Source organism: Pelmatolapia mariae, linkage group LG6, assembly GCF_036321145.2.
Source record: "Pelmatolapia mariae isolate MD_Pm_ZW linkage group LG6, Pm_UMD_F_2, whole genome shotgun sequence".
NCBI classification, from domain to species: Eukaryota; Metazoa; Chordata; class Actinopteri; order Cichliformes; family Cichlidae; genus Pelmatolapia; species Pelmatolapia mariae.
Genome location: NC_086232.1, coordinates 12525082 through 12597170, shown reverse-complemented (window position 1 = coordinate 12597170; position 72089 = coordinate 12525082). Strand labels below are relative to the sequence as shown.

At 39.1% G+C, this 72089-nt stretch overlaps 2 protein-coding genes and 1 long non-coding RNA gene across 3 annotated transcripts; all 3 read left to right on the top strand.

Moving 5' to 3' along the window:
• Positions 1–30367: 30367 nt before the first annotated feature.
• Positions 30368–33969, top strand: LOC134629675 (uncharacterized). Its single transcript, XM_063477201.1, has 6 exons — positions 30368–30441; positions 31791–32072; positions 32157–32390; positions 32496–32600; positions 33317–33520; positions 33623–33969. The coding sequence occupies exons 1-6, from the start codon at positions 30387–30389 to the stop codon at positions 33967–33969; spliced, it is 1227 nt and encodes a 408-aa protein (XP_063333271.1). The 5' UTR covers positions 30368–30386.
• Positions 33970–34297: 328 nt separating this feature from the next.
• On the top strand, positions 34298–35191 carry LOC135933100 (uncharacterized). Its single transcript, XR_010573680.1, has 3 exons — positions 34298–34608; positions 34703–34760; positions 34924–35191. It is a non-coding gene; the product is annotated as an uncharacterized LOC135933100 (long non-coding RNA).
• Positions 35192–40930: 5739 nt separating this feature from the next.
• LOC134629674 (uncharacterized) lies at positions 40931–44083 on the top strand. The gene is made up of 6 exons (XM_063477200.1): positions 40931–40985; positions 41536–41766; positions 41893–41997; positions 42133–42345; positions 42435–42776; positions 43944–44083. The coding sequence occupies exons 1-6, from the start codon at positions 40931–40933 to the stop codon at positions 44081–44083; spliced, it is 1086 nt and encodes a 361-aa protein (XP_063333270.1).
• The last annotated feature ends 28006 nt before the right edge of the window (positions 44084–72089 follow it).

The window sequence follows — 72089 nt, the reverse complement described above, 5'->3', positions numbered from 1 at the left end:
ATTTTTGTGGGTCAGTGACAGAAGTTTTTGAGGGAATGTAAAAAAAATACATTTTTCCCCCTAGAGCTAAAGCTTCATGAAGCAGTGCTGGAATCTGGAAATCCAGCCTTAAGCATTCCAACATGCACGTACACATTTATGATCCTTACACATAACATTTAAAGTTAGTTACTTTCTTTCAGCCTTCCATGTTCCTGTGAGGCAAAGAACAGAGAGCAAAACAGAGGAAAGACAGGACAGGACAAAGGAAGAAACAAGGAGAAGAGATTAAAAGTCTTCAAAAGAAAAGGGAAGAAAGCACAGATATGGTGGTGATATCAAGATGAAGCTTATTTGGATGAAAGAAGTCAAAGCAGGGTCAGTTGGCACCTGTGTGTGTGTGTGTGTGTGTGTGTGTGTGTGTGTGTGTGTGTGTGTCTAGAAAATCCAGTCTGTGTTGGACCAAACTTCCCCCCAATTAAAGCCTATTTAGGCTGACAGAGGCTAATACCCTAACACAAAAAAATCCACCTCTTTCCTTGCATCTTCTGTGAAAGGGTTTAGTGTAACCAACAGGCAGACAAAGGGAGACAAAGAACCGGAATGATGGCGGGGAAATGGGTCAGAACCGATTCTGATCTTGAATGGCCTCACTGGTACCATGACACTGTCACTTCCTCCTGGCATACAGCTTCTTCTCTGAACTCCCTGATGCATCCCACTTGCTCTTTTTTTCTTCCCTCCATCTCTTCCAGTGTTGTCTGTCTTTGTGCCAGCAGCACTCGGTGCCATCAAAGACTCTTTGAAAACGTACTGGTCACATTTTCTTGGAACATGAGAGTTTTCTTGAAGGCCCTGAACATTAAAAAGAAAAACAAAATGTCCAGTGATATTAATCTGCATGTCTGATTTTACACATTCGATGACAAAGAGACAGCATCAAATAGGTTAGTCTGTATCATTCACAATAACTCTCAGAGGGTTAGTCTTTCTCTGTACTCCCCCTGGCATTTTGCTCTTATTGCACATCATTTAATCCAATAAAAAGAACTACTGAAGGGGGAACTGGTTTGCTAAGCAAGCTTGATTGCTTAGTCGGGACAATATAAAGCAGACTTCTGCCATTTTACTGCCTACAAAACATTCCTTTTGTGTGGAGCAGTCAATACTCCAACAGATTAGGGTTAAATGAACTGGTGCACAAAGCTGACAAATTTCTGCACTTCAAAAGCACTGATCCAGAGAGCAAGATTAGAACACTTAAGACAGCTTGCTATTACTTAACATATAATTGTGGGGATTTAGCTCATCCCTTCAATTGGATCCACTGACTCATATTAAATCACTTTATAGTCAGCAGTAAGTGGAATTTTTCAGGCACTGCAGACAAGCTCAAAGTTAAACTATGCAAAGTAGTGCAAAGCAGATGACTTCTATTTCAAGGCAGTCAACATCAGCAGCGCATTAAGTTCATAGAGGCTTGTTTGCAAAAACCAAAAAACTGAGCTGCCCTTCTTTTGGCTAATGTTAGACAATGTTAACACATTCAAATTCAAGTCTATCTTGTTTTGTTCCAGGGTTGATCTGGTTAGCTGGCAATGCAGATTTTACGAGCTAACTGTCATCAAACTATGTGCAGCTGGATGAACATATCTTGCTTTTTAATATTATCCCTGGTAAAATCATATCATTATTCTTAAAATATAACATCTCTGGCTAATATGATGAGACGGATCTATGTATATTATCAAACAGCATTTATTTCATTGACCAGTAGATCAGTAAATCGATTTTTGTCATGTACAAGTCCACTGTCATCGTATTCTGTGTACATTATATACACTGGTCTCCAAGTTGTTGTACAGACACATAACATACAGTAATGTTCAGGGCTGTCAGACAACAGTAAAAGAAGGTGAAAAGCTGGGTGGACACCAAAAATATGACTGGTTGGCAAGGGGCTGCTTGCTGTTGCTAGGTGAATTTAGTAAAATTTACTTGCTCATTAATTGTAAGGAAGACGATGACTCATTTGAAAACACTCACCAATTACTCGCAAAGCAGTAGTGATACTGCGAAGAGTAAAATGCAAAGGGGAAACAGTAGCTGCTTGCCTTTGAATTAAAAGTTGTTTCTTAGTTTGTTGATTTCAACAGTAAGGCACAGATTTTATTTCAAATGAGAACCTTCCCTGTTTCTGTTCTAATATTGCACTTTAGTAGTAAGGGTCAGTACTACTCTGTAGAGAGTTAGTGTTTGTGTTTGCACACAAAGAGGTTTTTGGTGAAGCACCATTTTTGAAACCACTTTCACCCAGCAACTGCCAACAACCTCTAAGACCTATATTCACCAGCCAGTAGGGTAATACAGATTTTTCCCTAGCAATCAGTGGTTGCCAAGGGATTGCTGACTGATTGTAACCCAATTTCATGGCAAAGCATGTAATAGACATACCAGTCCACCGTGTCCAGTTCACACTTTGCCTTTTCAAAGCATAAAATGGACACGTATGCAGAAGTTGCAGTACCAGCAGGGGAAGCTGTGATACTGGATTGGCTAACTGGTCTCTAGGTCTGTGTGTGATGATCCTTAATTTCTGCATCTCTAAAGTCTTTCCTCCATAAAGATGACATTTGACAACCTCCCCTGGACCCTTAATGATCAATCATGACATCTCAGTATATCAATAAAGACTATCAGAGTAGTTTTGGGGGTTTTCCAATGGTAGCTAAATAGGCAGCTGATGCACACCCAGTCATTTTGTTTAATGAGCAGGCCTAAAATATGACAACATCTCAGTCCAGAAAAGAGCTTCTAGGGTTACTCAGGTTAGGCTTTGAATGGGTAAAGAGTTAAACACAGGACAAATAGCATGCCACTTATCATGTTTGTTCAATTTTGGGAATTTCTGAGGGCAGCAACAATTTCCACAACTATATATGGCATATGAGAATCAGCATAGTGACCTGATGAGAAAAAAAAAGTGAATCTTGGTGAAATCACACATTAAATGTTATTGGCTGGTGTGAAACTGTCTCCTTTATGAACTCCAGTGTGTTTCTTTATAATCTTGAATCTTTTTTGATTATATCTATTTTTGTAAATAGTTTTATATTGTATTCTATCTGGGAGATTTTTTTCTTTACAGTCTCTTCTCCTTCTTCTTTCCTCCTCTCCTTCTTTTTCTCCCACATAAATCTGTTCTGTCTTTCTCCCACATAACTTTCCAAGATATAAAGTTTATTTATACAAACCCAGGGGAAAAGTTAGTTGTATCATGTTTTTTTTTTCTTCTTTTCATTTTCCTTTTCATTTTTTTACAGTTCCCAGACATGTCACCATGTTTAGTGTCTGTGTTCAATGGCACTTCAGCAGGGTTTGCTTTACTCAGCTCCACCACCCAAACTGTTGTTTTGTAGAATATGGGAATGCCACCAGTGGGACCAGAGTAAAATGAAAACAGAAGAATTAAATGTTGGAGATAATGAGCAGCAAGCCAAAAAAAGTGTTTAAGAGACACAGAGACCGTTACAGTTAATCCAGCAGGGGATAAAAAGTTTTATGAGCAGGGCGGGGTTTAAGGGTTATCCCCAACTTTATTCACAAAACCAAACACATGGTGGAAAAAAAAAAACCCTTTACGCACATTTTCCCTTCCAATCTCTCTTCAGTCCAGGCGACATTAGTTATTATAAGCTCTTTCAAAAAAATAAAATAAATAAAAAAGGTCAGAATGGATTGCGCCGTTAAACCCAGAGCAAGTCCACTTTTGGATACGTGCCAAAACCTATTGTGTTACTCAGGAATATTTGGTCCCAAGCCAGCTAGAGAGACTTATCCAGGATTACAATCTCATATGTGCGGGCATTCACCTATATGTAACGTCACCTCATTACCACCACCACCCTTTCCACTCGTCTGTTGATCTCAGGCCACAAGGCTCTGACAGAATGCTTTATTTAGGCCTATTTGGGAAACTGAAAACACAGGGCCCTTGTGCTGTGTGAAGTCAGAGTCATGAAGACAGAAAGCCAGCTTAACTGGAAGGGGTATACAGTAAGTGCTGGACCTCCCACCAATCAGAAACAGACGTACTGCCTGAAGCTGAAAGCACTCCGAGTGCACACCACGAAAAATGCTGCAAACATTGTTGTTCCTTAAAATATATGGGACGTTTTGTAACTGGACAATGTAACTGGATATGTCTTCCTTTGATATAACTGAGGAACATTTCTACTACGGGACAGACATGTTGCTACTTTCTTATCAGAGCCCCGGGACAAAACATCGCTGATTCTGAGCGAGTACCTCTTGTACTGTTGTTACAATCTGTATTCTCTGTCTGCATGTTCAGATGGTAAGACAAAAAAGCTGCTTGTTCAGATAAGGAAATCAAAGCAACGAGGCAAAAACACACAGCTGGAATACGCTGTCTTTTTTTACAGCTAGGAGATGTTATAGCGATGATCCCCAGCATGTACAGGATTAACTGCCTGTGATTACTTTGTTCAAAAAGTGCCTTTCTCTTAACTTCAGGCACTCACACATAGAAGTAATGGAAATGTTTTCCACGACTCAGACAAAGGTAAGGAAAAGTAAGAAACAAAAGATCTGGCACTGCTCGCAAAGGTGGGGCACATCTTGAGGTTTGGAGCTTAATGACCGTAATTGCATTTGGCTTCTCTGCCAAATGGTAATTCACTCTACAACCAGCTCACAAAAGCTAATTAATGGTCTAAACACGAGTGGCACTTTTTATGAAAATGGTGCATGCAGGGAGTTTGGTTGGAGAAACAACCAGCCAAAGAAGAACTGCAACCACAGAAGCTTTTAGCACAATCAACAGCAAACACATGGAAAGACATGTAATAGTGATAAACCCCATTTATGTCTCTCAGTGTGTACTCAGTGCTGTGGGTTACTTAAATGGTATGTAAAGTATGTATGTATGTACTGGTATGTAAGGTTTTTGTCAAAGCTATGATGCTGCTCATTCACATTAGTGAGAGGGCGTCTGGTAATCCCAATTTATTATTTTCCAACATGCAGCTGTTGTGAAGGAACTCATTCTCCTCCAAACCAAATTTGGCTTCCAAAACAAGAAAAATCAGTGAGGGGAAAAAAGGGGAAAAAACAAAAAATGCAGTCCCAACAGGATGCATGTTTGCTGAAAATATTGTAGGAGCTCGTACAGCGAGGCATTGATACCAAAGGATACCTCATATGTGCAGGTGGGATTTCACACACAAGTATTATATTGCACTCTAGGATTAGCATGCATTGAATTCTGAGTTACATGTGTATGTACAATCAAAATAGTCTATTTATTAACTTATTGCTACATTTCTTGTGTTTTGCTTAAAGAAAACTGAAAAAAAAAAAACAGAACAAAAACAATTCAGCTGTTTCTTCAGTGATTATTGTGTGAGCATGTGACCTAAAATTCTGCATGACTCAGAGGATCAGCGAAGATTTTATGATGCTCTGTCCGAGCCTTCTGACCCTCACCCTCCTGTGGTAGATATTAGACTCAAGGGAAATTTTAATTTCACATAATTTCACAATTATCTTTGCATCACTTTATCAATTTCTCTTTGATTATTACATTCCCGTTCCTGCAAAATGTTCCAAAAAAGATCCAGTGCAAAATATACAGTTTTTTTTATTTTATTAGTCCTTTATTTATCCAGGTAAAAAAAAAAAACTCATTTCCAAGAGAGACCTGGCATCATCATGGTTCACTGATGTATTGACCAATTGTTGCTATTAGTGTGTCGGCCTTGTTGACTGAACTGGTTAATGCCAAATGTGATGGATGGTGGCCAATATTTAATTGTATTTAATATTAAATCAGTTTTATGCTGGCTAAATGTTTAGAGATAGTGAGATGAAACGCTGCAAAACTATCAGAAAGCATCATGATGACAATTTAAAGGGTACAAAGGGAAAAATACATAACAGGATAAACTTCTTGAGATGAGCTTAGGATTTCATAAGTACTGTAGCCATGGGAGATTTTGAATATAAACATAATGCAGTGATTTGAAAATCATGTAAATTTTAAAAAATTGTTCAAACTGAACATATCAAATTCATAAACTCTTTTCATATATTTTTTTTTAAATTAGAAACTTTTTTTAAAATTAAAATTTAGAGGGAATTACACTGTGCGTCATGCCACGTGTGCAGTGCACTTCTGTAGCATCACAGATGCTGGCTTTTGAGATGTGCGATGATAACAATGTAACTGTTATCTGATGACTCTGATCTTTAGGCTGTAGGAGGAGGGGGACTGTAGAAGTTATGATTTCCAAAATGAATTTCAAAGGCGAGTACAGGTAAGGAATCATCGCCCTCATTGTAGGAAGAGCTGGGCTCCTGTCTATGATCCTGCCGTTTTCAACACTTTTCAATTTGTCCAAGGCCATATCAGCTCAGATTGTCAGTACCACTTTGTGGTGGTATGACGTCCTCTTGAACCGTTTTGCTGCCACAGTTCATCTACTCAGCCACTGTGAGTTCTTCTGCTACCTAAAAATGAATACCAAGTTGGGATTTTGACAAGGTGAAGGCAGGGGTACCACAAATGGGGGGCCTAGGGGGCACTGGCCACCCCACAAAATTTAAATTCTGGAGGCACCCCTGGCTGGAGGAGATCTATTGTATACTGCAGAGACACAAGCGCAAAGTAGTGAGTGGGACTTTCACTGAGAGACCAAAAAATAACAGAGATGCTAAAGATTGCATGGGCGTAGACAAGAAGATTGCCTTAGACATGAACTGGTCCAGTTAAAGTTCAGGTAAAGTTCAATTTAAATTCTTTGATTGAGCCTCAGATTTTAATCACACCTCATATATTAGTGATAACGTGATAAAATAGAGCATGTGTCATCTTTTCAGAACACACTGTACACAGTATTTATTCTGTTAGCATTACATATAAATTCTTGCCTCTGTATATCACTACTGTTGATTTTAAATCAAACAATAAAGATGGCGAATCACTCAGAATAATAACAATTACAGCAATCCTGATATGTGTACCCTTTAAGGATAAAGAGGACAAGCAATCTGAAAGAGAAATAAGGGACAAAACTAATGATTATTATTAACACATGTTATAATTCAACCCATTTAGAACTTTTTTCCCTAATGTGTACTGATACAGACTATCTGCCACATCCAGCCAGCTGCAGAGGTGGTTCACACCTCTTCCCTTTTCCTCTTCCTCCAATTCTATCACCTCTCATAATAATGTCGGCCAATTGATTTATGCAATAAGGTGATGATCAACATAACTGTAATTGGCACAGCTGGTTTAGAGTGACCAAAAAAAGAAAAAAAGAAAGAAAAAGAAAACGAGAAGCGCTTCATTTGGATTGACAGGCTTATCCCAGCTGACAGCTGGTAGGGAAGCTATGAGTCCACAATGTGAAAACAGACTCCGCTGGACGGTCTGACCAGTGGAACATTTGATTCAGACGATTGTGCGTCCTCGATTGTTCATCGCCTCAGTTGGGAGGCTTTAATCTCCTCTACGGAAATAATTGGGAGGCAGTGAGGGAGTTAATTGTGTTTTCCACTGATGAATCATCAGGAAGTATTGCCCCCCCACCCCCACGCACACACAGACACACACGCAAACATACACATACACAGTCAGGCCGGCATTCATACACACACACAGACCACACACATACTGTACACTTGCACTTTGTGTGTTCACATACACCGTTCCAGAGTAAAACAAACTGTAAACAACACACATTAAAAAAAGACACAAGCACATGAGCCTCTCTCTTTTTTATCATTCTCATTTTCAGCCTCTCTCTCATCCTCTCTGATACTTTATTTCACCCATTTCAAAAGATTAAGAGACCAATTAGTAAAGCTCTCACGGCGGCTATTACCACGCTGGGAACTGGGGAGAGAAGAAATCCCCGTCTCTCCTCTTCCAAAAGAAGGATTTCTCTCTCATTGTCGCCAGGTTGGGAGCGAAGGATGTGGGGTGTATTTGGAGTGCTGCTGATGTGGTAATTTTGGCTCGGAAACAATGCTACGCTGTGTAAAGAAGGGGTTTTAGAGGGAAGTAGCAGAGCTGGTGTTTTTTGCCATGTGTGTGCGTGTGTGTGTGCGTGTGCTTGTGTGCTCACATGTGATACACACATTCACGTTAAGGTGACATCATGGCATCGCTCCGAAGGCCACACTAGGTTCCAGATGAAGGAGGAAGCATCGAATTAACTCCGAATCAGGACGTGGACACAGACGCTTTGTGTGGGAACAGACAGTGGGAACAGACTGGGAACAGAATGGGAACAGAGGGGTTTTCCTGTGTGAGTGTTGTTGGAAAACAAATAAAGGGGAAAATGATTTAAGGATTAAAAATTTGGTCAAAACTATGAAAAGATAAACTTCTCCAACCAGCTGTAACATTTCCTTCCCTGTGGTGTCAAAGAACATTTTTTATCAAAGCTGCTGATGTGTCAGAGTGACACATCAGGTTTCTTAGGTTCTTAAAAAAAGACACATACAGGATACCCTTCTGACTCTGTGCATGGTGTGGAGAGGATTTTCAGCATGGGCAGTAGCTTTCTTGTTTTGACTGCTCTGACTTTTATAATGTTGTCATGTTAGTGCAGAAAGCAGTTTGGCTGCATTGCATCATCATGATTTGATTTCTGGCCCATCCAAAAATTTCCTGCATGCTGAAATTATGTAAAGAATTTTATTGCCATAACTCTGCATTTCAGGACTGCGTAGTTCACAGTCTGTTCAGATTTTCAGCATTTTCTCATCTAACATGACAATAAAAGCTAAATAAAAGTAGGCTGACTATCTTTAATTATTATGATTGTAATTGCATTATTTGTAGATCTGCATGCATGTCCCTACACGAACACTGCAATGGTTACAATGCATTGCTTAACAAGCACTTCATAGCTGACTGGAGAGCAGCATTTCAGACTGTATGATAATTTTGTTATTGATATTGTTGGACATTTCTGTACTTATAAAGTACCTCCTGATCGACTACAGAACAGTGGATCAATAGACTGACTTTTTGATTTTATCTGCAAAAAACAAATCAAGTTTGCATTCTCCTCCTGCTGTTATCATTGTACCAGTTAGTTACACTTAAGCCCTGAGGCCTGCGTCGAGGAAAAGGGGGCGTGTCCAAATGAAGCCCATGTTGAGGTCCATATAGTTCTTCAGAATATCACATGACCAAAGACAAATGAGGCTTCTCTGAAATGACGTGACTGCCTCGTTATGTGATTCAAGCTTTCAAAAACACACAGGAATTATTTTTTTGTGTGATCTGGATCTGAGCTGATTCTGAGAATCATCATGAGCTTGCAAGGAGATTGTAAGCACATGATGGTGCCATAAAAAATATCAGCAGTTAGGGAGCATTTTGACATGACATCTCCCAATAATAACATACATCTTCTCAAACAAATCTTAGAGAGGATGGTTAATTACAGTAGCTATATATATATATATATATATATTCTACAGAACATCATATGGTACATAGACCATACATATCCACTGGCTTGTAGCCCACATGTATTATCACAGCAGTCCTGGTGTACATCGATTGACCAGCAGATGTCAGTAATTCCAAATGAACTTTAGAACGGGGCTTCGTGTGATCTTTTGATTGCCGAAACCACTGACTGGAAAGATTCAACACATTCACGAGGCTTCATCACATCATAGATGAAGAAAGAGACAAATGTTAAAACAATAGTAAAATAATACTATTTAATGCTGTTTTAACTTCAGATGTTCTTCTGATGTTCACTTATGTTTACTAATTGTATAATAAATCATTTGATAGGTTTAAGCAGGTTTAACCATGTGAAAAGGAAAGTTCTGAATCAGTCCAGTATAAAACTAAGTACCCTCGCTGTCTCCATAGGCAGAATGTAAGTAGTAGCAAGGTGCTGCTGATAAAATGTACTTGATTAATTAATCAGCAGCAAGTGTGAGCACCTCTGTAGAAGCGGCAGGTTTGGGCAGTTTGCTTCACTGGAGCGTTAAGGTGTGTGCTGACATAATGCAACAGTCTTCTTAGGAGTGGATGTCCCAGGAAATTCACCCTAGGTTCAGACCATGTAATACTCAGAGGAACTGCAAAAAACCCAAGAGTCACAGCCGGGAGTCTACAGGCCTCAGCTAGCATGTTAAATGTTAAAGTTCATGACAGTAAATTAGAGAAAGACGGAGCAAGTATGACTTGTTTGCAAATATTGCAGGAGTAAACCTCTTCTGTATAAAAAGAACATGGCAGCATAGGTTAGTTTTGCAAACTTATATGTGAAAAAAACCACAAGAGTTCAAGTCCTTTGTACAGGTGAGACCAAAGCCGAGATGCTTGCCTATATTACACAGCACCATGGCCAAAACCAAACACAGGATCTCAGCACATACCCTCATACATATACATCAACACATAAACCTCATACCAAGTGTCATGCACAGTGAAGGAAAGGTCATGATTTGGGTTTGCCCTGTAACCGCAGAACTGCGGCACCTTGTAGTTATTGAGTCAACCATGAACTTTGTATACCAAAATATTTATGTGAGACCATCTCTTTAAACGTTTGACCTACGACCATGAAATAGGACAATGATCCCAAGGACACCAACAAATCTCATGCATATTAAAATAAAAAAATCTGCATGGACAGCAAGGGTGAGCAATTTATTTTATTAATCCTGACTTTTTTGTACCACATTATGCACATATGGACACTTAATAACGAAAGCAAATTTACAGTTATTATTAAATATTTAACATTATTTTACTTTAAGACTTTATCAGAGTTTTTAATCATCCATTAAAACATCACTCTTCTGGAGATGAAAGACATGTGAAGCTGCAGCTATTTTTTTTAATAAAGCATGAAGCTACTGCTACACCAAGTAAGACAAAAAAAAATCCTAAGCCAATGCCAAAATTTATTTTTGGCACAGTGAACAAAACTCAGGCATACTTGAGTGTGTTTATGTGTTAATTATACAGTGTTGTTACTACCTGCTTGCCAATTTGCTAGCAGGTGATGGCAGAAAGACAGATTCCCACTTGTGCTGAGACATGAAGTAGCCTGGCTCTGCCCTCCTTTTCATCAGCTCTTATTATTATCCTCGACATAACTGTGAAGAAGTCATTAAAAATCCTGCGCAATACAAAGACAAGTGCTTAACAGGCCTGAGCCACAGTGAAACTGAGAGGTTATAAAAGTTCTGAGGCTGCTATCAAGAAGCACTAACTTCTGGTTTGTCTAATTAATCTGTCTGGGTGTATTTGGCACGGGGACCTGGCTGAGCATTTAACTATCAAAGCTTGATGATACGTCTGAATAATTTCTAAACCAATCAGTCAAACTGTAAAACCTACAGTTAATAGTCATGAATTCATGCGCTCAAAGCCGTCCAGTGGTCCGGATTGGAGTCTTTGGCAAGCCTATGCTGGCCCCTGGGCCTTATGTTTGACACCCCTGTTTTAAAGCTTGTGAGTTGTGTGTGTTTGTGGCTTTTTGCTCCTGCCCAGTGGAGAGGATGCTGTCATTGACTTATTCTTTTATTTAGTGATCAACTTCTAGGTTCTGTTGTATTTCATTCTATTGGTTTAATTATTATTGAAAACACTTGCTGTCTTGCCAACCTTGCCTCTTTATCTCCTGTTCAAACTCAGAAATGTTTTGTTATTTGACTAATATCCCCTGAAGTTTTACGGAAATGTAACAACTTTGCTCTAATTATTTACATTACTGAATGATCTAATGTTTTTTAATTAAGAGATAAATCAATTAGAGATCAATAAATACAATGAAAAAACGTAAAATAGCATAACCACATCATCTTTGTATGGCTCAGTTCTTGTATACTGAACACACACACACACCTACACACACACACACACACACACACACGCACACACACACACACACACACACACAGAGAGAGAGAGAGAGAGTATGGCCTTGTCTCACTTGGAGACACTTCCTGTTTCTTCACAGTGTTATGGCTGTAAATTATGCTAGACAAGGCTGTAACCACAATCAGTTTTAAACACACACACATTCACATGCATACACATAAACATGAGCGGCAAACAAATTCTGATGTAAACATGTGGATTTTCTTCCATTTCATGAACTGTGAGCAGATGAATTATCATCCAGAAGAGACAACTTTGCTCCTAAAACATATCAACATATGTGAAATTACAACATGAATTCAGAGAACAGGAGACAGTATTACTAATACCTGCATGAGCCCTCAGAACAGGCGATTCAAACCCTCTGTAGAGTGGACTGTTGCATAAATTGCAGAAGCTGTTGTTGATACGAGTTTTGATAATGGCGCCATCTGGTGGCCATGTGCCTAAATGCTAGCGAGACACATTCGGTGAAAAGAGCGATTTCTGTGATGGTTGGTGTTGGTGCTAGAGCATCTGTTTGAAGACTGTTTCACCTGTACATATAATATATAAGTGGGACATTTAGCTTGTTTTTAGTTTTTATTATTTTTTAATGCCCTGTGTTTGTTTTATTGTAAATAAATTATGTTCACTGCTACACTTGAGTTTTGTACTCCTTGACTACCACCCCCTTTTTTAGCTGCTCTACATTCGATGGAAAAGGACCGCCCTCGTCCTTCTGCTTTTCCCTCCTCATTACAATTGCTTTCAAAGACAGTGACGGGAGCTTGAGGGTGGGGCTGAAACAACGTCAGTACAAAATAAATAAAGTGTGTAATATTAAGATGAAATAGAATTTTAAAATATTACACTTCCTTTTGATACTAACAGGTATTGTCTTGGAGAAAAATGAACTACATTAGAAAATATGAGGGATCATTTTTAAATTTTCAAAGCCTACTAAGATTATAGGTGCATCCTGAAAGAGTCATAAGGGATACATCAGTAAGAGCACATACATATGCACAAAGCCAGGCCATAAACATACTCATTTCCTGTTTTATTTTGGCGACTGTTCTTCTGTGTCTTGTGTCTAGTTTAACTTCCTCCAAAGTCAGCATGTTAGGGGCTTTTGGGTTTAATTCTTGTCCTCTGAGTCTGGTGTTTTGGGTCCCTCTCTTGTCTGCCACACAGCCAAAACAGCGAATAAGCTATGAAGTAAGATATTCATGCATCAACCAAGCATATCACAAAACTTCACATATGTCAATCAAACTGAAGTGTCTTTTCGGTGGTGTGTTTGACTGATTCGGTCTCACTGACACTTCATCACAGCTCTATCTTTCTTTGTGACCTTTCCTGTGATTGTGCAGCTTTTGAAAGGTTAAAAGGCAAGGTCGACTCAGATTACTTTACCATATTTATAGTTTTCTCAGTGTTCTTTGTTTGTGCCACATCTGCCAAAGACTCAAGAAGAAGAACAAGAAGTTCCTCAAATATTTTATTTGGATCCCATAGCTACTCCCCTATCTCCAAATTACTTCTACTTTCAAAAATTATTGAGGAAGTGCTTAGTGAGCACTGATTTTAGAAAAAACCCCAGTGCTGCTTTGCCTGTGCTTATGAACAACACTTTAATTGAGAGCGTCTTGTAATCCATAATAAGTACATATAAGTAATAAGTACAGAGGTGTCTGCTATTATCGTCTTACAACTTAACTTAACGCCTCCCAAACACACACACTCCCTACTTTGAACAAATAATAACATACAGAAAACAGCTAGAAACCTGGTTTATGATCAACATCTTAGTTTTAACCTGAATATCCAAAGTCTCTCCAGTTTTATAAGATTGGAGGCTAAGCTGTTGTACTCAGATCAAACTGTTTTCACTTTTGTGACTGATGATATTTTTGGTATTCTAGCCTTACTAATGAATTCATATTTTCATATGTTTCACATTTTCACCCTTCATTTTTGCTGTCTGCATTCATAAAGCCTGCATGAAACAGAAACAGCAAGAATGCATGGAGAGAAGCATCTCTGTAAGAGTCCATCGTCTGTTTTTCTGTTTCCTGCCATGCTATTCTTTGCTCTACTGTAACTGTTTCTAATGTGTATAAATAGAAATGCCTCTCTCTGCCAGTTTTTCTCTTCTTCGCTTTTTCATCATGTATTTCTGCTTTTACAGTTACAGTCTTTTCTGTTTGTTTCATCTGCCAGTGCTTTTTCTGTTTTGGGTGCACTTTTTTTTTTTTTTTACACAGCAATCATTTCACACATGGCTGGTGTTGATGCATGACACCTTTCTGATCTTTGCATGTCATACTTCTTTCATTGTTCATCATTCACACATGTATCATGCCCTTACTTTGCTTGCAGAGACTTCCTGTTTCTTTAAAAAAAAGAAATATAAAAAAAATTGAATTATTACAGGGTTGAGTGTTGCTATCTGTGAGTTGTTCATTTACACTGCATTTGACTTTTTTTTATTTTCCCCATTTGATACATTGAGAGAAACAGGATACTTTGTTGTATCTGTAATCACACCCAGCAGAGACAACATATTGTCAAGGAGTGAAAACTTACATTACTGGATCAATGTGACAAGCTAAATTGCTGGAAATGCGCTGAATGTGTTCATACACCAGATTTCATTTAATCATTAATCTCGGACTCTCTTTTACAGCGTTGCCTTTGTTCTGTCTCACTACCCCCACTACCCACTGCTCAGTGTAAGATCTGTGCCAAATCAAACATACAGATCCTTCCTCTGTTTCTAACAGACTCAACATAGCTATAATTCAGTAAAGAGGGATCATAAGAAAGAAATGACCATGATTTATTAATGTACAGAATTTAGATAGAGGTATTTGGCAATTAGACTCCGACGGCCCGTGGATCCCAGCAGTGATAGTGATTAGAGCAGGACTCCCTGTGAGGGTGGAGATGAAGATGGAGGCTTGAATAGAGCCTGAGTGATGAGAGGCGGTGATGTGGAGAAGGTGGGTTGCACAAAGGTGTCTGCAAAGGAGAGTGACAGATGCGCAGTGAGATTTAAAGTATGTGACATGAGTGCTACTTGGTCTGATGAAGGCTGGTAGAAAAATGATTGGACAAGATCAGTGATGTCACAAAACAGCTTCTCAGCCTTGGAATGTGGAAGTTATGTGAAGCTTAGAATTAGCCGGCAACACCTGGGAGCAGACAGAAGTGAGACCTGAGATCTTCTTTATTAAACTTATGCATAAGATTCCTTATAATGGGATGGAAAGATGAGCTAAAGGATTTATGCAGTATGATATAAAGACATAATAACTCTCTTGTCCTCTCAAGTGAACCCTGAAAATGCCTTACTCGGAATGACCATTGGGATAACAGACTGCACTTCAGTCTCCACTCCACTGAGAACCACAAAGATGAATCTCTACTCCAAATCTGAGCCTGATAAAGAAAAACAAATAAACAGACATTAAAAGGCAGTATTCCTCACTAGGTTTTAGTATAACATCAGTAGCAGCTGGTGTATCTGTCAGTAGTTTTTAATCTCTGAATAAAACACATTATGAAAATGAGCCAAAAAGGGGAAATGCTTGATAGTGAAATGCATGAACTCAAAACGTTGTGGTAAAGGCAAGAAGAAAAATATAATACTGCTTCTCAGAGGAAGTTTTCATGTGGGTGAGCTTGAGATGCTTTAATCTCAAAATAACAAAAGCAACACACAGATGTTTTGTCATGCTGTTATATGTCATATATGAATAGCTGCTGCACTACTTTGATACAAGAGGAGGAAGTGATCTGAAGGTGTTGCATGCAGACATATTTGCCCTAATTTCCATGTCCATTTGGTCATAAGACTTTGTAGTTTTAAGAAGATGACTTCCGCTTTTAAGCAATCATTCTTTAATAAAACAGCAGCTTTTTGAAAGCTCATTAGTCAACTTTCTGATTAGATGGTGAAGTCTGCAACAGCCATGTTCTTCACAGAAGCTGAATGTTTATTCTGGGTTTTTGTTCTCTGTCTCTCAGGTAGGAAAGATTCTGTTTTATCAGATCCCTTAATTCAATGTCTACTTATATGTATCAGTGTAAATGTTGCAATAGGTAACATTTTACAGTTGTAGATATTTGAGACATGTAGCTATACAATGAATTTTTACTGTTGTTTAGTTTATGCTAAAAGAAGGAATTTTGTTGTATTTCGTAAGATCATCTTTTCTAGTCTTCCTGTCCTTTCACAGCCACTTGTTTCTAAAAAGTACACTTTATTTTTACATAAGCTGCTAGTTTCTCAGAATTATGTACTAAAAGTGGCCTTGCTTCAGTGCCATGAAGCACTGGGTTTAGGCCATACTAACTCACTCCCGTCTTGGCTCACATAGCTCCGTAAAAGATTATTCTCGAACAACTACAGGATATTTAAGAAAGTAAAAGTGAGATTTTCACATTTGTTGGTAACTATTAGTGTGTAGAATTATTATGCAACTAAATGAAAAATGAATATTTCCCCATCTCATTTGTTTATTTTTACCCAATGAAGTGAGAATGATAAAACAAACAACTTTAAAACTTTAAATGTATAAATACACATTTCTAACATAAAAAAAGTCATTGACCAAAACACTGGATTTACTTTCAAGTTGAAGATTGTTGGTTATTTGATTTCTCAATGATCAAATGTTTTGTGCAGCAGGACCCGCAGCCTCCCAGACAATGTTCAGAGAGCTGCACTGTTTTCCTTTACTGTAAATCTTCCATTTTAGAAGGGCACACAAGTTCTCAACAGGGTTTTGGTCAGAAGAGGAAGTACTATAATATTCCAGTTCCAGAATATGAAATCAATGGAAAATAACACGTTTGATTCTTCTCAAATCTTTGGTGGTCTTTTTTTTCCAATACATTTCTTGACCCTGTGACTTTTTGCAACAAAACATTTGATGGTTCTCTGATAATGTTGCAATATATTAGCAATTTTCAGAGTGCCGCATGGAAAAATGCATGAAACTTATATTGTCAGAATAACATATGTTATAGAAATTGTGTAAATCTGCACAGATGCTTGCTAATCAAATGTTCTGTTAAAGGTGTTCAGGGACAAACAAACAGCATCTGTGCCTTGAAAGGTTCATCAGTGAATCTGTCCTGCTCACATCAACATCCAACTTCAAGCATGAACTGGTACAGTGTACACAGGGGGGGCTTCAAGATTGAGACATCTGTAGGTGGAAAGTACAGCATGTCAGCAGAGAGTAACTTGACTCTGACAGTCAACAATCTAGCAGAGAATGATGCAAACATTTACTGCTGCAGAGAACCTGCTGACAAATCAGACTGTGGCCAAAGGGGAATTTCTCTCAGTGTTGCAGGTACAGTGGTTTTATCAAACGCGTGAAGAACTCATTTATGAATAATCAGTGTATTGATATTATTTCTATTAATGATCCTCTCAGAGCTGCAGGTAAAGGTGATTCCTGCCACAGAGGGACAGACGGTAACTCTGATGTGCAGCAGCGGCTGTCCTCTGACTGAAAAGCCTGCAGCCTACATCTGGTACAAGAACAGAGAGTTTCTCTATGAGGACTGGTCTCCCTGGTACCAAGAGCTGCTCAGCAGTGAGGAAGCAGTCACATACTCCTGTGCTGTCAAAGGCTACGAGGATCTCAGAGCCCCTGAAGTCTCTGTGGGTGAGTCATGATGTTCAGTCAAATGATTCTCAGTAGACATACTCAGTACGCTAATATTTAATGTCATCTAGATTCCATCACACCAACATGCTTCAGTGTGACCTATGCTAAAAGGGAAATGTTTCGTTATGAGCAGGGATCAGAAGATGAGCCTTATTCCATCACATATCCCAGAGGTGAACACACAAACACATCTTCTTACTGATCTCTGAAGTACACTGTTTCTATATTCACTTTTTAAAAAGTATTTAATTAACTGGATCACATATGTATTTAATTACATTAAACTTTGTTTGAAGACATGTATAATGGAAATGGGTGCAAGATATAAAATTAAACAAAGCAAAGAGAGGCTTTTCCTTAGGAGAAGACGGAGCATGTACACAAAACTATGGTAATTGAGAAAAATAGTAAATAAATAGCAGGGTATAAAATATGCATATTAATAATGTAGTGACTGATGAAACTATTCCCCATTTTTTTAGAGCTACATATCGTGAGGACTAGTGGGAACACACTGACCTGTAGCACCTCATGTCCTCTGATCGACCCTCAAACTGTCTATGTGTGGTATGAAAATGGAAAACCTTTTAGGGAAAATCAACATCTCAACAATGAACACAGCTCTTTGAAAAACAACTTTTACTGTGCAATTAAAGGTCACGAGCATCTTCAATCTAATGAAGTCTGTGAGTATCAAAGAAAACTGTTAGTTCTGTTAATTAATAAAAAGCTGTTATCTCAACATGCAGACACCACAGTCAACTTTAAATCTTCCATCTATATTTCAGGTGTTCAGGATAAAAACTGCTGGACAGTGAACTATGTCAAGAGGAGAATCTGTGCTCTGGAAGGATCTTCAGTCAGCCTAATCAGTAAATACTCACATCCTGATTACATGAAACCAGAGTTTAAATTATGGAATAAAAAGTGGAGAACAGGTGATAAGGAACTTGAAAAAACGATTGAGCCTTCAGGCCGTGTGGAGTATCACGACAACATGAAGAACCAACACACCCTGACCATCAACAACCTGAAGAAGAATGACTCAGGAGAATACACATTCATCCTGAAACGAAATGATAAAGAACTGAAACTGCCTGGAGTCTTTTTGATTGTCACAGGTAAAGTCTCCTAACAAGGATTAAGATGTTTTATTCCCAAAAAGTTGACTCCGTTCATCTGGACGTAACATTTTTAGTGGGAGAAACATCTGAAGAAGTCACTCATCCAAATCAATCTTCCAGAGACTGACGTGGGTGAGTGATGAAACGTTTCTCCCTCTGAAAATGCTACGTCCAGTTGAACAGAGTCAACTTTCTGGCACTAATGTAGTGCTATCAACAAAATTTCACTGATCATCACATTTTAGCTTGTCTAAGAATAAGTGCTTCTTGTTAAACTGTTGACGGTCCTTTGCTTTCCACACCACTTGACCTGTATCACATTACCCATCAAAATGCTATCCTATATTTAAAAAAAAGGTAATTGGGAAATTTTTATGAGATTTATAGTTTTTAATAATTTAATAATGTTCCTCTTTCAGAGCTGAGAGCGAATATTTGTCCTTCTGCAGTGGTGACAGAGGGTCAGAGAGTCACACTGACCTGCAGTACCAGCTGTCCTCTGACTGACAACACAAACTACATTTGGTACTTGAACAGTCGACCTCTGAACATGACAGAGACCCACAACAAACATCTGCTCCTAGATGCAGTCAGCAGGGAGAATATAAGAAATTATTCCTGTGGTGTTCAAACTAACAAGGATAACACCACAGCTCAATGGCTACCAGCAGCTGCAGGAGGTTTTGCAGCTCTCCTGTTAATAATAATAATACTTCTCACTGTGTTCTGCTGCCAGAGGTGAGCATCACTGTGTTCTCTTTTAGATCAATCATGTTCAAACTCTGATTTGAAATCTGTTATTCAGTCATATCCTTTCATGTTTGACACTCAGAAAAAAGAGGGCTTCCAGTCATTCTCCAAAGAGTGAAATATCAGACAACAAACAGCAGGTACATGGCCGGTTTATCTCACTAACATCATACCCTCTCGTATGCAATGAAATGTAAACTTATGTTATTTGGTTTCCTCAGGTCAGCATTAATCCCATATATGGAAACAACCCAGCTCAGCACAGCAGGATGCCTGACACCATAAACCACGAAGCTCATCTCTATGACAATGAAGTTGGTCTCTATTCCAATGACGCTAGTCTCTACTGTAACCTCTAACATTGAGTTATTGCCTACAAGAAAAGCACCACAGTTCACGAGTACAGAGTGTTGAACAATCACAGTCTATAGTGGAAATATAAGGTAAAATACAGTAGAAATGCGTAAAAAAGTCAAAATGCATGGGGTTTTCAATTTAAAGATAGCCTACGATATTATGTGCTGCAAAAAACCTGGAAAGTGCATCACAACATAAAAATGCTGTTGTTAACTTTGTCAGACACACTAGCTGTACTACTTTGTGAGCTTTGTGTTGCTTTGTCAATTTATAACATTATCTGGAAAATGACTGTAAAACTGAACTTTAAAGTCATCATGTCTGCAGGTTTCTTTTTTTCTGAATCATAAATGAACCATTAACTGCTAAAAATAGAGAATGAAAGTTTCTAATGTTTCTGATGTTTGTAATAATGGTTATGTGAAATAGACAAAATAAACAAAGTAGCTCAAGTAGCTAAATTCGTTTGCACAACTATTGTGAAGATTTATCAGAATAATCACTTGTGGATTGTTTCTTCATCTTTTTGCTGTCAGAAGGTGGAGGGTTTATTAAATCTTTTTTCCCCTTCTATTAATGACTGTACAATAAGTACAAATAAGTACAAGTAAGATCAGACCTGCTCTCAGGTGAGTTTCCTGCAAATAATAATTATTGACATTAACTATCACTTGACTGCAAAATGCAGAAAAGTCAGTAAAAACCTGCCACATAACATAACATAATTAACTAATGATATTTACAGCTCAGTTATCTTCTGTTTTACGGACTTGTTCAGATTATGCTTTTTTTGATCAGAAAAACAATATCTCACAGCATCTAAGGCAGCAAACAACAAGAGTGGTTATAAAATATGATTTTTATTAAAGAGTAAAAGTGTTTACATCTGTGAGTGTGGTTGCAAAGTGCTAAACTCTGGCACTTTCTGACCACACCCAGCACCCACATTCAACCAGAGGCAAAAAAGTAGCTTCACAGCAGACTAAAGTCGACATCTCTACAGCTGTTCATGCTGCACGTTTAACTTGTGCAACAGTTTTACCACCTCCACAACGCTCTGCTCAGCAATGACTATTTAATGCATTCAAATACAACTACAAGGAGCAGAGTTGATACTTACAGTAAATCTAATAAAATCATCATTATTATATGAGAAGTGACTGAATGTAGTTTAATATGTTTTCATGGTACAACATAGCATCCAAGAATACTAAAGATTTAAATAAAGAGGAAGAATGTTTGGTTTTAGTGTCCAAGCTGCACAACCAGTAAATATGAAATATTCATGTTATCTACCTCCTCCCTCAGTCTGACAAAGAGTACTTCTTAGTTTGAATGGTGAGTGACTTTGTCTCTTGTGTTTTGTGCACTTACTGTCATCTTTACGCTTAAATTTTGGACTAAAAAATCATGTTATTGAGAGATGCTGGCTTTCTGTTTGTGGCTGTCATCTTTTATATCTCTGGTATCAGTGATTATTCATGAGTCCTGTAATACGAATAGACGTAAATGCATATGCTCACCAAAAGAAAAGGACAAACTCCAACATTGTATAATTCATAGATGAGAATTTTGAATGTTCTGCCCAACCATTTGGTAAAGCACACTTTGAGTCCCTATATGTTTCTGAAACATGCACTGAAATGAACTTAACCCTGTTTGAGCCATTTCTACCACTTTGTTTTGATTTGTTATTCTCAGAAAATCCACTGGCTGCTGACCAGTCTTTAAGTGGAGGTGGCTGTAGCTCAGGCAGTAGAGCAGGTCATCTAGGTTGGTGGTTCGATTCCTGGCTTCCCCTAGTCTGCATGCCAAATGTCCTTGGGCAAGATACTAACCCCAAATTGCTCTCCGATGCATCCATCAGAGTGTGAATGTGTGTGTGAATGTTAGTTAGAAAGCACTTAGAAAATGTGCTTGTGCGCATGGGTGTGAATGAGTGAATGCACAAGTTGTGTAAAGCGCTTTGAGTGCTCAGAAGAGTAGGAAAGCGCTATATAAGAACCAGTCCATTTACCAAGTTGGAGACCTTTTCAGTTAGCTTCCATACAGGAAGTTAGAAAAGACACTAACACTCAAAATTTCCAACACCACACGAGGGTGTCAAGATTCTTTATTTGTCATGTGCATAGTTATACAAGTACAACACTCAGTGAAATGTGACCTGATACGCTCCTCGACTGTGCAAAAAGAGAGAGAACAGTATATACAGTGAGTGAATATATACAAAGAGGACATTATGTGCAGTAAGTGAGTGAGTTATATATAAATCATGTCTGACAGACAGGGTACACTGTGAGTGTGTACAGATGAGTCACGTTTCGGGGCACATCTGCCACCCACTGCATCACAACACCATTCACGTAATTACAATAGACACACACTGTCAGGGTTTCTGACAGTCCAGTCAGTTCACTCACTTGCTGTTCAGCCTCCAGCCCAGTCAGTCCAGTGCCCTGTAGTTCAGTCTCCTCCTGTCCTCCAGTGCCCTGTAGCTCAGTCTCCTCCTGTCCTCCAGTGCCCTGTAGTTCAGTCTCCTCCTGTCCTCCAGTGCTCTGTAGCTCAGTCTCCTCCTGTCCTCCAGTGCCCTGTAGTTCAGTCTCCTCCTGTCCTCCAGTGCCCTGTAGCTCAGTCTCCTCCTGTCCTCCAGTGCCCTGTAGTTCAGTCTCCTCCTGTCCTCCAGTGCCCTGTAGCTCAGTCTCCTCCTGTCCTCCAGTGCCCTGTAGTTCAGTCTCCTCCTGTCCAGTCAGTCCAGTCAGTCCAGTCGCCCCCTGTAGCTCAGTGTCCTGTTCTCCAGTCGCCTCCTGTCCAGTCAGTCCAGTCGCCTCCTGTCCGGTCGCCTGTAGCTCAGTCACCCATCCTCCCACCACCTGTGGTCCAGTCAGTCCAGTCTTCTGTAGTCCAGTCAGTTCAGCCTGTAGTCCAGTCTCCTACCCAGTCTCTGGCCCAGTCACTCATTCACCATCCTGCTCAGTTTCCTGACCTGCAGCCACAGCATCCAGAGCCAGCTGTGAGCTCTCCCGCTCCTCAGCCAGGGGTTTCCGCACCCGCTGGCCCTGCAGCTGCTGCTCTGTCACCGCCGTTTCCCAAGCCGTCGCCTGCAGCTGCTGCTCCGTCACCTACTCATCGGATTCGGCATCAGCGGCCACCTTCCAGGCCGCTGACTCGACCACCAGACCTGCTCAGTGGTCGCCGCTACCTTCCTCGCGGCCGCCCACCGGACCTGCTCAGTCGCCACCGCCGCCTTCCTCGCGGCCGCCACTGCCTTCCATGTGGTCGGCCTCCAGATCTGCTCAGTCGCCTCAGCCACTGAACTGTTTTGTTTTGGACTCAGTCCCTCCATCCTCGACCCCCTCCGCCCGCCCTGTTCTGGTTTTTCTTTCTTTCGGCCGTCGGGTGCCGATTGGTTATAATGTAAGTACAATAACACAGATTCGTAAAGATACTTGAAAAACAGATAATTTTTTAATTCTATATATAACCCCTTTGTAAACCCTGTTCACCGAAGTCTATTTACAAACATACGTAACGATATTACACAGAAAAAATACACAAACATTGGAAATCAGTTGTCAGGGTTTCTGGGTCGTTGTCCCAGTATTTTCAGTTCATGTTCACTGTTTATCTTCTGCCTGTTCCACTTCCTGTTTTATTGTGTTAGCCTTGGTCTGTGTGCATTATGTTCAGTCCTCTTCCCATTTATCATCAGTTCATTATGTTCAGCTGCTCACTCACCTGTCTCTAATCACTCATCATTCAGCCTGTGTATTTAAGTTCCTCAGTTCCAGCAGTCCATTGTCGTGTCATTGATTTGATGTTGATGTTGTGTACACTGTCCGTGTTTCCAATCCAGCCAGCCAGTTCAGTCATCTCAGTTCAGCCAGCTATCTCAGTTCAGTCAGCCCTCCGTTTCATGTCCTGTTTCATCCGCTCATCATAATAAATCACCAGGCTTCACCTACCTGCGAGTCCTGCGTTTGGGTTCCTTCTTCCTCGCCTCCACACAACTCCTGACACACACAGTAAAGGGAAAAGACACACTGGTCTGGGTCAGGGACAAGCTGCACCCAGCAACAGGTGTTCCCTCGCCTGGATGCCCCAACCAAAGCGCAGACTGAACATCCCAACATTATTGGACATACCAATAATAATAATAATAATAATAATAATAATATGATCTGGACACAAATATTGAACCTCATTTCATTTATTTTTGTCCAGATTCAATCACACAAAGTGTGACTTGTGCTTATAGAATGATGTGTTCTTACAAACAGGCATCAGTGGATCAGCCGTCCTCCATCACATATCCCACACGGAAAGTTTTCACAAACAAACTGTAAAACCATTTGTTTGTATTTGCTGAAACTTATATTTTGGTCAATCATTTAAGTTGTTTCAATGTTTCATGAGTAACACGAAGTGTATTCATCTCGTATCAAAAGAGGTTCACATTCAAAGAGCTTCTTCAGCAGTGTGATTTGTCACACTGACCTGTAGCACCAGCTGTAACCTGACTGACAATCAAACTGCCTACATGTGGTATCACAACAAACTAAACTATTATGAGAATCAACATTATTCAACTCAATACTCAAGAGAAGTTTTTAAGTGTCAAAAATACAATGGTTCCATTCTTCCACTGTTTCCTGTTGATCTTTGCATTTAGACTAATGTTTCTTCGCAATGTTATGGCTGGGAACTAAACAAGCCAACACTGTAACCATAATCAGCTTCACACACACACACACACACACACACACACACACACACACACACACACACACACACACACACACACACACACACACACACACACACACACAAACACACTTGGGCAAGAAATAGATTCTGATGTTTTTTGTTGAGTTTTCTCCATTTCATGAACTGAGAGCAGATGAATTAACATCCAGAAGAGACAACTGCAATCTTAAAACGTATTTACAAAGTGAAACAGAGTAACAGGATAAAATATTACCACTACCCACATGAACCTCAGAACGGGTGATTAAATCATCCCTCAGTAGTAGAGACTGTTATATTGAATGCACAAGCAGTTGTTGAAATGATGAGTTATGATAATGGCTCCATCTCGTGGCCATGTCTCTAACTGCTAAAGAGCAGAAAGAGTGAAGAGGGCTCCTGCAATTAGGAGTCCACCAAATTGTTTGGATTCATAGTGATGTTGTGAAGTCAGCATGTGCTGATTTTTCATCGGTTACCTGAAAGAATGTGTTCTATGCAAAGTGAGATTTAGTAAACAGCAAGACTGATTTAAAAGCACAATTCTTGAGTGAACAGTATTGAGCGAACAAGGCTGCATGTCACTGCTGCAAGGTGAAAAAATGTAACCACTAGAGGGCAGCAGAAATAAAGTTTCTGTAGGCGTTAATTTTTCAAATGTAAAATACTAACTTGTCCAGACAGCTATAGTATATAAATTCATAAAGTATTTAAAGAGGAAGGAAGTTTGGGTTTAGTTTGAAACCTGCATGATGTGTAAAACCAATGAACACGAACCAAATGCCATTTTATCATAATCTGACATGCTGGCCAGGAATTTGACATACCAAGGTATGCCCTGTCTGCTTTGTCTCTATTTGACAAAGGAATTGCACTCCAAATGAGAATGATGGAAGTTTCAGGATGAGAATGAAACCATAACTGTACAAAAGAAAAAAACAACTAAAGTTTTATTTAGAACATAATGCATGTTATGAACATGAAATTGAATTTTAAACTATAAATGACACTAGTAAATATTTTCTTGGAGAAAAAAATAACTAGATTAGAAAATATTGGGGACTAGCAGATTAGTTTCTAGTTTTCAAGGCCTGCTAAGGTTCTAGGCGCACCCAAAAAGAGTCATAAGGAATACATCAATCAATCAATCAATCAATCAATCAATCAATCAATCAATCAATCAATCAATCAATCAATCAATCAATCAATCAATCAATGTTTATTTCTATAGCACATTTAAAAAGGACCTGTGTCCATCAAAGTGCTTCACAAAAGTGCCGCAATGCAGGTTATAACAAAAGACAACAAAAACAGTTATAGTTACAGCAACAGTTAAAGTTATGTAGCATAAATGCAGGCCAGGTGGAAGTCTGAACTTTTGCTTCAAAGGTTAGATTAAGCAACTGAGTTTTTAAGCGCAATTTAAACGATTGTATGGACATCAGTCAGAGCACATATGCACAAAGTCAGGCCATATGAAAATTAATGAACTAATCTGGCTAAACATGGTCCCTGGGTCTTGGTTGAGGAGTTTTGGGATGATTCAGGTTTTTCTAGTTTTGTATTTTTGATTATCTTTGTTTCATGATTCTATATTCTGCATATATTATATTTACATTTGTCTTGTTTCTTAGTTTTATGGGTGTTGCATTCAGGGTTTTCTTGGAAAGTGTTAAGGGTTTCTGGTTTTGTGCTTTCTTGGAGCAGCATATTCTGGTGTGTTTCTTTATATTTGTATTTTCAGGTTTTAATTCTCTTGTTTATTTCTGTTCTTGGTTTTAGTCTGGTTTGTGTTATTCCTTGAATCCCCATTCCTCCCTCCCTTGTGATTCTGTGTCTGGCTTAGTCCATAACTACCGCCCCATCGCTAAGTTACTTTTACTTAATGAGCAGCTCTTTAAGATAATGGAAGGCAAAAATTTATTATATAAACATCTGATTTTGGCAAGAAAAAAAAAAAAACAAACAAAAAAAAACAATGCTGCTTTGCCTGTCCTTATGAACAACATTTTAATTGAGAGTAATCTATAATAAGACATACATACATAAGTACACAGGTGTCTGCTATTATCATCTTACAACTTTACTTAACGCCTCCCAAACACACACACTCCCTACTTTGAACAAACAATGACATACACAAAACAATCTGCTTGAAACCTGGGCATTATTTATGATCAACATCTCAGCTTTAAGCAAAATATCCAAAGTCTGTCCAGTTTTATAAGATTGGAGGCTAAGCTGTTGTACTCAGATCAAACTGTTTTCACTTTTGTGATTGATAGAAATTTGTGGTATTCCAGCCTTACTAATGAATTCATATTTTCATATGTTTCACATTTTCACCCTGCATTTTGCTGTCTGCATTCATAAAGCCTGCATGAAACAGAAACAGCAAGAATGCATGGACCAAAGCATCTCTGTAAGAGTGCATCGTTTGTTTTTCTGTTTCCTGCCATGCTATTCTTTGCTTTACTCTGTTTCTAATGTGTATAAATAGAAATGCCTCTCTCTGTCAGTTTTTATCTTCTTTGATTGTTCATCATGTATTTCTGCTTTTACAGTTTTAAATTTCTGGTGTTCCTTTGTGTTAAATTATCTGTGGTTAGACAGTCTTTTCTGTTTGTTTCAACTGCCAGTCCTTTTTGTGTTTTGGGTGCATTTCTTTTTTTGTACACAGCAGTCATTTCACACATGGCTGGTGCTGATGCATAAGATGACATTTTTCTCATCTTTGCATGCCACACTTCTTCCATTGTGCAACATTCACACATGTACCATGGCCTTGATTAGCTTGCAGAGACTTCCTGTGTTTTTGAAGGAATGAGTTATTGCATGAGTTGTTAGATGTTAGGTATTCAACACAGTGCATAGGACTTTTTTTTTTTAATTTTCCCCATTTGATACATTGAGAAAAGCAGGACATTTTGTTGTATCTGTAAACACATCCAACAGAGACAACATTTTGTCAAGTTGTAAAAACTTACATTACTGCATTAAAGTGACAAGTTGAATCGCTGGAAATCAGATGAATTGTACACTTTATTATTAATTATTAACTAATTATACACTTTTTTCTTCACTCACCTCTTCGCACTTCCTAAGAGTTGATACACCAGGCTGCATTTAATCATTAATCTCTGGTTCTCTTCTGTAGTGTGGCTTCTGTCCTGTCCCACTGCCCCCACCCCTAACTGGTCACAGCATATGGCTCCCTCTGCCTGAGCCTGGTTCTGCTGGAGGTTTCTTCCTGTTAAAAGGGAGTTTTTCCTTCCCCCTGTCGCCATGTGCTTGCTCTTACACTATAAAGCACCTTGAGGCACATTTAGTTGTGATTTGTTGCTATATAAATAAAACTGAACTGAATTAGTGAAATATTAAGTTGGATTTGATAACGTGGTAACTGAAGGTGCTGAGGAAATAAAACTGCTACATCTGCACTAAGATGTGTAACATGATTTAGAAAGAACCGTCCTCTCTTACTCATGCCCCATTCAACTTCATTATCTAATAAGCCATGCATTTCCTGTAGAAGGAGCACAGCAATGTCTTTTTCTGTACTGAGCTCATGTAACATTGCTCACCTTTCTCTATCCCTCTATCACATTTAAAGTTTCTATTCTCCTATACTCTCCTTATCTTTAAAACACAATATATGAACATGTCTCCATCAGGGATTGTCTGTGATTTCTAAAGACTGTCTTTCAATGGGTTCATGGAAAAAGTAATTGGTCTCCTGTAAGGAATGTGCTCGCTGATCATCATTCTTTGAGAACTGAGAAATGTAACAACGAAACACCCTCGAACATTTCTTCTTCTTTTTCAACATTTACAGCATTCAAATAACCTGAAATCTTGCTTTGATTTACAGCTTCAGTTTTCATTCACCTTGCCTGTCCACTGCTTTGATTTGCCTCAGCTTCTGCATTTCACTTCGTCATCCTCCTGCACTGTTTACAAGTCCATTTTCACACGGCCATGCAGAGCTGTTTGCTGGTTGCTATCTACAGCACTATCTGTGACTAGCTGTTCATTTGTGTCACGACCTGCAGATCATTGTTTACTGTAACCACTGTCACTAGCCTTCTACTGCTTCCTTGAACCACTGGCCTGAGCCTGCAACTCACTTGTTCCATTGTCCACTGTTATTTAGGCAGGCAGTATGAGCACTGCAGTCAAAGCACATCATGTGTAACTGAGCTGGGACAATAATAGTACATGAATCATTGCCATATTTAATTCTTTTAGACCCTGAAATGTCTTTCAAAGGGTCATTCATATGTATAAATGTCTGTCTTTAAAGAGACTGAACATGTTGGAGTCTGATGTCTTTGCAACTAAGATGATCTGTTCATTTGGAATTAAGGAGGTGGGCAACAGATCCACACTGAGGATACAAACGACGGAGAGACAGCTGCCAACAAGTAATTCGATACCACACCTCTCTCAACCAAAACCTGAACATCTTCGTCTCAAAGAAAAACAACAGCCCTGTAGACTTCTCTTACCCTCTCAAGAAAGCAATTCTGAAAAGAGAAGCAGTCCAAACATCCACTCATTGAGTTGCTCCACACACCCTCAGAGAGGAAGTTGTTTCCATCCTGGTTTTGGAACAGCAGGCTCTACTCCAACTTTATGCTCAATAAAGTTTGTCACCATATATTAAAAAATAGCATTCCTCTTGTTGGAGTCAAATTGTTAAATGTTGTCATTGTGTTACTTAAATTTGTAAGTCTTAGTTCAAACTGTAGGATCAAAGACATTCCTTTGTCTCTGACCACCTCTCCAGCCAGTTTGTTGGTGGGGGAGGCTGAAGTGTTTTATTAGGCACATCCTATCTGAAAGTTCTGTTTTCTTGTGTAGTGAGCTTCCTGCTTTTATGATTCTTTTGTGAGCAGGAGGTCACACAAACGTACCCCCAAACACATTCTCACACTCACATACACACACACACACATTCTCACACTCACATACACACACACACACACATTCTCACACTCACATTGATCACTGATTGTCTTGTTTCTTTTGTTAACAAGTATAAGTTTCTAAACTAGCGGGGCCTGTGGAAGCACAGACCCAACACCTCTGTAGTTGAGTGACTTTTGTATGACTTCAGCATCACAACTGGTGTATCTGTTTTTAAACTCTGCATAAAACACATGATAAAAATCAGTGGAAAAGAAAAAACATGGCTGACTTCTGACTTTAGAAATATTTGGCAGTAAACGCACTAATTCAAAATGTTGTACTAAAAGCAAGACAAAAAACTGTTGTTTCATAAAGTTTTCATGTGTGTGAGCTTGAAATGCTTTTGAATTGAACATTAAAAGTTCAAAGTCTCTGTGTCTGTGGGTTTTCTTCTCAGTTTTATCTGGACCACAAAATGACAACCAAACCACATGTACCTTTTCTCAATCTGACAACATGGAAACATTAAAAAACAAACAAACAAAAAAAACCCCATAGAATTAAGTCATGCATATAACTATATATATATATATATATGTGTATAGTAATAAATACCTAGAGAGATAGATATACAGAGATATAGAAATATGTGAAACAGCTGGTACACTACTTTGACACTTTGGTTGAGGTTTCGTCTCTCCACAAGAGGAAGTGATCTGAAGGTGTTGCATGCAAACACATTTGCCCTAATTTCTTTGTCCATTCTGTCATCAGACTTCACAGTTTTAAGAAGATGACTTCTGGTTTTAAGCATTCACTCTCTAATAAGACAGCAGTTGAGTTTTTTGAAAACTTACAAATCAACTTTCTGATAAGACAGCGCAGTCTGCAACAGCCATGTTCTTCACAGAAGCTGAATGTTTGTTCTGGGTTTTTGTTCTCTGTCTCTCAGGTAGGAAAGATTCTGTTTTTCCTGATGCCTTAATTCATTGTCCACTTTGTATGTATCAGTGTAAATGCTGCATTAATGCATAGGTAACAGTTTATGGTTGTAGATATTTGAGGTTGTTTTAAATTTTACTGTTGTTTATTTTAAGCCATAATAACGATTTTACTTTGACTCTATAAGGTCAGTCCTCCTGTCCTTTCACAGTCACTTATCTCTTTTTTTTAAATCACCACAGAAAAATAGCCTGTTTTTGTATTTGTTACAACTGGTTTATCAGATTGTTCACCTTTCCATTCTATCAAATACTGCAGTTTTATGAAAGCTGTTAGTTTCTAAAAATTGATGTACTAAATGTTCCTTTGCATCAGTGCTATGAAGTACTGGGTTTAGGCCATAGTGAGGTGAGTCTCTCATTCCAAGCTTGTCTCAAATTCATATCAGTAAACGATCACTCTGTGTTACAATTAAAAACATATGATCAGCACATTTTAAAATGTGCTGGAGAACTACTGTAACCCAAACTGTGGTCTTCTACCAGTCACAACCATGTAGAAGCTTAAAACTGTGAGAAAAAGAGAAAATAAAAAGCAAGAACTGTTACGTTCCATTGTGGCATTAGAGCTGTCAACGTTAACACATTAATATGTCATTACGATATCATAATGACATATTAATGTGTTAACGTTGACAGCCCTAACACATACATATATATAAATATATATATATGCCCCGTGTGTGGAGCTGCACAACGACAACATGTTAGCGCAGTTAACCCGTTAACGCATTATGTGTACAGAGACATTTCAGGGATTTAGAGTCATTCTGTCCAAACTTTTGACTGGTATATATGGTGTTGCATGCACTCTGTCTACACATTTGCCTTTATCTCTCTGTCCATTCTCTAATTGGCATCTTTCTTTTAAGCAGGACACTTCTGAATTTCACCTCCTTTATTTTACCCGAACAGCATCTGGAGTATTTAGAAGATCAAACAATCAAACATTCTGACTAAAAGCTGAAATTTAAAGCAGTCGTGTTTTTCAGAAGCCAGATGTTTGTTTTGGATCTTTGTTCTCCATCTCTCAGGGAGGATATATTTTGTTCAATTTAAGACTGCAAAACATTTCAGGTGTAGCCAAATTGTGCAAAGTCAAAAAAGATTAGATAAAACAGGATAAGAGCTTTTAGTTGAAGGGACTTTCACTAATTCTATCTTGATGAGGTCATTAAAGTACAAGTTAATCATTTGCATTATCACTGTACAACTGCCCTGACTTGTTGGTATAGAGATCAATGTTACAGAAATTGTGTAAATCTGCACAGATGCTTGCTAATCAAATGTTCTGTTAAAGGTGTTCAGGGACAAACAAACAGCATCTGTGCCTTGAAAGGTTCATCAGTGAATCTGTCCTGCTCACATCAACATCCAACTTCAAGCATGAACTGGTACAGTGTACACAGGGGGGGCTTCAAGATTGAGACCTCTGCAGATGGAAAGTACAGCATGTCAGCAGATAGTAACTTGACTCTGACAGTCAACAATCTAGCAGAGAATGATGCAAACATTTACTGCTGCAGAGAACCTGCTGACAAATCAGACTGCGGCCAAAGGGGAATTTCTCTCAGTGTTGCAGGTACAGTGATTTTATCAAACGTGTGAAGAACTCATTTATGAATAATCAGTGTATTGATATTATTTCTATTAACGATCCTCTCAGAGCTGCAGGTAAAGGTGATTCCTGCCACAGAGGGACAGACAGTAACACTGATGTGCAGCAGCAGCTGTCCTCTGACTGAAAAGCCTGCAGCCTACATCTGGTACAAGAACAGAGAGTTTCTCTATGAGGACTGGTCTCCCTGGTACCAAGAGCTGCTCAGCAGTGAGGAAGCAGTCACATACTCCTGTGCTGTCAAAGGCTACGAGGATCTCAGAGCCCCTGAAGTCTCTGTGGGTGAGTCATGATGTTCAGTGTGTTACAAAATAAACTACTATAAATAAACTAAGTCAAATAATTCTCAGTAAACGTACTCAATATTCTAATATTTTTTTCATCCAGATTCCATCACATCAACATGCTTCAATGTGACTTACACTAAAAGCGAAATGTGTCCTTATCAGCAGGGATCAGAACATGAGCCTTGTTCCATCACATTTCCAAGAGGTGAACACACAAACACATCTTCTTACTGATCTCTGAAAAACACAGTTTCTACATTCACTTTTTTGAATCCCCTCAGCTGTAAAAGGCTGAAGGGTTAAAAGATGTTATTGGCAGTTGGCATGGACACCGAGATTTGTGAATGCGAGAATGAGGCAACGTAGGATTTCCAAATTGCTACAAAAGGCACATGTGCTAAAAATCTTTGATGAGTTTGAATCTCAGTGACACTGACCTCAAGGTCAAGGTCAAAGTTCTAGTTTTCTGAAAATTTTGTGATTGCAATAATTCAGGAATGAATTCAACTAGGATTTTCACATTAACACCATAGGTACATCTACTAAGAAGCTGAGGGGTAGCACTGGCAGCAATCAGTAGTTTTTTTTAAATGAAACAATTTCATGTTACAGGTCACACGTGAATGACATAATGCTTTGGGTGAAAAAAGTAGAAGGCCAAGATTATTGTTGAATTGTGTGGATGCAGTCAATGAAAATGTATTAAACTGAAAACATCCCTGATGAGGAAAAGACAGAATGAGTACACAGACTCCTCTCTTATAAGGAAAAGAGAAGTGAGTTCAAGTACCGTTGTTCTTTGGACTCACCTCTACAAATCTGCTCCCATACACAAAACCATGTAACTGACATACATACACGTATAAAATATGCATATTAATAACATAGTGACTGACGAAACTGTATTTATCATCTCTTCAGTGGTACATGTTGTAAAGACACCTGGGAACACACTGACCTGTAGCACCTCATGTCCTCTGATCGACCCTCAAACTGTCTATGTGTGGTATGAAAATGGAAAACTTTATAGGGAAAATGTAAGGAGCATTTCAACTCCAAGTTCTTTGAAAAACAACTTTTACTGTGCAATTAAAGGTCACGAGCATCTTCAATCTGATGAAGTCTGTGAGTATCAAAGAAAACTGTTAATTCTGTTAATTAATAAAAAGCTGTTATCTCAACATGCAGACACCACAGTCAACTTTAAATCTTCCATCTGTATTTCAGGTGTTCAGGATAAAAACTGCTGGAGAGTGAATTATGTCAGCAAGAGAATCTGTGCTCTGGAAGGATCTTCAGTCAGCCTAATCAGTAAATACTCACATCCTGATTACATGAAACCAGAGTTTAAATTATGGAATAAAAAATGGAGAACAGGTGATAAGGAACTTGAAAAACCGATTGAGCCTTCAGGCCGTGTGGAGTATCACGACAACATGAAGAACCAACACACCCTGACCATCAACAACCTGAAGAAGAATGACTCAGGAGGATACACATTCATCCTGAAACAAAATGATAAAGAACTGAAACTGCCTGGAGTCTTTTTGATTGTCACAGGTAAAGTCTCCTAACAAGATAACCTAAGATGTGTCATTCATGTAAGAGCCTCAATGTTTTACACTAAAAAGCCTAAAAAGCCTAATGTAAACCTGAGCAAACAAAACTGAATGTAAAAGTGTTATCAGCAAAATTTCACTGATCATCACATTTTAGCTGGTCTAAGAATAAGTGCTGCTTGTAAAACTGTTGACTGTCCTTTGCTTTTCACACGAATTGACCTGTATCACATTACCCATCAAAATGCTATCCTATATTTTTTTTTTAAAAAGGTAACTGGGAAATTTTTATGAGATTTATAGTTTTTAATTATTTAATAATGTTCCTCTTTCAGAGCTGAGAGTGAAGATGAGTCCTTCTGCAGTGGTGACAGAGGGTCAGAGAGTCACACTGACCTGCAGTACCAGCTGTCCTCTGACTGACAACACAAACTACATTTGGTACTTGAACAGTCGACCTCTGAACATGACAGAGACCCACAACAAACATCTGATCCTAGACCCAGTCAGCAGGGAGAATATAAGAAATTATTCCTGTGGTGTTCAAACTAACAAGGATAACACCACAGCTCAATGGCTGCCAGCAGCTGCAGGAGGTTTTGCAGCTCTCCTGTTAATAATAATAATACTTCTCACTGTGTTCTGCTGCCGGAGGTGAGCATCACTGTGTTCTCTTTTAGATCAATCATGTTCAAACTCTGATTTGAAATCTGTTATTCAGTCATATCCTTTCATGTTTTACACTCAGAAAAAAGAGGGCTTCCAGTCATTCTCCAAAGAGTGAAATATCAGACAAAAAACAGCAGGTACACAACACAGTGCATCCACAATCCTCTTTTTCTTTTACTTGATCATTTATCCTTTGTGTGGATAGATTTTTTTTGTCTTGTTTATCTCACCAATATCTTAACCTTCCATATGGTGTAAAATGTGTACCATATGGGAGGTTATGTTTTTTGGTCTCCTCAGGTCAACCATAATCCCATATATGAAAACTTCTCAGCTCACCACAGCAGAATGCCTGTCAATACACACCAACCAGCTCATCTCTATTCCAATGAAGGTGAACTTTACTCGAATCAAGGTGACCTCTACTGCAATGAAGGTGACCTCTACTCCAATGAAAGCGAAGTCTATCCCAATCAAGCTGAACTCTATTCCAATAAAGCTGATCTATACTCTAACATCCAATACTGAGTCACTGCTTTTTAAACAGAAAAAATCTCAAAAAGCACCACAGCTGTTGTGTACAGAGTGTAAAACAATCACACTCTAAAATGGCACGTAGAATACAGTAGAAATGAGTAGAAAAGTGGAAATGCTTGTGGTTTTCAATTTAAAGATGTTTGATCATGAAATGCATGTGCAAAGTATAAGACAATGTAAAAATGTTATTGCTAACTTTGTATAACATGCAAACTGTCCTACTTGTGAGCTTTGTGTTGTTGCTTTCTGCGTGGTTTAGAGCTTCCAAACTGAACAGTTAAAACTTAAAGTCATCATTTCTTTTTTTTTCCTGAACCATAAATGAACCACTAATGGCTTAACATAAATCAATAACCTTTATAAGTATTAATAAATATTTTTTTAAAAAAAACTAAAGCGCTGTAGTAGTTTAATTCTTTCAGCTACAACTAGTGTGAAGATTTATCTGAATAATCATTTGTCTCTTATTTCTTCAGCTTTTTCTGTAAAGTTTTTGAATGTTTGATGTCTGAATAACCCATTTTCCATTCTATTATTATCTCTTAAAGAAACTATTTGTTATCAGAATGTTCAAAAAATCACACAGTTAGGTGACAGTGTTGATAAAGCCCATGACTTAGGATGTAATTATTATGTGAAAATACTTACTGGTAGGTGCGATGGAATAAATGAGTAATAATTCAAGATCTCTTAGGAGAGAAGAAAAGTGTCCTGAAATACTGAGTAATTCTGAAAAAAGTTTAGAGAACAGGATTACACATAAATTGTATATTTAAGTTGATAACTTTGGGTCATTTTTAGGAGAAATGTTTTTCACGACTTTCATTGGAAATACACATTTATTTTTACTGAAAAATTCCAAGGTTATATAAGCAATGATGTTATTTCTAATATTAATTAATTATATGTTATTAACCTAAACATTTAGAATTTTTGTCATATGAACATCCACCATTATAACCGCACACAAATGGCAGAAAACAAGTGCAAATACGTGTAAAACCGGGTCTGCTTTAAGGTGAGTTTCCTGCAACCAATGATTCCATCTATCCATTCTCTTCTGCTTATCCTTGTCAGGGTTGTGGGGGTGCTGGAGCCTATCCCAGCTACCACAGGGTAAGAGGCAGGGTACACCCTGGACAGGGTCTGTCCAGTTTGTCACAGGGCTAACACATAGAGACAGACAACCATTCGCACTCAAATGCACAATTTAGAATTACCAACCCCACTAACTGCATGTCTTTGGAACGTGGGAGGAACAAGAACCCATGCAAACATGGAAAGAACATGCAAACTCCACAGAAAGGCTCCGACCAGGTGGTGGAATTGAACTCTGGACTTTCTTGCTGTGAGGCAACAGTGCTAACCACTGTGAAAACCTGCCATATAACATTTCATGTTATCTTCTGCTGTGCAGACTTGATAACAGGTAGGCAGACCACAATAGAAAATGTTACCAATACCAGCAGGATAACTCAGCAAACATGATTAAATCCCTCAGCATTACTGTATCATGAGATATGATAATATTGCCCTCTAGTGAACGTGTCTCAAACTGCAAAACAAACAAACAAAAAAAAAAACACATCTACTTTTAGTTCTTAGCTAAGTTTTAGTTAACTATAATAACCTTATAATAATAACCACATCAGAATCTGCTTCAGCTCCAAGTGATGCCTTGGAGTTGAGGTTGCCATCATCTACCTGATAAACTGTGTCTATGCCCATGTGGACCAGCCAGCGAGCACTGTGAAGGTTATGTTTTTCGACTTTTCCAGTTCATACCATCAGGCCAACCTTCCTGGGTGATAAGCTGACGCATGTGGATGCCTCTCTTGTGTCCTGGACTGTGGATTACCTGACAGGAAGGCCACAATATCTGCGTCTTCAACACTTTGTGTCTGCCAAAGTGATCAGCAACACACTCATGTCAGAAAATAAACTGGACTGGGTTAAAAGCACCACTGCATTCTGCAGGAAGGACCTGAGTCGTATCTATCTTCTGAAGCAGCTGAGATCTTTTAACATGTATCGGACAATGCTCAGGATTTTCTATGAGTCTGTTGTGGTCAGTGCCATCCTCTTTGCTGTTGCATGCTGGGACAGCAGGTTGAGGGTCACAGATGCCAAAAGATTATTAATAGAAAGGTAAAAAAAGATGGATGAGATAATGAAGCTGTTTTCTAATGAAAGTTTCTGTTAAAGGTGTTATTATTTGTCCATGTTTATCATGAGCGTTAATGCTAATGCATGATCCTGGGTTTTGTACCCAGCGTTTTCTGTTTGGGACTCAGTTTTCTGTTTGATATTTCCCATTTGACTGTTTTGTAGTTTTTAGTTTAAATATTACCTTTGCTTTGGTTAGGTTTTCATTCTGATTTTGTATTCATCGTTTTCTTTGTTATTCTCAAGTTTTTCTGGTCCTCCTGTGTTGTCTATGCCTCATCTACATTTCTGCGTCCATGTTTAGTGAGTTTGTCTTTGTGTTTACTTTGGCCTGTCAAAATCAGGTGTTAGTCTCTGTCTAAAGTGTTGGTTCCCTGTTTTATTTTGATAGTCTTTTGCCCTGTGTGTGTTGTGTTCAGTTTTTCTTTGCTCGTTTTCATTAATTGATTCTGTTCAACTAGGGGGCTCTCTAACTGGTGGGGAGGCTGTTATATCTTTGCAGGTGGTCTCCTCTCTACAGGAGCTCACTTTGCAGGTGGGGGAGAGATATAGGAGAGGTAGAGAATGAACTCAACCTGGGTGTCTATTGTCTTGTGTAGTTTGGGAGATGATTGGATGATGGGGTGGGTGCAGTTTTCTCTGCGGTGGAGTCGGGTGGGCTGCCTCGGACTCTGTAGGGCTGGGCGGTGCTGCTGCTGTGGGCCCCGGTCCGGATGGGCCTGGGCCCCCTTGCCCTGGTGGGTTCCAGAGTTGGGGGTGCCTACTGGGGTCAGCGGGGGAGCTGGCCCCAGGGAGGGGCCGCTTGCCCCTCCCTTTCTTCCCTCCCCATCCTCAGCTACCTCCCTCTTCCCGCTCTACCACACCCACCCACACACGCAGGACTTGGGGTGCAGATATGTCACCAGGGTGCAGGGGAGGCACTCCCCCTCTGTCCCCTTCTGGCCACCTGTGCCTCAATTTTATTCTGCAACCTAGACATCCACATTACTCACACTCTCACATAACACATACATATAGGGCCTTGGGGGTGGGCACGTTTTACAGCATCCAGAGGATGGTCGGTGTATTCCAACCCACCTCTGGCGCTGGTGCCCTACCCTCAATTTTAATGCATATAGACACTGAGGGTTTTCGGGAGGAGCCGTGCTGCTCTCTGGCAGGAAGCACCATGCCCTCCTGTGTTTTAAATGCACTTTAGAACAGCACACAGCAACACTACATATGAGTGGGCAGAGGGAGGTTTGGGGTCTTCACTCACCCCGGTTCTGTTAGCCGTCAGGGCTGGGGGGCTGGGAGGAGGTGCTGGCCGTCAGATTGGGGTCTGTGATGCAGGGCCTCCCTACTACTGCAGATAAGGAGGCGGTCCGCTTGCCTCCACCCCAGAGAGAAGGGTTACACCTCCTGGGTCTAGGTGCGGCTTGCCCCTCTGGGGGCGGGGGTACCTGGACCTGGGATATAGAGTATGTTTGGGGAGTGTGATTGTCTGTGCAGTGTCTATTTGTGTCTGTCTACACGTTGGGTAAGTGCCGAGTATTTGGTTGTGTATATGGGGGTGGGAATACACGTTTGAGTCTGCGTGCGCCTGTTCGTCTGTGTCTGTATGTCAGGTTGGGTCTTAGACTCCACCTCTCTGGGAACATCTCAGGCCCTCCAAAGTACGGAGGCCTATCTCCCCTCCTCCTTGGGTCCTCGTACTCTGGGGCCTCTGGGGCCTCTAGATGTCTGGGGCCTGGATCCCCTCCATACCTGCTTCATGGCCTGGGGGACGGGGCTATGGCTCCCCACACTCCCTAGCAGACCGTTACATGGAGAAACCTTTGGAATACAAGCATGCTGATCCACACAGGTGTGCACACGGGTGTTCACAGACACAAACTACACCTTTCTTGGCTACCTCAAAGCACATTGTGCGCTGTCTATCTTGCGTGCTGCACAATAACATTTAATATTTAGTATCTACTGTTATCTACTGCTAGCTAGTTTATTGTGATGGTGCTGTATTTATTATGTTGCTGTTTTTTGTTTGTTTGTTTTCTCTTCTGTTTTTTTTTTCTCCATACAGGTGATCCAGGTGTTTTGTTTGTTTTCTCTTTCTTTCTTCTCCCCTTTCTCACCATCTCTTCTCCCCTCTATTTTTCTTTCTCTCCCTCTCTTTCTTTCATTCTTTCTCCCTGTCCTATCCCCCAGTCATGTCTGTCCCGACTGTAACAACCGAAAATAAAATAAATACATAATTATAATAAAGGTCAATCAAATGGACCAATATGGCAAGGCCATGATGATCCACTTGGTAAAGTAAATCCGCTTGGCATCTCTCTTGGCCTTAAGACAACAATTCTGATGGCTAAAGATCCAAACGGGACAGGGGAAAAAAAAAAAAAAAAAATTGATTCTGTTCACTTGCACCTTGTTTTCCCCAGCAGTGTCTCTTTCCCCCATAGCCTCATGTCTTTTCAAGTCTATTCAAATTTCCCTCTGTTCAAGTTTTCAGTTTAGGTTTTTGTTCCTGAGCTCCAGCAATAAAGCTGTTTGAGTTTAGTTAAGCCTGTCTGCCAAGTACTGCATTTTGGGTTCTCTCGCTGCTTGGCACACACACTCACTTGATAGTAACAGTAAAAATATGACAGTAAAACCAAAAGTATTACAATTCTTAGTGATCAGCAATCATTAAAATCAATTGTCCCTGAGTATAAAATATAGAAAGATTAGTGAAAACTTGGCACAGAACATAAATAACTAATGACATTTACAGTCCTCACTTGTTGAGGGTTAAGCAGAGAACAATAGAAAATGTTACCAACGTGTGCAGAATGGCTCAGAAAAGATGATCAGATCCCTCAGCATCATAGACTGTTGCATTAAACATGGAGTTGCTGACACAATGAGCAGTAATTATGATCCCTTCTGGTCTCAAATTACTAAACAACAGAACAAGGGAGAAGGTGCTAAAGGAATCTGAAATTGTGCTTGTTTTTCAGCATTCAAACAATAAATCACAGAATTTGAGGCAGGAAACAACAAGAGTGAATGTTGAACACAATTTTTATTTAAAAATTTACAGTGTTTATCTCTGTGGTTGAAGACATGTTGTCACTTCTGAGTGTTGCTCAAATGTGGTAAAAGCTACCACTTTTAGGCCACACCCAGCACCCATGTGTAACCAGTATCAAAAAAAAGTCTGCATCTCCACAGCAGTTCATGCAGTGAGCTTGAATCTGGGGTTTCTTGATCACCACAGACGTTTGTATTCATCACAAACCATAAACCACCATAATTAGATATGGACAAAAGCTTTAACACACAGCTTTCTTCTCAACAGCTTAAAGCACCTGAGGTGACTATTTATTGCACATTTATTTAAAATACAAGTGCACACAGCAGAGTCGACAAAAGATTGAAAGGAAAAGGAAGGAAGTTTGGTATTAGCTTCAAAGCTGCACAAGATGTGAAACCACTGAATATGAAACAACAGTCAATCTTTCCCCCCCTAACCTTTCACTCTGAAAAGGAGAACAGCTTAGGCTGACCGATGACTTACTTTTTTTTTTTTTTATTCAAGCTTTCACTGTCAATGTTAAATGTTAAAGTCTGTAGTACAACAATCATGCCGTTCAGGAATGCTTGTCGTCTCTTTGTGGGTGTCATCATTTACATCTCAGGTATCAGTGATTATTTATTAGTGCCTATTTAAGAATGAAAGTATCCTTAGCTAATCCTACTACATGATTTATAGATGACAACTTTGAGTTCAGATTAGTTCCTAATGTAAACTACAGAATATCTCTCTCTTTTTGACAGAAAGGTTTCTTTCTAATGAAAGTTTGTGTTAAAGGTGTTAATGGAGGAGAAACCAGGATCTGTGCTCTCAAAGGTTCATCAGTGGATCTGCACTGCTCACATCAACATCTGACTTCAAGCAGAAAATGGTTCACTATCCAATGGAAGGGAAATTATGTTCAGAGTGAGCTCTCTGTGGATGGACAACGTGTAACATACAACATGTCTGAAGAGAAAAACCCAACTTTAACCATCAATGATCTAAGAGAGAGTGATGCAAACACTTACTGCTGTATGAAGACTACAGACAGTCCAGGACTCTGCTGGCTCAACAGAATTACTCTCCAAATTGTTGCAGGTACAGTGACTTTTACTCATTTATTACTTTCCAAATGACATAATTGTATAAGTTGTTATCCATCATCCTCTCAGAGCTGCAGGTAAAGGTGATTCCTGCCACAGAGGGACAGACAGTAACACTGATGTGCAGCAGCTGTCCTCTGACTGAAAAGCCTGCAGCCTACATCTGGTACAAGAACAGAGAGTTTCTCTATGAGGACTGGTCTCCCTGGTACCAAGAGCTGCTCAGCAGTGAGGAAGCAGTCACATACTCCTGTGCTGTCAAAGGCTACGAGGATCTCAGAGCCCCTGAAGTCTCTGTGGGTGAGTCATGATGTTTATTCTGCTATATTATTTGACAATAAATAAATTCGATATGAACAGAAATCTCAATTCTAAATATAAAAATAATCTTGTTACAAATATTTAATTGCATTACTTTTTTTTCAGATTCCATCACAGCAACCTGCTTCAGTGTTACTTATGCTTATGGAGACATGTGTTCTTATAAACAGACATCAGTGGATGAGCCGTGCTCCATCACATATCCCAGAGGTGAAGTTGTACAAAAACAACACCACCAAAACTCACATGTCAGATTTGTTGAGTCCGACATTTGTATGAATTATATAAACTTTATGAATCTATCTATGCACAGTAACGGGAAGTGTATTTATCTTTTATCAACAGAGCTTCATGTTCAAAGGACTTCTTCCATTTCTGGGTTTGTTACACTGGCTTGTAGTACAAGATGTAACCTGACAGACCCTCAGACTACCTACCTCTGGTACCACAACAAACAAAACTATTATGAGAATCAACATTATTCAGTTCAAAACTCTTCAAGAGGCACATTTTCTTGTGCAGTTAAAAGCCACAAACGTCTTCAATCTCCAGAAGTTTGTATGTGTTAAAAATACTCTTTTTTATTGATTCGCTGACATCCTGAAATATAGACCAGTCAGTCATCTCATAATCCATTTATATTTCAGGTGTTCAGGATAAAAACTGCTGGAGAGTGAATTACGTCAGCAGGAGAATCTGTGCTCTGGAAGGATCTTCAGTGAACATCACAAGTGAATACTCACATCCTGATAACATGAAGCCAGAGTTTAAATGTTGGAGTAAAAAATGGAGAAAAGATAAAGTGGAAGTTGAAGAGCTGATTGAGGCTGCAGGTCGTGTGGAGTATCAGGACAACATGAAGAACCAACACATCCTGACCATCAACAACCTGAAGAAGAATGACTCAGGAGGATACACATTCAGATTCAACAAAGATCATGAAGGATGGACACAATCTGATCTGCCTGGAGTCTTTTTGATTGTCACAGGTAAATCTAAACTCCTCACTCAGCAGACTTTACTCATTAACAGGACTGTGAAAATATTCCATTACAGAGCAAGGATCAAAAGCAAACAGACATTTTCCTTTTGTAGAAAAATTCACCCTTTCAGTGTTTTTTTGTACAGTCAGATCAAGTGACAAAACCATTATTTTTGACTTTTAAAATATATAAAACAATTTTTTAATCTTGATCAAATATTTTATAATGAGCACTTTGCTATATATATCAAATACACACAAATATTCATTTTCCTATTCACAGAAATTAAGAAAATGACAGTCAATCAAGTTTCATGTTGGATTGAACAAATATCACTAGGTGTAATATTAAAAAAACATCTATATAACCAGCAGGTACCTAGAACAGTAACAATAATGGCATGAATAGCTGAAAAGAAATTAATAACCCCCAGTTGTCAGACAAATACAGTGAAATAAAGTAAACAATCCCTTTAAAATGTCACAGAAATAAAGAACTGAGCTTCAGTAAATTTTATGTTTTTTCACTTAAAATATGGCATTACTCACTAAACATGATTTAAAAATGATGTTTTCTGAGTAACTATTAAATCCAGTTCTTTGTATTCTTTACGGCCAAGAAAGACACGGCTCAAAGTGGTCTTTGCTTAAAAAATGATCTTTAATTTTACATATTCCAGAATATGGAGATCAAGCAAGTCACCAAGACATGCCAGCCGAGATCTCAAGTAGAAACAGGAAGCCTGGTTATTTATATAGATGTCACACACACTTTAAGTTTCGATCACTCTGCTTAGTTTCACTTTCTTCCTGCAGTCGCCATGCTCTGCAAAAGCATGCAGTTTCCTGTCAGTACTTTTGGCACAGACTGTACTAAGAGTTGGGCCTCTCTTATGTATAAAACAATATAATCAGCAACATAATCTCAACATAACCCATGTTGTGATTTTGCAATTTTCAATCCATTTTTTATCTGCTTATCTGGGGCTGGGTCACGGGGGCAGCAGCATAAGCAGAGAAGCACTGACCTCTCTCCCCCCTGCCACCTCTGCCAGCTTATCTGGGGGAACACCAAGGCATTCCCAGCCAGCCAAGAGATTTAATCCCTCCAGTATGTCCTGGGACTGCCCTGGGGCTTCCTCCTGGTGGCACATGCCCAAAACACCTCACCCAGGAGGCACCCAGAAGGGCACTACCCTTTTCTGGCTGAGGACTGTGGCCTCAGACTTAGAGGTGTTTATCCTCACTCCCGCCTCTTCAAACTCGGCTGTGAACCACTCCAGTGGAAGCCTTCCACCACTTGGTTACACATAGAAGTCCATAAAAATTATGAAAAGAAGGCACAGAGAAAGACCCTCTTGTCTACCAGGAATAACTAGATACCCACCCCAGCCCTCTGCCTCTCACCGAGGGCAACTCCAGACTCCGCCAGGGACACAGGCGGAGTCTTTATATTTATATTTTTTAATAATTTAATAATGTTCTTCTTTCAGAGCTGAGAGTGAAGATGAGTCCTTCTGCAGTGGTGACAGAGGGTCAGAGAGTCACACTGACCTGCAGTACCAGCTGTCCTCTGACTGACAACACAAACTACATTTGGTACTTGAACAGTCGACCTCTGACCCCGAGAGAGAACCAGAACAAACATCTGATCCTAGACCCAGTCAGCAGGGAGAATGCAGGAAGCTACTCCTGTGCTGTGAAAACCAACAAAGATATCAGCTCTGCTCCAAAGACTCTCACTGTCCAAAGTATCACAGGAACATGGACACCAGCAGCTGCAGGAGTTTCTGCAGCTCTGCTCCTTTTAATACCTCTCACTGTCTGCTGGTGCAGGAGGTAAGCAACACTGTCTCATCTGACATATCTGTCATGGTTAAACTGTGATACGAAATGGGGTGGCTGTAGCTCAGGAGATAGAGCAGGTCATCTGTTGATCAAAAGGTTGGTGGTTTGATTCCTGGCTCCCTCAGTCTGCATGTCAAATATCCTTGGGCAAGATACTGCTCTCCGATGCGTCCATCGGAGCATGAATGTGTTTGAGTGTATATTAGTTAAAAAGCACTGACAAAGCATAGAGTGAATGTGGAATGTTGTATGGAGCGCTATGAGTACTCCAGGAGTGTAGAAAAGCGCTATATAAAAATCAAAATGTTTTAACTATTTATTTATTTATTTTTGTGCAATAGAAAAAAGAGGACTTCCAGTCAGTCTCCAAGACGAGAAACTTCAGATAATAAACAGGTTAAAAAAATCTCTCCTTTTCTCTTCACAGGAATAATAATTTATTCTTCATCACAGAAAAACTTTAAAGTCGTTCATCATGTGTTTTTTTTCTCACTTACATCCTAACCTCTTGTAGCCTTTTTGTCACTGGAGCTCACCACCTACCTCGATCATGTTTCTACCCAACAGTTGTATTTTTTTATGTGACTAAACACATTCACATTATGACACAGTGTTATCAGCTGCATCTGCACACATCTAAAGCTCTTTTGGGGAGGACACCACTGAACTGTTATTCATAAAAAATCCCGACCATCACAAATTGCTAACCATTAGGGCTGCAGCTATTGGTTGTTTTAGTAATTGAGTATTTCATCAATTATTCCATTGATTAATTGAATAATAAGAAATACTTTTGGCTTCATTAATGAAAATAATAAATCAAAAAATGTACTCCTCTTTGTTTCAATTTTAAAAATTGCAATGTTTAACTGCATACAAAGAATGAACGTAAAAAAATAAACTATTTAAATCTGATAGATATCATACATCAAAACTTTTTGCAAAATGTACAACATTTGCAAAAAAGTAATTTCTTTATTTGAATGAGGCAAAAACTGAATCCTTAGTGTTAAATAACCCAATGCTTATATCATTTGTCTTCTTTCTGTAGATGCACCCTGGTCCCATTTGTGAAAACATCTCAGCTCATTACAGCAGAATACAGGTTAATATTAAACATCAACAAGATTTCTACTCCAAAGAAGCTGATCTTCATGCCAGCGAAGCTGATCTCTATGCCAATACAGCTGAGCTCTATGCCAAGGAAGCAGAAGTCGACGAAATTGAAAATCATATCTACTGCAGCATCGAATCGTTGTGATTTAACTAAAAAAATCATTTAAAGGGAGCATGCACTGATTCGGATAATAATGAACTATTACAGAAGGGACACCACGACTGATAAGTAGAGAGGAAAAATCATACATCATAGTGGAAAATAAAATACAAGAGTAAGAAAAGTAGTAGTGTGTAGAAAAATAGAAATGCTGCAGCTGATGAAATGTGTTGTACATGTCCTGCAAAATACAACACAACTTCAAATTACTATTGCTAACTTTGTCAGATATGCAAGCTGAACTACTGTACTGGATGGTTTAGAGCTTTGGCAAAATGTCTGTAAAACTGAACTGATGAAACATTAAAGTCATCGTGCTGGCATTTTTCTCTCTTCTTCTGGACAACAAAATAGCTCCATCACTTTACGTACCTCCGCCTTTATACTGCCCGCCCTGAAAAGTTTTTGTTAAAAATATATTTGTCTCCTCCGCTTGCTCACAACTTCTATGGGGAGAGAAAAAAAAATTGCACAAATACACGACAGGTGTGCCATTCTTCCCAGTGGTGCTGCTCCAACACTGCCCTTCCTCTCCCTCTGACAGCCAGCCACAAACCGCACCCAGCTGCCATACACCTTCATGCCGCCAACAGAGAAAGTCAGCCATAGCCATCTGTGCCCCCAACCTCTGTACTACCTAAAATGTTTTTTAAAATGTGGTGGAGCCTTTGCAACATGCCATGGTCCGAACAGACGATGAATGGGCACCCCAGCACGTAATAGCGCAAAGAGCTGACCAAACACTCTTTTTCCACAGAGTTATAGTGACGTTCATGCTCTGACAATTTCCAGAGTGCTTGCTTCAGCCTCTCATATGTGACTTGCCATCAGTCTGTCCACTGAACCAGATCTAAGCCAATTTTCCATGTGAGGTCAGTCAGGGGACTGGTTAGAGCCACAGAGTTCAGGATAAACCTCTGGTTGTACCCACCCAGCATTAGGGACTGCCTTGCCTATTTTTTCGCCCTTGGCCACAGGCAGACCATGTTGGTATCTGCTTTGTCCATTTGTCGATCTGGGCCACCCCTTCAGAAGAGGCAGCAAGTGCACAGTCCATTCCTCCATTGACCACTGGAATGGTGTTGCTGTCTCCTCAAACATCTCCATAAAGAAAAATGCACCATTTGCTTCTTTCGTTTTGAATAGTGTGGATTTGGCAAATGGCATCACTCACCCAGCTGACCATTTCCCAGACAGCAGCCTCTGCAACACCTAGATCTGTCTATGCCCGACTACCTGCAGTGGGTCCAAGTGCTGTCTGGTCACTGCTGCCTTCTCCGTGTGGATGGCAGCTTCCTCTACCAACATTTCCTCCAGAGCACTCCCTGTGAAAAAAACCAACACGTTAGTAGATCAGATATGAAAGGCGAAGCCCAAAGAGGTCCCAGTGGTGTAGTATTATGAGCTGTTGCCCTCAGAACTGGAAGAGGCTTCAGTAGAACTACAGGTACATCTCTCTCTCTCTCTCTCTCTCTCTCTCTCTCTCTCTCTCTCTCTCCCCCTCTCTCTCTCTCTTCAAGGACAAGTGAACATCGAAACCATTATCCAGGATGAAACAACAAAGATCCATGAGTACATCAGGAGATGGCCACGTTCCACAGTTCACATGCTTAGTGAATCCCTAAGGCAGCGGAAACCTGAGAAAGCACAGTCTGCACCTGGGGTCTTACCTGCTTGTATCTTGCAGGGTATAAGGTATAACGTGTATGTAGTATTCAATTTGTCTCTTTACTTTCTAGTATAACTAAAGTATGTAAGTCATGTAACTACCTACTATTTCCCAATACACACAGAGGACAAGAGAAAACAGACAAAACTGAACTCAACTGGTCTGCATTGCTGAGAAAAGTGTACGGTCTTAGACACAATATTTTAACACAGATGTGAAAATAATTAACCCTTACCTGTTAGGAAGACACACAGATAAGCAAATTCATTATGTAACTATTAAAAAGCATATTAGCCTTCCAACTATGTGGTTTTTAACAAGCAGCAGTCAAGGCATACATAAACCTATTTGTGCACGACTGACAAGAACTTATCAAAAATATGGATAATATTTTACCTGACCCAAACGTAAAATTTTCACAAATATCCAAATACCCTTTTGTAACAAAGGTAGGACTGTGAAATTACTGAATAATTTGTAATGTAGCTTGGCACTTAGAAGTTTAGGCGACAGATTCCTTCACAATTTATTGATCTGATGACCAGAGTGTTAAAACTTTCTGTTAGGACATTCATCAGGGACAGGTGAGTCTGATGGTCCATGTTTCCAATCCAAGGTGGAGACTGATACATTAAAGAGGCCAGCACTGGGACAATTCCAAGTATTTTTAAAGAGATGAAGCTCGTTAATTTGATGGTCTTCTTTTGTTTTTGTTTATTTTAATGACACTGTAATATATAAAAACAAAAAACAATGTGTTTGTGCCATTGTGATAGCCGGTGTCTAGTATGTAATGTTATTTGAACATTTTTTTAGGAAAAAAAACAACAACTTCCCAAATCCCACATTTCTGAGAAAAATAATGAAAGAAGTGGTGTTTGAAGTATTTCAAACGTTTTTATATCTTTTTTCAATTATTATTAATATTGTTTTTTGTTACTTTCTTTTGCACTTGTCAGTGGGTGTTGTGATGTCTGCCATTTGCTGCAGGGGGTGCTGCAACACTACCAGCAATCCCAAGACCAAGAGTCCTGATGATGACTTAAAAATATAGGAATAAACTCATCTGTCTTCACTGTAAAATAAAAAAATAAATATAATAAAAGAAAAAAGTCCGTTCTTAATCTAACCCTGAATTCAGTTGTAAGTACTAGTATGTACATATGTGAACCCTATTAAATTCATTACAACCAACTGCCTTTGTAATAGTATGGAGAAATGACAGCAAGTGCAAAAAAACTAACCTGATTTCCTGCAACTTATATATTTTTTTTACATTAAATACTGATCAGCTGTGATCACTAAATTTCTCTTCTAGTGAAAATCTGCCACATAACCTCAAAAGATAGACAACTAACAACATTTACAGCTCAGTTTTCTTCTGCTGCACAGAGCTGACAATGGGTTAGCAGAGAACATGAAAATGTTCCTGATACCTGCAGAATGGCTCAGCAAAGATGGTCAAATCCCTCAGCAGTATAGACTGCTGTGTTAAACAAGCATTTGGTGACATCATGAGCAGTAACAATCGTCTCCTCGGAGCTAGAGAGAAGGTTATACGTTTTAACAAAGTTTTAAAAATGCCCCCAGAATTGTCTGGGTTCATATTGTGCTTATTTTTCATCAGTGAAACGACATGTCACAGCATTTGAGGCCACAAAAACCAAGAGTGAATTTAAAACACAATTCTTACTCAAAGTATTTAAACAGTGTTTATCCCTGTGGTTGAAGGTGTATTTACACCTCTGAGTGTGGTTCAAAAGTGCTAAAGTCTGACACTTTCGAACCACATCCAGCACCTGCATCTAACCACACCCAGCACAACGCTATCATAGCAAATTAATATCTACACCACTGAAACTGTTCGTGTTGACCATTAAGTTTTAGCTTACAGATTCTTTGTCACCGTAGAAAGACTGAGAGGAAAACCAAGGAGAGTACGAAGGTTTGGTATTAGTGTCAAAGCTGCACAATGTGTGTGTGAAACTACTAAAAATGAAACAAGAGTCATTCTGGCTCCCTCAGCTTTCACTATACAAAGGAGAACTATTTAGTTTGTAGGACGACTTACCTTTTTCAAGTTTTTACTGTCAACGTTACATTAAAAGTCTGGACTACAGCAATCATGTTTTTGAGAAATGCTGGACGTCTGATCGTGGGTGTCATCTTTTTTATCTCAGGTATCAGTGATTATTTATTAGTCCCTTTTAAAGAATAGAAGTAACTTTACATAGGCCTACTATATGATTTTAGATGATTTATAAACTTTGAATTCAGATTAATTGCTAGTGTGAACTACAGAATATTGTTGCATGAATAATGTTTAGCATTATTCATGCAACAATATTCTAACGAAGTCAAACGGAGTCTGCCAAAAACAGGGAGTAAATCAGTTTGTCAATGAAAGTTTGTATTAAAGGTGTTAATGGAGGAGAAACCAGCATCTGTGCTCTCAAAGGTTCATCAGTGGATCTGCACTGCTCACATCAACATCTGACTTCAAGCAGAAAATGGTTCACTATAGACTGGGATGGATCAAAGTATGTTCAGAGTGAGCTCTCTGTAGATGGAAAACGTGTAACGTACAACATGTCTGAAGAGAAAAACCCAACTTTAACCATCAATGATCTAAGAGAGAGTGATGCAAACACTTACTGCTGTATGAAGATGACAGACAGTCCGGGACACTGCTGGCTCAACAGAATTAGTCTACAAATTGTTGCAGGTACAGTGACTTTTACTCATTGATTACTTTCCAAATGACATCATTGTAAATGTTGATCTCCATCATCCTCTCAGAGCTGCAGGTAAAGGTGATTCCTGCCACAGAGGGACAGACAGTAACAATGATGTGCAGCAGCAGCTGTCCTCTGACTGAAAAGCCTGCAGCCTACATCTGGTACAAGAACAGAGAGTTTCTCTATGAGGACTGGTCTCCCTGGTACCAAGAGCTGCTCAGCAGTGAGGAAGCAGTCACATACTCCTGTGCTGTCAAAGGCTACGAGGATCTCAGAGCCCCTGAAGTCTCTGTGGGTGAGTCATGATGTTTATTGTGCTACGTTACATAAAACAACAGGAAACGATAATAATAATAATCTCAATACAAATGGTAATGCTGCATTTTTCCCCAAGACTCCATCAAACAGACGTGCTTCAGTTTGACTTTTGCTGGAAAAGGTGAAAAAAATGTGTTCTTACAAGCAGACATCAGTGGATGAATCATGTTCCATCACTTATCCCAGAGGTGAAGCTTTCACACACTTTACATGTACATTCTCCTATTTGATGAAACTACTGTAATATGCACTGTATCAGTAAACAGTGGGGGAAATATTTATTTGATACAATGCTTAATTTGTACCACAAGAACATTTTTTCATGTTAGTTTCATATTAAAAGAAAGAGATTAGTCAAAAGGTCTGAAAAAACATATTGCATATTAGTTATACATTGATTTAAATATATCATTGAATGAAGTAATTATTTAATCCCTTACAAGCAAGCCAGAATTCTGGCCCCCACAGATTACAATCATGAAGGCACATGTAAAAGCCTGTCTTCATTTTTCCTGTAAACATCTAAAAGATGTTTGAACGTGAATTCTTGGGAGAAAGTGTCATGGTCAGATCATACCAAAATCGAGCTTTTTTGCATGCATTAAACATTTTGCCATGGCAACAAAGGACTGGCAAAAGAAAAGCACATTAAGGCAATGGAGTGGTTTAAAGGTCTCCGGATATCAGTACTGTAGAAGATCTGTGGGGGGAGCTGAAGCTTCAAAGTGCCAAATGTTAGACAAGAAGCAAAAAGGATTTGAAACGTTTCTGTAAAGAGAAACCTGGTGACCAACTACAAGAAATGTGTTACTGCTGTGTTATGGATGTGCTTGCCAACAATGATTTGTCCGTCAAGTACCTCATGTTTCACTTGGTGTTCAAAAACGTATTTCACAATATAACATGCAAATCAATCTGTAAGTTTTATGGACTACGTTTTCTTCTGGATGGGTGGTAGATACTGGGTCTTTCTCAATTAATGAAAAAATGACAAGTGTTTTTCTTTTCTATTAAAAGACGTACATGTTCAAAGAGTTTCTTCCACATTGGATTTTGTTACACTGAGCTGTAACACCAGCTGTAATCTGACTGACCCCCCAAGTACTTACCTGTGGTACCACAACAAACAAAGCTTTCATGAGAATCAACATTATACAGTTCAAAAGTCTTCAAAGAGCACATTCTCCTGTGCAGTTAAAGGCCACAAACATCTTCAATCTAAGGAAGTTTGTAAGTGTCAAAAAACCCAACTTTGTTAAGTGATGATTTGAAATACAACCAGTGAACTTTTATTCTTCCATCTATATTTCAGGTGTTCAGGATAAAAACTGCTCAGCTGTGAATTATGTCAGCAGGAGAATCTGTGCTCTGGAAGGATCTTCAGTGAACATCACAAGTGAATACTCACATCCTGATTACATGAAGCCAGAGTTTAAATGTTGGAGTAAAAAAATGGAGAAAAGATAAAGTGGAAGTTGAAGAGCTGATTGAGGCTGCAGGTCGTGTGGAGTATCAGGACAACATGAAGAACCAACACATCCTGACCATCAACAACCTGAAGAAGAATGACTCAGGAGGATACACATTCAGATTCAACAAAGATCATGAAGGATGGACACAGTTTGATCTGCCTGGAGTCTTTTTGATTGTCACAGGTAAATCTTAGCAGCAGATTTTGCTCATTGATACTTTAATATAAGCAATAGTGCTGGAACTATTGAGATTCTTTTCAGTAAAAAGCAGCAATACCACTATGTAAAAATTCTATAGAGCAAGGATCAAAAGTAAAAGTAGGGATACTCGTTTCAAAGAAAATGCCACATGCAAGTATTTTATCATTTTATACAGTCAGATCCAAAAGTTATTGGAAAAAGATAGTACTCATGGAAAGGTTTGTATTTCCGTAAACCACAACAAGAGTTTTCAGATTAAATAAACAAAATATGAATGACATGCAGGCTTTCAGCTTTAATTCAAGAAGTTTAGCAAAAGCAGATCATTAACTTTGAAAAATTAAAGCCAGTTTTATACACAGTCAGCGAATTTCAGAGGCTCAAAAATAACTTAAAACTGAAAGCAGCCAAGGCCTTTTCCCGTGATTCATTGCTACAGATGGAGCGTGTGAAAAATATAGAATTCATTTGAAGAATTGAACATTTACTTTTCTGGTTTTCAGTGGATCTTTCAACATGGAGTCCAACGATGAGTGAAGGAGACAACAGTAGACTAAAGAAAAAAAAATGTTAGTGTGTCAGAGGGACAGGAAAATCTTTAGAAGTGGCCAAAAGATATCAGTGGAGGATTGCAGTAATCTCTCTCTTTTTTTTTTTTTTAAGAAAAACGTTTTCTTAACCAAGAAAAGACTAGACTAAAGAGGTAGGGATATCAGGAAAAAAAATGAAAATAATAATAAATAAAAACATTTTGGAAAGATTTAAAGATGCACTTAAAGTAGAATAATGGAAACTTAAAAGTACAGAGAAAGAAATAGCCATCTAAATGACTTGATGGAGTCATGTCTTGTGGCTGCTGGTTGAACTGGGTCACTAGTGATTATTGATGCAGTAGCAAGGATGAATTGAAATGCAGAGGGTTTTACTCTTTGCTTAGATTCAGCCAAATGCTGCAAAAATGATCAGAAAGAACTTAACAGTACAAATGGATGATGACCTAAAGCATACTGCAAAAGCAATCCAAGAGTTTTTAAGGCAAAGAAATGATCCTTCAGTGAACCTATAAATCATGCCTGACAGTTGGTAAAGACAACACTTACGGTTGAGACACCCACAAACAAGCAACATCTGGACAATGATGATATGCAAAGCTGAAAAGTAACAAATAACTCAACCTATCAGTCAAATACAGTGAAACAGAATTCAGAGCTTGAATAAATGTCACCTTATATAACTAAATATGAGGACTGATGGGTCTCACTGCAGTCAAGCCTCAATTAAAACTCCTGTTGTGTCACGCCTGCGGTGGTAGACGTGCGGTGTATGGAAATTAGGATCCAAGATGCAGGCAGGGCTACTGATGTGAGCGAGCTTTATTTTAACGGTGACGTACAAACAGCAGTGGTGATATGATGTGCAGAACCAAGATAGCCTAAACTGGAGAACTAACAAAAACAAACCTGAAACCCAAAACAGAGAAGCAGGGAGACCAGGGGAAACAACACAGACGAACCAGCGACGAGCACAAGAGGACACACACTATAAATACACACTGAGGGGGACCGGGAATGGCAAACCGGAGGGAGACACAGCTGAACCTAACTGACCTGACGAGACAGCGGAAATGTAAATTGAAGACACGGACCTTCACAATAAAACAGGAAATACATAGTCTGAACTTAGAGGTATAATAGAAACACAGACCAAAACCTAAGAACTAACAAAGATACATCATGAAATCAAAGGTTAATAATACGAAACAGAAAACACAGGGTCGCTGACCCAGGACCGTGACATGTTGGGTTCCCATATTATTATTATAATATTATTATTATTGTTGAATGTTCCCCTTTCAGAGCTGAGAGTGAAGATGAGTCCTTCTGCAGTGGTGACAGAGGGTCAGAGAGTCACACTGACCTGCAGTACCAGCTGTCCTCTGACTGACAACACAAACTACATTTGGTACTTGAACAGTCGACCTCTGACCCCGAGAGAGAACCAGAACAAACATCTGATCCTAGACCCAGTCAGCAGGGAGAATGCAGGAAGCTACTCCTGTGCTGTGAAAACCAACAAAGATATCAGCTCTGCTCCAAAGACTCTCACTGTCCAAAGTATCACAGGAACATGGACACCAGCAGCTGCAGGAGTTTCTGCAGCTCTGCTGGTTTTAACACCTCTCACTTTCTTCTTGTTGAGGAGGTGAGAGCCATGGCTTTCCTCTTTTAGATCAGTCATACTCAACCTCATTTGAAATATTTTTCTCATTTACATATTCCTTCATTTTTGTCAATTAGAAAAAAGAAGACTTCCAGTCAGTCTCCTGGAAGAAAAACAACAAACAACAAACAGCAGGTACAAATCAGCATTGATATAAAATCATTTTCACCCACAACCGGTTGCCTGATCCCTGATTCTGCAGTTCTGCTGGATGTTTCTTCCTTTTAAAAGGGAGTTCTTCTCTTCTCAGTGTCACCAGGTCCTTCCTCAAAGGGGGTTGTTTGGTTATTACAAATATAAGCTCTTTGAGGCTTATATTGTAAGCCTCAAAGAGCCTCAAAGAGCTTACAATATAAAGCTCTTTGAGGCAACTGTTGTTGTGATTTGTTGCAACATAAAATGGAATTTAATTGAAAGTAATGGAACATCCTATCAACTGTCTTGTTTCTGTTTAGATAAATGAACACACAGTAATCATTTGTTCTTCATCATAACAAAAACCTTAAAGTTCATCATCCTTTCTCTGTTTCATTTACATCATAACCTCCTTTAGAGGTCTTGTTATTGGAGCTCACCACCTGATACCTGATAATGTTTCTACTTAACTGACTAAAAACATCTGCATCTCAAATATCAATGTGAAGTCGCATTATGACAAACTGTGATTGGCTGCACCTCTATATATTTGAAGCTCTTTAGGAGAGGAGGTCACTAAACAAACTCTCATCCATCATAAATAATCCTGACCATCCTCTTCACTAATTACTGGACAAGCAGCAGAGCACCTTCTCTAACTGACTGATTCAGCTCTGCTGAGACAAAGACTGATATATTCATACACAACATAGTGACTCTCTGCATGCAACACATCGAGAATTCTATGATTTCTTATTATGATGGGTTTTTTAGTTACTTCACATCGATGCTTACCATAGCATTACATCTAATAGATATCATGCATCAGCAATTCTTACAAAAAGTACAACACTTGAAAAATAACACAACAAAACATTAATTTCTTTCTATGAATAATGATTCATCCACTATGTCTAACCCAATATTTAACTAGTTTGTCCTCTCTCTTCAGATGCATCCTGATTACATATATGAAAACATCTCAGTGCACTACAGCAGAATGCAGGTTAATATGAACCATCAACTCTACTCCAATGCATCACTTTTTGAATCACTTTTTTAACTTTGAAAGAAAAGTAGGTCACTTTCTTGTCATACTTATTTGAAGGGAGCAATCCTGGCAGGTACAGAGGGCAAAAATCACACATCATAGTGCAAAATAAAATACAGCTGAACTGAATAGAAACGTAGACGTGCTTGAGTTTTACAATTAAAGTTCTTTGATGATGTGTCGCACATGTCCTGCACAATACGTCACAACTTACAACTAAAAAATACTATTGCTAACTTTGTCGGACATGCAAGCTGTGCTACATTTTGTGCTTTGTGTTGCTGCTTTCTGCGTTGTTTAGAGCTTTAACTGTAAAAATGACTGTAAAACTGTGAGCCTTTAACACATTAAAGTCAACATGTTGGCAGGCTTTTTCTTCTGAACCACAGAATAACCATATAAGCTTTACATGGCCCGGCTCCTGCTATGTAATTTTTATCAAAACTTTTTGATAAAAATATAATTAAATTCATTCATTTCCCAGGTTTGATGAGTATATAAGAAAAATGTTTATCTGAAATGTAAAACAACTTACCCATAATTGAATTCTACTGCATTACATCTAATGTGAAGCTTTGTCACAAAAATCAGTTCTATCTTATTTCTTCACCCTTTTCTGTAAGAAGCTGGATGTTTGAATAGTTTGTTTTTTATTATTTTAATAACCATATAATACATAGACTATCAGAATCTGCAAAAGATAACAAAATATTCCACCACTAGGTGTCAATATTTGTAGCAGCTTTAAATACAGATTTGAATTAGTGTGTAATTATCATGTGTAAAATATTTACAGGTGGGTACAGCACAACAAGATCAATTGAAAGAAAGAAGAAACAAATTATGCTATATGCCATCTTTACTTAGTGACACATTTTTGATTATTTTAGATGGAAAGGAAACATAAATTACACTGTAAGTAATTTTACTGTATGTAGTTACTTTGAGGTAGTTTCAGGAAATGTTTCTAATCTTTTATTGTACTTACACATTCTCATGTTGTGCATGGCGAAGTATTCACTGATATTGTGTTTTCAGCCTTTTAAAGGTGAACGTGAGAAGAAAGCTTTTATGTACAGAAGTGGAAAAGTAGAGACGTTCTCACTCTGTAATAAGGCATCTTGCATTCACCAGCACTTTTTTTTGCTACTTTTAATCCCAATTTTCTTCTTTTGCTGGACAACATGGTCCATTCTTAGATATCCCAATAGAGGTGTTCGCTGTCATCATGTTTGGTCTCATCTAACAACTATGTGAGATTTGAGGTTGGAAAGGCTGCCTTACATGATGACACATCACCACCATGCTAGCTTTAGATCAGCCAAGGGATCCCAGTACACTGACACCAGATTGTTATGGAAATATAATATAAATTGATCTGCACACTATAAATAAGTTGTCTTTGTGAGATTTTAATTTGGTGTTTGAAAAAACAAACAAAAAGACAGTTTTTTAAATAATGTTTGTATGCAGTTGTTAATTCATCATTTATAGGAACAAGTTATCTACCTGCTGTGTTCACAGAACACAAGTATATCTTAATCAAGGTTTATATGAAGACAAAACAAGATATTTTTGAGCCTTCTAATCAGCCATATTAATTTAACACAAGGTTAAAAAGGTCAAAACTCTTAAAATTTTCCATCACAGCTCTAATAATGTTTGGTGACCTTCTTGTAGAATTGCCTTCATTCACAGTGCACTGCTACTTTAAATGCTTCAGACAGAATGGGAATGATTTTTTAGGAATGTTTGTAATAAAACAATTGAATTTCCCCAGTCTTTGTTTCCCCAGTCTACTTATACTTTTTGCTTTTATTTTGATCCATGATTTCCTCATTTGGGGTGCTGCAACGGTTTGTGCTGCTAATTAAAATAGATCATTCAGCTGTCCTGTAAACCTGAGGAAACCAAGGAACCCTCTAGCCAGCCAACAAGACAAAGTGGTAGTTTACAAGGACCAGAGGACCACAGTTGTTAGATGTTTGTCAATTAACGGCAAGATCAGAGAGCAGGAACCCAACAAACTCAAGAAGTCTCAGGGGCAGAAGGCAAAACTGCAGGAGAGGTGGAAGGTAAAGTCCAAATTGGTCCCTATGTGTCAGGAGCTGTCACTGCAAAACTCATTCCCTGGGGAATACTGTGTAATTGAAATATTATACATGTGGAAAAATGTGGAAAAATATCAATTACTTACTCACTACTTAGAATTATGTAATGTTAATTTTATGTTTCTTTTGTTATAAAATACACTGAAAGTACTGACTTCTTAAAAATGCAGTGGTTCATTTGTTTCATCTAACCTGTGAAAACTCTTTTTTTTGTGGAGCTGATAAACAGATCAAAGAGTAGAAAAAATTTGTAAAATTAAGTTGTAACAGTATACAAACGAGTTAGTAAAAACCTGGCATATCATAATGATTCAAATAACCTCAGTTATCGTGAGTTGTCTTGACAATGGGTAGTCAGAGAAAAATAGAAAAAAAAAATAGAAAAATTTTACTTATACCTGAAGGATGGCTCAGTAAAAAAGTGGTGAAATCTCTAAACAACATTGACTGTTGCATTAAATAACCAGCTTCTGAGATCAAGAACTATAATAATGGTGCCCTCTGGTGGACATGTCCCCAACTGCTACACATGTTGAAGAAGGACTCTGAAATTGTGTCAGTTCATATCTGAGAGGTCACCAAGTGTTTATTTATGTATTTATTTAAATCAGAGAATATGTCACTGTTTTTGATGCAGCTGTGATGGCATCAGCCACACATGGGTAAATCAGGCCATTTGTTCACTTTATTAGTTTGTTTTGCAGTTTTCTTCTTTAATATAATTTATTAATCATTTGGTTAAACCTAACACTTATATTATGAGGCACGTGCGTAATAGCATTGTGTGGTTTTTCTAAAAAATGTTTTCTGTTATATTAATTATGTTTCTATTTCTTTGAGTTATCTTGTTTTGGTTGGTGGCTGTTTCCTGTCTGGGCAAAAGGCGTGGCTGAGGACTCAAAATGCCTGCTAAGCAGGACCAACCATGTGCTTATCAGGAACAGGGGTGGTTTAGGTTTACTTGTGTTATTTTGTGCTTAGTTAATGTTACTGTGTTTTTGTTTTCCCCCTATTGTGTGTAAATGGTTAGGCCAAACCACTATAAAAGCTACCCTCTTGTGTCTTTGTAATTAGGTCAGTTTGTGAGTTAAGGTGTGTCCACTTTGTTTGTTTAAGTTTCTGGAAATTACTTTTTGTAGAGTTATATGAATATGAATATTCCATGCAAGTGTATACAGCACAAGTGTGTGTGATGATACAGAAGGTATTTGTATTTTCCTTTAAATGTTTTTCAGGCCAGACACACACAATACAAGTAAAAAAGGATTCAAAGGAAGAGGAAGGAAGTTTAGTTTTAGTTTCAAAGCTGCTTAAAGTGTGAAACCAGTCAACATGAAACAGCAGTCATTCTGTCCCCCTCACCTTCACTCTGACAAAGAGGACTCTTGAGTTTGACCGATGACTTACTTTGTCTCTTTTATGGTTCAAGCTTTTACTTTTAGCTTTAGGCTTAAGGCCTGGACTACAACTATCATGATGTTGAGGACATTGAGGTCATATTTATTCCTGATGTACAGTACTTCAGATTTTTCAGAGATTAATTATAGGATGCTCAAAAAGAGAGATAATAAAGAAAGATAACAAAGCTGTTTACTAATGAAAGTACTAAGGCTGGAACGATAAGCCACACCCAGCAGGCATATCGAAGGGTCAGGAGTGCATGAGGTTGTAATTTGCTGCAATAAGTTGACGAGTTAAACCACCAGAGGCCAGCAAAAACAACGTTAATGTTAACTCTTCAAACCCAGAATACAATTCAATTAGAGAGCTCAAAGAGTAATTATAGATATGTTAAACAAAACACAAGGCACAAAGTAAAACAAACACAAAAAGTCATCTTTCTCTGCATTAAAATATAAATACAATAAAATTTTAACTTAAGGGCAGATTAAAGTCAACATCACTTGAGCTTTTGATCATTAAAGTTTGGATATTGAACCATCATCATCAGATACGGACAAAAGTTTTAACACCTCCTCAGCTTTCTGCTCAACCACTTCAAGCATCTCAGATGAATGATGAATGCATTTAAACTTAACTGCATGCAGCAGAGTTGATACTTATTGATACAAAAATTATCATGACGATACAGGCAGTGATTTTGGTTTGAAATGTTTTTAATGCCAAGACGTAGCATACAAGCACAAAAACATTAAAAAGAAGGGGAAGGAAGTTTCATTTTAGTTTCAAAGCTGCTTAATGTCAACATGAAGTCATTCTGTCCCCCTCACCTTCACTCTGACAAAGAGGACTCTTGAGTTTGACCGATGACTTACTTTGTCTCTTTTATGGTTCAAGCTTTTACTGTTAGCCTTACACTTAAAGCCTGGACTACAACAATCATGATGTTGGGAGATGCTGGTTGCCTTTTTATGGGTATCATCTTTTATATCTCAAGTATTAGTGATTACTTATGAGTCCTTATATAATAATTGTAAATAACTTTATCTAATCCTAAGAAGAAATATTTGAAAAAAATTACAGATTGTATAGTTTAAATTTGAGGAATCTGAGTTCATATTAATTCCTAAAGTCAAGTATTTAAGATTGTGACTTTTCTATCATTAATCTTTGAATAAAGAGAGATAATAATAGTAGGATAATGAAGCTGTTTGCTAATCAAAGTTTCTGTTCAAGGTGTTAATGGAGCATGTGGTGGAAAATTTCTTTTCTTATATATTGATCACTTTAGTAATAGTAATATCACTTTCTCACTTAGTTATATGCATGTAGAATAGAGACTACAAATGTGTCTTTATGCCCTATCACAAACACAGTGGGGCGATTGTAAGTTCATGTGAGACGTAAAACAGGTAGTGAGACTCTGTGTCCTTATCTCAGGGAATAAGGAGGGAGGATTTGGGATGTAAATCTTTAGGCAACGTCTAAGTAGAAAACATGGTCGTAATTTTCTCTCTTTCTCTCTCGAAGGGAAGGTTTTCCAAGGATGAGCTGAACTGAAGGTATAGACTCATGTGATGTTTTGGAATTTCTTGTTCTGTTAGTTTGGTCAACCCATATAAGACAGCAGATGCTTTTGTGTCAAAGTAACTGAGGATAAAACACAGAAAAACATCTTTGTATAGCAGATAACCTTGAAAATATTCTGCAGTATATCAAAAATAGAAGAAAACCATTAATCAACATATGAACATTGCCTGATGCTGCTGAAATGAAGCAGAGCAAAGTTACAGAGGTTTTATTAGAGACACAGCTAAGCGTTTTGCAATTTTGACATCATTCTCAAAAGTTTACATTTATTCAGTATTGAAAAGCACAAAGGCAGGCTTCTTGGGGTCATTTTTTTAAAAAACAGAACAAAACAGCTTACCAGTCTGTACACAACGGTGGACTGGTGCATAATAAGCAAGCAAATAATGCAGAAAACAGATTTTTGATGGTAAACTGGTCTCTGAGAGAGAGTGAGTTGTGCAGGAAGTGTGATTTTATCGTGGAGGAAGCAAAACAGCAAAAGTAAGAGGGAATTCATGACGGTGTTTATCAAATATGAAGCGTAGTTTTGATCTTCTTTTGCTGCTGATTCAGTGAATTTTGGTCAGAGAGTGACCAAACCTGCAGATTCAGAATCTGTGAGATGTTGGCTTTCACCACCGACGTGTACGTCGGGTGAACGAGCTGCGCTTTACATCTTTGTGTGGAATCCGTTTACCTGCTGTCATTTGCTGTTTTTGCTCTTTAGTGGTTATTGAAATAGTTTTGTGAGCTTTGACCTGAGATTTTGGCAAAATACATTTATATTGTGGCGAGCAGATGAATCATAGCAACAAAGCACCACTCAGCTATTGAGCTTGCTGTTCCACAACAAAAAGGTAAGAGGAGCTCTTTATTAAATACTTGCTTGTGCTACACTGTGCTTCAGAAGGGTTAATAACAACATAACCGAACTCACTCATGGTAAATCACGTAGCCTGGTCAACTGGTGCACCTCTGGTACCCGGGCCCAGAGGTTGTGGAGGTAGTCCAATCCGGGGTCCCCGCCCACTTCCTGCTCAGGTGGGGATCCGAACACCAAGTATACTGGGGTATGAAGCTCATGCCCAAACATCCAGGTCGCTGGAGTACACTTAGTAGATTCCTGGACTGCTCTAGGGGTCTTCCTCATACCCAGCCGCTGACAGATCTCCTTGAACACCACTGCCTCGAAATTCCAGCCCTGGTCGCTGTGCAGTTCCTCTGGTACCCTGAACCGGCAAAACATCTCGTTGACCCGACACTCAGCCGTGGTAACAGCGCTCTGGTTGGGGACCGCGTAGGCCTCAGGCCACTTGGTGAAGTAGTCCATGGCAACCAGGACGCAGTAGTTCCCCTGGTCAGTGGTGGGGAAGGGTCCCAGGATGTCCTGACCCTGCCGCACCATGAACCAGCTGGAGGACCCTGGACCGCAACTGTTTAGGTACCAAGAGCTGGAAGACCTCACGGTGACCCCCGGGAGCCTGCCAGCGGCGATAGAGGAGACCATTCCGGCTTGTGAGGTTGGCCCATTGGGAGTAGAGAGCCTTGGTCTCGAGGTCCAGTGCAGATACTTCTGACCATGATGGTCTCTGACCGGCTCCAATCTGACACTGGACCTGGGAAAGGACAGGGTCTTGGTTCTGGTGGCGTTGCTGCTGTTGGGAATCCATGGCCTCCAGACCCTCACCTGAGGCGGACTGGACCTGAAGACTGCTACAGTGCCCATCCGGAACAGAGTCATCTTCCTGGCCGCCCTGTGGTGACACGATCACTGAAGTCAGGCCATCCCGATCCTCCAGGCGTTGGCAGCACCTGCACTGTTCTTCCTCACAAGGGCGGCGGGAGAGGGCATCTGCATTGGTGTGGAGACGTCCTGCCAGGTGACGAACCTCAAAGTGGTAATCCTGCAGCGTCGCCAATCACCGGGCTAGCTGTCCCTCCGGTTCTTTAAAGTTGAGCAGCCAAGTGAGGGACGCATGGTCTGCGCGCAGAAGAAACTTTTTCCCGTAGAGGTAGGGTCTGAAATGGCGGAGACCCAGAATGATGGCCAGCAGCTCTTGACGGGTGACAAAATAGTTCCTCTCCGGGAGCAGCTGTAGTAGGAGATGACACGCATCCCCCTCCGATCGTGACAAGTAGAGACTATAAGCTTTTCACATGTAACCTCCTCGCTCAGCTTCTCCAATAAGGCTCAGACCCTCTCCACTTAAAAACAGAATGAATGTAACGTACCCGAAACAGAACATTAAATGTAGCATTGACATGGCACTTCATTTGCAACACACACACAAACACACACACGCAAACACACACCTGCATGTGCACTGCTGTGATTGCAGTCAGTTTCTAGCAGAGAGAACTGTGGTCTTTTTGCGTGCTAACTCAAAGATAATAATAGGGTTCAGTGGAAAATATTACTGAAAACATGACCTGTAAGCGCTAACCAAATGGCCATGATCTCAGCAGCACAGACTGCTGCTGAGATCTTGAGCTGTGATAATGGCAGCCTGTGGTGGGCAGGCCAGCAACTGTAAGACAGCAGAACAAAATAAACTGGTGCACAACAATGGTGATGTTTTCAAAATGTCCATCATTGCTATTATTAATATTATTATTTTTTTATTATTCTCTTTATTATTTTAACAGGCTGTTAACATGCCTTGTAATGTTTGTATGAGTATTTTGACAGGAGAATCATTTGACTCTTGTACCAATTTTTTATTACACAACATCAGGTTTGAGCCGGAGAGTTTTAGAAAAAATGTATAAATACATACATAAATGTAGAGAAATAATATAAACACTTTATTGAAAACTCAAAGTTACCTGAACATCTAAAATATTCAGGGCAAGATGGCAAAACCACATTGATCGTCTTGCAGATAATGAAAGAACCACAGAGGAAGGACGTTCATGTTTAGTTTCAAAGGTGCTTTGTGTGCCAAACCACTGAACATAGAACAGTCATGTCAGTCCTTCTGTTTTTCAGTCAATTTTAACCTGTGAGTTAATCTTGTCTACTTTTATATTTACTGTCAACTTTATGCTTGCACGGAGGACTTCAACCAACATGTTGCTGACAGATTTTCAACATTTGTTCATCTGTTTCATCTTCTACATTTCAGGTATAAGTAATCATTTATACATTGTTATAAAAAGAAAGCAAAAATTTTATTTACATTCTAAGAAATGAAAAAAAAAAACCCTGAGGTAAAAATGATTAGACAATGAATCTGATTCCTGATAAAAGTTTCTGTTAAAGGTGTTATTGGAGGAGAAACCAGCATCTGTGCTTTCAAAGGTTCATCAGTGGATCTGCACTACTCACATCAACATCTGACTTCAAGCAGAAAATGGTTCACTATAGGTTGGGATGGTTACAAGTATGTTCAGAGTGAGCTCTCTGTGGATGGACAACGTGTAACGTACAACATGTCTGAAGAGAAAAACCCAACTTTAACCATCAATGATCTAAGAGAGAGTGATGCAAACGCTTACTGCTGTATGAAGACTACAGACAGTCCAGGACACTGTTGGCTCAACAGAATTAGTCTACAAGTTGTTGCAGGTACAGTGACTTTTACTCATTAATAACTTTCCAAATGACATCATTGTATAAGTTGTTATCCATCATCCTCTCAGAGCTGCAGGTAAAGGTGATTCCTGCCACAGAGGGACAGACAGTAACACTGATGTGCAGCAGCAGCTGTCCTCTGACTGAAAAGCCTGCAGCCTACATCTGGTACAAGAACAGAGAGTTTCTCTATGAGGACTGGTCTCCCTGGTACCAAGAGCTGCTCAGCAGTGAGGAAGCAGTCACATACTCCTGTGCTGTCAAAGGCTACGAGGATCTCAGAGCCCCTGAAGTCTCTGTGGGTGAGTCATGATGTTTATTGTGATAAAAACCCTTCAGAAAAACCCTGTAAAAATGATCTCAGTACAGATATTAAATCTAATTTATTTTTGTTCAGATTCTATCACACAGACATGCTTCAGTGTGACTTATGGAAACACTTCTTTCCACAAAGAGACATCAGTGGATGACCGGCACTCCATCACATATCCCAGAGGTAAAAATTCCACACTCTACAAACACATCTCCAGTTAATATCAATTCTAGTCAGATTTGTTGAAACTATCATTTATATGTATTATATGAGCTCTTTGAATATATCTATACATAGTAACAAGAGGTGTGTTTATCCCTTTTCTACAGTGCTTCATGTTCAAAGAGCTTCTTTCACCTCGGAGTTTGTCACACTGACCTGTATAACAAGCTGTAACCTGACTGATGATCAAACTGTCTACATGTGGTATCAAAACAAACAAAACTATTATGAGAATCAACATCATTCAACTCATAACTCTTCAACAGGCACATTCTCTTGTGCAGTTAAAGGCCACAAACATCTTCAATCTACAGAAGTTTGTAAGTGTCAAACCTATGTTGCCAACTAATAATGAACTCAAGTGCTGAAATACAGACCAGTCAAACAGCTTTAAATCTTCCATCTATATTTCAGGTGTTCAGGATAAAAACTGCTGGAGAGTGAATTATGTCAGCAGGAGAATCTGTGCTCTGGAAGGATCTTCAGTGAACATCACAAGTGAATACTCACATCCTGATAACATGAAGCCAGAGTTTAAATGTTGGAGTAAAAAATGGAGAAAAGATAAAGTGGAAGTTGAAGAGCTGATTGAGGCTGCAGGTCGTGTGGAGTATCAGGACAACATGAAGAACCAACACATCCTGACCATCAACAACCTGAAGAAGAATGACTCAGGAGGATACACATTCAGATTCAACAAAGATCATGAAGGACGGACACAGTCTGATCTGCCTGGAGTCTTTTTGATTGTTACAGGTAAATCTAAACTCCTCACTCAGCAGACTTTACTCATTAATATTTCAATATGAGCAGTAGCGTTAGAACCATTCAGATCTTTCTCGGTTATATAACAACGTTAAAATATTCCCTTACATTGAAAAGTTTTTTCTTAATTAAAAGCATGTAAATGCTATGAAAAATAACTATAGTTAAAATATCAAAAGTAAAAACTGGCATTTTGCTTGATTTATTATAATAGTTTTAAAATTATATACAAATGACAGGGATGGACAGGGAAGGAGGCCATTTACATGAAAAGGGAAAGACCATCTCTGAATCGAGGAGGGGGCCTAAGGGTACATCTTTCGCCATCTTACAATGCTGTGATTGCAGCCATTCCCCAACTCTCTGTGAATGGTACTCATGGCCATTGATCAGTGCTCTTTGATCAGTGGTCTTTGATCAGTGGGTTTTGGTCAGTGGTTGTTGATCAATGGTCATGAGAATTTGCATAATTATGATTAAGGAACTGACCTCCCAGCCCATTGTTCCTTCAGTGGGCTGGTTCCAGTCATTATGCAAATGTACTGTTTATAAGATTGGGGAAACCTGCAGTCAGCTGAGACTGAAGAAGTCACTTGGATGAGTGACGAAATGTTTCTCCCACAAAACGCTACGTCCAGATGAACAGATTCAACTTTTGGATATATACAAATGAGTTTTTCGACAAAGAAATAATTTTTGTAACAACTTTCATCTTCAATTGAGGCATTTTAATAAAATAATTACTTAAACGGTTCAGGAAATACAATCATATTTATACAGTCCCCCATTTTCAGAGGCTCAAAAGGGATGTCTGAACAGGAGCCGAGGTGGAAGAATATTCAGATGCTGTGAACATGTCAATGCTGCACTGCAAATGCTCATTACAAAGAAAAAGTCTTGCATTTAAAACTGAAATCATTTAAGTTTTCAGAACAAAATGCATTTTATATTGTATAAAAAAGTGCTTATTATGAAGGAAAACATATGTTTTACTTTTTTAGAAGAAGCACTCATGTGTCTTTTTCATTTTTCACTTTTGGTGTTCATGGTTTATTTTATTTGAACAATCTGGATATTGTTATTTTGTTTGAGCTATAAAGCAATGACTCATCATTTCAGCAAAGAACCCTTTGACATCTAGGAGCGTACATCACTTAACTGTCAACTTTAAATGAGGTCAGAAGAATTTTGAACAATAAAATTTCTGGCTAATTGAATCATGTTTGTTTTTTTAAATCTACGTTCACAAGAACTACATTTCCAAACCATAAATGTTTCATTTCAATTCCAAAATGTTTTCAGTTTGACATTTAAAAATCAATGAAAATATGGTAGTGGTGCATAAATAATGATTTTTTTACTTTCAGAGCTGAGAGTGAAGATGAGTCCTTCTGCAGTGGTGACAGAGGGTCAGAGAGTCACACTGACCTGCAGTACCAGCTGTCCTCTGACTGACAACACAAACTACATTTGGTACTTGAACAGTCGACCTCTGACCCTGAGAGAGAACCAGAACAAACATCTGATCCTAGACCCAGTCAGCAGGGAGGATGCAGGAAGCTACTCCTGTGCTGTGAAAACCAACAAAGATATCAGCTCTGCTCCAAAGACTCTCACTGTCCAAAGTATCACAGGAACATGGACACCAGCAGCTGCAGGAATTTCTGCAGCTCTGCTCCTTTTAATACTTCTCTCTGTCTTCTGGTGTGTTAGGTAAGCAACACTTTGATCTCATTCAGATCAATATGTTCTTCTGATATGGCTTTACTTATATATATATATTTTCTATCTGTTCAGAAAAAAGAGGATTTCTAACCAGCCTTCAAGAACTGAAACATTAGGCAACAAACAGCAGGTACCAAACATGAAACAAAAAATGATTCTGCAATTACAGCTGAAATAAAACAAGCTGCTTGTACACCTTGTTTTTCTTCATATAAATCTATTCCTGCTTAACCCAAAAGCATGTATTTTTAGCCTTTGTATTGTTCTCCTGTGAATTATAACCTCTATATGTAAATGTATGTAAATATACATTAATAAAATGTGATGTTATTTGTCTATGCAGATTTTTCCTGATTTCATAAATAAAAACGTTCAAGCTGAATCGGAGGAGCAGGATGGTCATCACTATGTCAGGCTGCGTTTCAGTTTGAAAAACAACACTGACCTTTACTCAACCATTGAGTTATCGCCTGCTAAGTAAATACACCTTCTTTTTTTTGCTGTATTTAACATATTCAAACTGTGATTTGAAATCACTTGTTGATTTGCAAATTTTTTCATTTTTTGTAAATTAGAATGACGACGACTTCCAGTCACTTTCCAAGAAGTGAAACATCAGACAATGAACAGCAGGTACATGACAGGATTCAAGTATAAAACATCAACTCCTCTGTGCTATTTTTCTTCATATGTATAGTAATTTATTATCTATCAAGAACAGCGCTTAAACTTGTGTCCTCATCCTTTTTTCCATCCATAATTCCTCCATTCATACATCTATTTTCTCCCATTTGTATTGGGTTAGGTCACAGAGAGGGCAGATATGTAAACAAAGGGGTGGCTGTAGCTCAGGTGGCAGAGCAGGTCAGCCACTAATCAGAAGGTCGGTGGTTCGATCCCAGGCTGCCTCCTGGCTGCATGCCAAATATCCTTGGGCAAGATACTAACCCCATGTTTGCCTACTGGTGGTGGTCAGAGGGCCCGGTGGCGCCTCTGTCAGTGCGCCCCAGGGCAGCTGTGGTTACAATGTAGCTTGCCATTGCCAGTGAATGGGTGAATGACTGAATGTAGTGTAAAGCGCTTTGGGGTCCTTAGGGACTGAGTAAAAGCGCTATACAAATGCAGGCAAACTATCCCCTGCTAGCTCTTGCAGCAGTGGGGACATTTTGGCATTCCCAGGTTAGCCATCACACATCTCTCCAGCAGGTCCTGGGTGTTCCCCAGCGCCTCCTCACAGTGGGAAGAAGCCACGTAGGAGGTATCTTAGTCAGACTACTTCAATTAGTACCTTTTGATTTGGGCGAGTAGTGGCTCCACTAAGAGATGGCCCAACCTCGACTTGAAAGATACTTTGCACCACTTGTAGCTCATTTTTTTCATACTATGTCAGTGGGATTGAGGAGATCATTGAAATACTGCTTCCACAACCAGACTATATTCCCTGTTGAAATTTTCCCTCCTGATCGATTACCAGAATTGCTTTGAGGAAGAGATTTTACTTCACAACTGCTTGTGACATACTTTGCTTGGCATTTAAGGACCTGTTAGCTGCCTCCTGAGTCTCAAAGTCTAGCCAGTCCTGACAGAACTCCTTCTTCAGGTCAACAGCTCCCTTCACGTCCGATTACCACCATATGGTTTGGGGAATGCCAGCCATGACAGTCACAACATATTCAATTCAGACTCATTGTTCCAGCTTCTTTTCAGAATGCTGTCAAGATTCTGCCAGAGGTGGGAGTTTGTTCCCAGTGTAACCCTGGTATAGCCCTGTCAAGCATCCCCACCACCTGATTCAAGTCAGCACCATGTGGTGATCAATTGACAACTCTGCTCCTTTCTTCACCTGAGATCAGCTGTTTTTTGGCACATTTGAAATTAAAATGGAGAAGAGGTCACTGAATAAATTATTATCAATCATTCCATGACAGGCAGTAGTGAACTTTTCTAACAGACTGACTGAGTTTTATTGTCACAAGAACAGATATCTCTCATACTTCATGCAATACCTCTATATAGTGGAACACATCTGTTTAATAAAGATCATCTGTTCTCTCTTCTCAAACCTTACTGCAGGCCTGCACTGTACAACAGTGCACAAACTCAAATACAAATCTACATGTCAGCTTCTATTCTGTTGTACAGTGGCACTTTAATGCAATCTGATATTTATGTTTTCCTAAATTTAGCAAGCCATTTCAAAATTGAGATCTATAATCTAGTTTTGAGATCCCATCTGAGAAGCCTTAACACCCACTCACATCTTGGGTCATTTGATCACAAGGTCTCACAATGGTTTCACCCGAAGCCTCGCTGGAGAACGACCCACACCCGTTTTTACACCTTGTCTCACATGATTATGCAGATCAACTGTGGGTTCAGACACTCATATTTCTTTCCTATTGCATTTTAATGAGCTAATCTACTTATTTATTTGTTTGTTCTGCTTAACTTCATCATTATCATCATCCTTTATTTAGATAGCACTTTAAAAACACACCTGGCAGACCAAAGTGATGTACAATATAAATATAAATATAGTAATAAAATAGCAAAAACCAGACATAGCAATCTAATATGGGGGGGGGAGGTTATTCCAAAGCATCGGAGCCGCAACAGAGAACGCTCGGTCTCCTCTAAGTTTCAGCCGGGACTTAGGGACTGAACGCAACAGCTACTCAGCTGACTGAAGCGAACGAATGGTGACATGGGCTTCAACAAATCAGACAAATAAACAGGTGCCAGACCATTTAGAGATTTAAAACCCAATAAAAGGACTTTAAAACGGATCCTAGATTCAATTGGAAGCCAATGTAGAGAGGCCAAAACCAGAGTGATGTGGTCGAATTTCCTTCTGCTTTAAAAATCGTGCCGCAGCATTGTGCATTAGTTGCAAGCGTGACAAAGTGCCCTGCCCAACCTCTACTAAAAAAAAATTTGCAGTAATCCAAACGTGTAGTAATAAAGGCGTGAATAACACTTTCCAAGTCACGCTTGAAAAGAAAGGGTTTAACCCAGTATGTTGTGTGTCTTCCTCCTCAGGTGAACCCTGATCCCATATATGACAACCTCCCAGCCCATTATAGCGGACTGCAACTACCTACGAGCCACACAAGTGATGTCTACTCCAGTATGGACCCACTGCCTGCTCACTAAAGTAACTTTGTTACCATAGTGATTTAAAGGGCCTTTTTCTCCGATAGGTTTAGTGACTGAACTAATTTCAGTATCACAGCAGGGACACCACATTTGGTGGATCTGCCAGTGGTTTTCATACATAAATTACAGAAGAAATAAATCTTGAACTTTTTAGTTATAAAATGTATGTTATTAAAACACATGTCACAACTGAAAGATGACAAAAAACAGCAACTTGTGTTTGAGTGCAGCTGAGTGACTGTTTTTAATGCACCATGAAATATCAAAAAACTATATTATATTAACTATCTATATTAACTTTTGCAACCCTCATAAATTTCCAAAGAAACTGTATTGACATTTACTGCAATAAATGTGGTTACTGTTCAAATTCAGCCCTGTGGTTTCATATGTATTCTGGCTGATAGACGATGACCTCTTAATACTGAGAGACGGTCACTCTTCACTACAGATCTGTTCTTTTGAAAAGTAGTCATGTTATGATTAGCAAATAATGGAATCACTTGACAAAATGTACGAGACAAGAAAGCAAAAGTGTCCAGTGCACAAACATAGAACAAGACAGGGGGAGGCAACAAATGGAAACACAGGTGGGGGGAGATGACTACAGCTACTCATACTGAAACCCACATGCTCTACATTACAGAGAACTCATTCCTAAAACAGAGATAAAGAGAAAGCAGAGACTCTGAACAGCAACTTAAACTTTAAAATATGAACTAAGAATTTAAGACTGCAACAAAGAGTTAAACAACAGGAACCATTAGAAATAGTGGAAGCAGATTTCTTTTCTGTTGTATTACAAACATATTTAACCATATCACTTAAGTATAGCCAGATCACTCCTGACACCAATTGTATGCATCCATGTGGAATCTTATCACAACTGGGCCCCAAGTTTTATTGCACCTTCACAGAAGGTTCATTGTATACTTGAAGATCTCTGACATCCTGCTCTTAGGAAGGTGACAGCCAAGCAGAAAACAAGGTCATAATTCTCTCTGTGAGGCAGGAGGTTAAAGGATGGGGCTGATGGTATAGCCATTAGCTGGACTAAAGGTATAGAGATATATGATATGCTATGGAATGTTCTTTGTTTAACAGCGTCTGTGATGGGTTATATAACATGTAAGGGCGGCGGCCACAATTCAGAGATCACCCTAGTGTTTGACAGGAGTGGTTCTCTTCATATTGCAATATGTTATTAAACTCACTTCAAATCATGCTCACTGAGGTGTTTGCAGGTTATTGTTAAAATTTCCATAACAAAATCATGAAGAAGGAAGTGATATTGCTGCTGTTAATGCTGTGTGTAGTTTCTGCAGATACTAGCAGTAAACACTTTGTCTATTCTGTTTTGTACCTTTCCTGTAAAATTGCTGTTTATTTTTGACAATCACTCATGTTTTTGAAATTTTATGAAGTGACAGAAACAGCAGCTGTAAAAAAGGTGATTTACATATCACTTCAAACAAGAACTGCTATGTGGTTTGTCTCTGAACTTGAGCTCACTACAGATAAACATCATGGAAAGTTCTTCATGGCAGCAGAGA

Excerpts from the sequence above, each read along its gene's own strand:
- LOC134629674 (XM_063477200.1), top strand. The coding sequence starts at position 40,931 with ATGCCGTTCAGGAATGCTTGTCGTCTCTTTGTGGGTGTCATCATTTAC. Across the intron at positions 40,986-41,535 it reads TGTCATCATTTACATCTCAG|AGCTGCAGGTAAAGGTGATT; the intron begins GTATCAGTGATT and ends TCATCCTCTCAG. Across the intron at positions 41,767-41,892 it reads AGCCCCTGAAGTCTCTGTGG|ATTCCATCACAGCAACCTGC; the intron begins GTGAGTCATGAT and ends CTTTTTTTTCAG.
- LOC134629675 (XM_063477201.1), top strand. The coding sequence starts at position 30,387 with ATGTTCTTCACAGAAGCTGAATGTTTGTTCTGGGTTTTTGTTCTCTGT. Across the intron at positions 32,601-33,316 it reads TTCCATCACATTTCCAAGAG|TGGTACATGTTGTAAAGACA; the intron begins GTGAACACACAA and ends TCATCTCTTCAG. Across the intron at positions 33,521-33,622 it reads TCTTCAATCTGATGAAGTCT|GTGTTCAGGATAAAAACTGC; the intron begins GTGAGTATCAAA and ends TCTGTATTTCAG.